Source organism: Paramormyrops kingsleyae, chromosome 14, assembly GCF_048594095.1.
Source record: "Paramormyrops kingsleyae isolate MSU_618 chromosome 14, PKINGS_0.4, whole genome shotgun sequence".
Classification (NCBI taxonomy): Eukaryota; Metazoa; Chordata; class Actinopteri; order Osteoglossiformes; family Mormyridae; genus Paramormyrops; species Paramormyrops kingsleyae.
The window spans coordinates 2,998,146-3,070,234 of record NC_132810.1 but is presented as its reverse complement, the minus strand read 5'-3'; the positions used below and the strand labels follow the sequence as shown (position 1 = coordinate 3,070,234).

Below are 72,089 nucleotides of genomic sequence, written 5' to 3'. Positions count from 1 at the left end.
GCAATATACACAGAAGGGCGATATAAACAGGGTTTTTTGTCAACAGAATCACTCATGGATCCCACTTGGAAGAGCTCTGGGAACGATGTTTCTTTATATAAACAACCAGGATATTCCTCTGTTGTTGCCTGGTCTTGTATAACTGGAAGACAGACCTAGCTATCTCTCTCTGTCACACTACGTGATATAGTCTTTCTCAGTCTAATCCACTCCTAGTATTCCTGACAACTTATAGGTGTTAGAATTTGAGGGGAAGTGGAACGAGTGAAATGTGACCTGACCTCTGCACCTTTGCAGCCAAAACAAGAGCTTCTCTTCATACTCCTCAAACCTCTGGCACTCTGTCCTGGCTGTACTTTACTTGTGAGGACCTTCATCACCAAGCACACTTCCCTGGGCACCAAAGCGTCCCACTACTTACTAACTGTATGTATACTTGTTGAGCTTTAACTATTTCTCTGCTATGGTTACACATGAAAACTTAACGTTCATGTTCCATAGTTTGTTTCAAGGGTGAGAGGATAGATGTAGTTCATGTCTGGTTTGAGAAGACCTCTGCAACACGGGAAAAGCGGAAGTTATAAGCTACTTGAAAGGACTTGATAGTGAGATCAAGCCGACCCAAGGTAACTTGTGCATGTAAGTCAGGGTATGGGGGATGTTATGTTATATTTGGTCTTTGATGGGCTGTATGCAGATGTTTTTATGATAAACTCACCATTAATTAATTAGCGTTTTAGTTTTATCTGTCCATTTTCACATAAATGAGACACTTCTTAATTTCACTGAAAAGCAGTATTGCGGTATATCTGTAAAAAAGAAAATATATATAAAATAAATGAGTGTTTGTACATGACAGAAAATATGCTGGGTGACGGATTAGCCATTTGACAGAAATGGCGACTACGGCAAACACAGCCGCTGTTCCGTCGCATGGGTAAGCGCATTCTAAATCTGCGGAAGTGCAACACAGCATTGCTGGGGGTCTGTCTCCAGAGCCCCCGGCAGAAACATGTCTGTCAATGCAGGACTAACCTTTATCAATGACCTATTGAACCCAGCATCAGTCCAGCCTTCATCACAATGACTGCCTGTATAGCAGGGAAAGTTTAGATGGCAAATCCTTCATGATCTAAAACAATATCATTAAACACAGGGCCACTATCAAACTTAGAACATAAGAACATAAGAAATTTACAAATGAGAGGAGGCCATTTGGCCCATCAAGCTTGTTTGGGGAGAACTTAACTAATAACTCAGAGTTCTTAAAATCTTATCTAGCTCTGATTTAAAGGAACCCAGGGTTTTAGCTTCCGCTACACTAGCAGGAAGACTATTCCATACTCTAACTACACGCTGTGTAAAGAAGTGCTTCCTCAAATTTGTTTAAAAATGTTCTCCCGCTAATTTCCACTTATGGCCACGAGTTCTAGCTGTTTATGAAGCTAACCAGAGTAATAATCTATGTAATCATGTACATGGGTGAATCTGTCAGTGCGAGAAGCTGCGAGCACCAAGTCCGGGCCCCAGAGTTTGGACCCCTGATGACGGCACAGCCAGCTGTTGTTCTGCATCGCCTTTCCTTCTGGTTCTGGTACATGAACATGGTTCTGGTCTCATCACGCTACAGGCCTCACTCACAAATACTTGCCAGTTGGCTTTTCTGGCTCAGATTGATGGTCAAGTTGTTGCAGATTCTTGGCATTCCCTTCCCCTGGAATGGCTGAGGGTGAGATATTCCCATGGGGCCAGACAGCTGGGCACAGTTTTTAGTGGCTTTCTGGGGCAGCTGTAGTCTTTCTCTGCAATACCCCTCAGTCCTTCATTCAATGTCTCCCAATGCTGAAAAAGTTCTTATGACAATGGTGCTGCTCCAATGCAGTTATAAAGATGGTCACATATAACTAAGATGCTCTGGTTACGTTTTATCACTCAACCCAGGCAGTAGGAGGCATAATGTTGAGTGATTTAATTGAAATAATAATAATACTAATAATAATAATAATGATGATGATGATTTGCCTAAAGCTATCACTTCCTATTTCCTTTGAATTCCCAGCATGCCTTTCTTTGCATTGATTGTTGAGTGGAGCGTCGAGTTGATCTTATCTGCCCCATTCCCCTCTCCACACCCAAAAGGACGCCCTTCTCTATAAATACCTCTGGGGAGCTGGAGCATTCCATCACTGTGGACCAGTATAGGGTTTATCTACCAAGCACCTTGATAACAGGCTGCGGTGCTGCCTGTCTGGCCTTACATGGGTCCCTTAGTGCGTCGCTCCAGCACTCTGCCCTATGACCTGCCCATAGCCTTACTCTGTCCAGTGCAGATGATCCACCAACCACGACACGCTCCGTAGGAAACGGGTCAAGGGCTGGGACTTGTCAGGGATCTATTGGTGACACAGAGCCTTGTTATTTAAACTGCTCCTGCATTGGGTGACATTGGTTTATCTGAAGTTCTTTATGATTAATTTAGGGGGTGGCATGTATCTGAGCAGGTTACTGCTCTGTGCCCATGTCTAGAAAGTGTTGGGTTCAAATCTTAGGACTTGTAGAGTAATCATATCAACGTTGGGCACTTGAGCAAGACCCTCAACCTCAACTGTTCGAGGGGTGCTGTATACAGGAGACCTTGGGCTCTGATCCCCAGGGGTGCTGTATACGGGAGACCTTGGGCTCTGATCCCCAGGGGTGCTGTATACGGGAGACCTTGGGCTCTGATCCCCAGGGGTGCTGTATACGGGAGACCTTGGGCTCTGATCCCCAGGGGTGCTGTATACGGGAGACCTTGGGCTCTGATCCCCAGGGGTGCTGTATACAGGAGACCTTGGGCTCTGATCCCCAGGGGTGCTGTATACGGGAGACCTTGGGCTCTGATCCCCAGGGGTGCTGTATACGGGAGACCTTGGGCTCTGATCCCCAGGGGTGCTGTATACGGGAGACCTTGGGCTCTGATCCCCAGGGGTGCTGTATACAGGAGACATTGGGCTCTGATCCCCAAAACTGTGTCTCAGGTGGTGACCAAGGTGGGGGGCACACTAAAAATAAAAATCCTGTTTGAAATAAGCAGGAAATAAGAATATGTTATAATCAATGTACAAACAAAATGTGCAACACTTCTGTAGGCGCTCGGGACTAGTCTAATGATATGTAGTTAGGATAATTAGCAGTGTACAGCTCAGTGGATTAAGAAGCTGTGTCTATGTGTAGAAGCCTGTGGGTTCAAGTCCCCTGGCTACCTGTGTGATTATGTATTGGGTGCTTGAGCAAGGCTCTTAATCCCAGTTGCTCCAGGGACCCTGGTCGACCTTTCTGTGATCCTCACTTGGATGAAAGTGTATGTATAATAAACGTTATGTAAATTGCCCGTAGGGTTTGTCTGTGCGTGTGCCCAGCAATGGGCTGGCATCTCGTCTGTGGTACACCCCAGTTTCGTACCCCGTGATGGCTGGGATAGGCTCCCGGTGACCTTGGTCAGGACAAACGTTTACAAGATGGATGGGTTTTATTTATAAAATGAGTGTTTTCAGCTAATAACCATTTTGAGGAATGGTTCTGCGGAGTACAGTCTAAATTTAAAGGCTCTATTATGACCGTCTTGCAGTTCCACTAAGGAAAGTGTACTGACCTTTTGCCATTTAATCAAACGAGTTAATCAAAAATCACAAATTATGGATGGCACAATGCAAATAAACATGCTTAGAATTTTTTCTTCATTCTGATTTAGCCATTTCTTTTGGTACAAAGCATCACAGGACCGAGTCTCACATTTTTGAAAGTACTAAACTACAAGCAGACATACAGGCAGAGCGTTACCTGCTTGTGGTGACCTCTGCTGGGTGCCTTATGTACTGCAGCAAAATAAAACTCACAAAGGGCCATGCAATTTTCCTTTATTACTATGCAGTATATGGCATGTATATGCAACTTTGTTAATGTACAGTTAAGCCAAATGGAAGCTCCTCACTTATACCTTTTTTAGGAAACATTACGTAAAACCTTGTTGAGAAGATTTGCTAAAATGTATCCATATCACAGTGTCCTGTATTGACGATATTCAATGGCAGGGAGCAATAGTGAGAAACAGATTGAAGAGAGGTTGAAAACTGGAGTTCAAGTGAGTCATGGTGTCTGAACTCTACTGATGTACCTTCAACATGAATCGCTCCACTAAAAATTATCCAGCAGTATGAACAATATGAAAAAAATGTCACAAACACGTAAACTATCGTAGCTACTTTGGAGTAAAAGTGTCTCCTAAGCAACTAAAAATAAATATTACGCTTGACATCTAATGCTGAGTATTAGGGTACAATAAACACGATGACAGTTGGGATGACAAAACAGTGCATAACAGAGGCTCTTATGATGACAACTTTGCTTTTAATGTTGCCGTTAGCTAGACACTTGGGGTTCCTCAAGAAGGAAGTGGCGGTTTCTTGGCTTTGCATCTGGGTAAATATTTATACTTCTTTGCGAAATTTCAGGGTCTACTGATGCTAGGAAATGTCAGTTCTATTTTGGTCACCATGAACATTTTAAAGCACAAATTAAATTTCCACTTTTAACAACGTGCTGCACTCTGTATGCAGAATTTGTATTGGAGACCGTTTTAGATCATCTTAAGCCACTGATTTATTTCAGAATAAACCAATTGGAATGAATTAGCAATAGGGTTAGCAGTTAGCGCTTCTTATTTACCCAACAGAGACATAGCATGTGCTAATTGGTGGTGCACATCAAGTAATCCAGCTGAACAGAACCTCACTTTACTGAAAGTCACAGATAACACCATCTCATTTCATTCTCATGACAGTTATGCTTCTACATCACTTAATAACCTTTTTTCACTAGGCTGTGTGATGATGCTTTCAGATCAAAATTAACATTAGATTGATTTTGATCAACACAGCATGATCCATGATGTAACATACAGAAACGGTTCACAGCCATCCATCACCTAACCGATTTTCCTGGTTATGGAGGAAGGAATGTGTTACAAGTTAAAACAGAGTGGGTCTCATGGCCACACAGCGGTCATCACTGTTGCCTCACAAGTCTGGGAACTGGGCTCTGTGTGTGTGGAGTTTGCACATTCATGTCATAGTAGAGCTTCCCCCAGGTACTCCTGTATTCCCAGTCCAAAAACATGCCGAGATGAATTGGAGTTACCAAATCATTCGGGTGTGTGTGCCCCCCTGTGATGGGGTGGTGTCCCATCCTGCATTGTTCCTTACCTTGTGCCCATAGTCTCCAGACCCCCCCCCCCCACCATGACCCTGAATAGGACAAGTGGATACAGAAAATCAATGGATGGAAATTAAAACAGAGGTCTACTAATGGGCTAAATATTCAAGTAGAATTGGCTGGATTAATCTGCGTGATGTTACTTTCTGCATTTACACACCTAGTTAAATCTAACCGGAGTAATAGTGTTTGTCAGGAAAATTAATCTGACAATACCATGTAGTTTGTTGCTGGTATTTTGTCAAAAGAATTTCAGGACACAACTAACAAAAGACAGACGCAATAAGAGTTTAGGCAGAATGGAGAGACGTAATAAAACATCTAAGATGTGTTAAATCCCCTGAAAAAGGCCAGATAATTCAGTAATAAGGGAAAGGTGACAGACATAGCATATTGCTGATAAAGAATGAATTCAGAGCAGTTTGCATAATTGTTTATTTCCAAATGAAAAAGATTTAGCTGGGAGTTTTACAGAACAGTCTAGAATTAACACACTTTGCCCAGAGAAAACCAAAAATAATTATATGATTAAACAATTATTTATTTTTAAAAATAAACGACGTAGGTGTCCATATTTCATCAATGCATTTGAACGATGTTTGTAAACACGTATGTTTTATCATGCAGATGCTACTCCACTGGGCTGTCGCTGCAAGCTGAACATCCAGGCAACGCCGATACCACTCTGAGGTTAGTGGTGGGAAAGCTGCAGACGTCAATGTCTGAAAAAGACAGAAGTGTCCCTGAATCAACAATACCCCAATCACCGCGCAAGGCTGCCGAATAGGACAGAGTAACAAGTAGTGGGCGACAAAGAATATATCTCATATCCCACGCAGAGTTTTTCTCACACAAAGTTTTAAGTGCCACAGCAAAGATGTGATAACAGGTTCCGTGTTTAAGTGAAGACAAATTTAGATTTTTCGCATTAAATTCAATGCATTACATATGGCAAACAAAAAACAGCACAGCCAACCCAGTCCCCAGCATCCCACTTGTGTCACCCATCATCACGGCCGTGTAACTTTATGGTGATGTTACTCATCAGTAGGGAGGATGAAGTTTGTTAGGATCAAGGAGGTAATACTGGAAGCACGTTATTGGTGAAGAAAAGCATACTTCAGCCTTCTAAACACTTATGAAAATAATGATTTAATACATGCGATAATTTAGCAGATTTTGTGACTGATGCCCCTGCAATCTGGCTACTGACTCTTTGGAGTTCTCTCTGGAATCCTCTCTGGAGTTCTCTCTGGAATTCTCTCTGGAATCCTCTCTGGAGTTCTCTCTGGAATTCTCTCTGGAGTTCTCTCTGGAGTTCTCTCTGGAATTCTCTCTGGAGTTCCCCAAGCTGTCTCTGTCAATAGTTGCTAAGCCATTTTGAATGTGTTCTTGAAAGATGTTCATACAGGAGTATATATCAGTTTGATATTCACCAGAGGATTAGAATCCGAATCAAGTTTATTGGCCAAACATGTTCACATGCAAGTGGATTTTTTTCTCCATTTTTCCATAGGTCTCATAATTACAGTAAATACAGTACATACACAGACAAGACAAGACAAGACAATTGTCACATACGATACAGTTAATATACACAATGTGGTTCATAAATGTACACTAGTTGCCAAAATTGTGGAAACGCTTCTAATTTTTAGAGATTGCAGAGGTTTATTCAACTGTTGCCCCAGTTACTTATTTAATCATTCAATGTATGATATTGGTAATATTCTGTGATTACCGCCAATATTCCTGTAGTGATTTTTAAAGCGTAATGCCAAAAATGCTAGGCATTTCTACAATTTTGGCCACTAATGTATAAAAAATGCAGAATGCATGTCAGTGGAAGGAATTCTGGAGTTACAATACAATACAATATAGCACATTGAGATATTTCAATCAGTATGGTAATGAGTAATTCTACAAATGAGGTTTATGTCAATTCACTCTGCATATCAAACTACAGCCTCCGTGGGGTATGACAGAGGAGAAATGATGTCAGCATTGTCTCTATCACCTCACCTGGGATGTGTTAGTGGAGCTGGAATTGTTTATCATTCACCAAAAATGGGAAGAGGGGAAAAAAAGCACATAAGGCACCTGGAAAAGTGGCTGTCATGACTGATTTCTTCAGCTGCTTGCTGACTGCTTCCATGTCTGGATTGCACTGCATTGCAGACCCACAAGTCTGTTCTGATAGCAGCCAGTCAAGGTCAACTGCAAATAACTACTGCATCTACGCGGATCAGCCGTAACGTTAAAACCACCTGGCACTGCATCTACGCGGATCAGCCTTAACGTTAAAACCACCTGGCACTGCATCTACGCGGATCAGCCTTAACGTTAAAACCACCTGGCTAATACTGTGCAGGTCCCCCTCATGCCGCTAAAGAGCTCTGACCCGTCGAGGCCTGGACTCCACAAACCTCTGAAGGTGTCCTGTGGTATCTGGCACCAGGACATCAGCAGAAGATACTGGAAGTGCTGTAAGTTGCAAAGTGGGGCCTTTTGCCTCCATGTAATGGACTTGTTTGTCCAGCACTCCCCCTAGAGAGTTAGCAACGCTCGCGCAGCAGAAGTGGCAATAAGAGGCAAAAAATTCATATTGTGATATGAAATTCGATGCATTATGATATTTCAGATTGACGCCTTAGAACAATATCATCATCATCATCATCAATATTGTGTGATGATGCGGATTTTCTTGTGCGTTCCTTGTCTTAATCAGTGTTGATGTGCTTTGATGTGATTATGACACTAATGATTTGTTCATATCAATAAAGTTGACTCGGAGCTTTCTGATGGTAGGTAATGCTAGTGATGTTTTAATTGCTGATCAAAAAATTCACTTTGGATTCAGAGCAGCTCAAAAAAAAAAATTGGAAGACATGAACGTGAACTAGTTCATTTTTGGCACTGTGAACTTAGTTCAAAATTCAAAATTATGAACTATGAACGTAAACTAGTTCATTTTAATCTGTGCGAACTGAACTCTGAGCTTGTTAAGTGTGAACTTGCAGCACATTGCTCCCTCCCAGCAGGCAAGGAAACAGGTGCAAATTGTTTTATTCTGCTGTTTAGAGATAATCTCATTTTTCATGCTGGGAAAATATCTAAATAGCTAAAGGCTAATTAATGAATTCTAATGTTGCTCTTGAGAGAAGGTCTCTGATTAGGGAACAAGTTCAGGACAATGCAGTTTGTTGGACTCCTGGATCATGGACTTCTTAATTAACAGACAATACTTATGAAGCTTTGGGGCTGTGTATCGGGGATTTTGGGCAGCCTCTGGGATCCGTCCTATCCCCCGTCCTGTTTACCCCCTACAAGTCGGACTTCCAGTAGAATACCAGCTCTTGCCATCTACAGAAGTCCTCAGACGACTCCTCTGTTGTAGGATACATCAGCAATGGAGACTGGTCAAAGTACAGAGGGCTAGTGGAGGACGGCTATGTGGTATAGGGAGAACATCCTGCAGCTCATCGTCAGCAAGACCTGGTGGTGGACCTTTGGTGTAACAGGGAGACTGTCCTGAGACCAGTCACCATCCAGGGGGAGGAGGTGGAGGTGATGCAGGGCTACAGGTACTGTACCTGGGGGTCCGCCGGAAGAGCAGATTAGACAGGGCAGACTAGACGGGGTCTTTTACCGAGCTGCTCTGTATGTTTTATCAGTCTGCAGTGGCCGGCGTGCTTTTCTGCACTGTGGCTTGCTGGGGAAGTGCCATCGGTCTATGTGCTGCCAAACCCGTCAGGAAGGCCAGCTCCATCACAGGACTGACCCGGGAGCCGCTGCAGGATGTTAGCAAAATTATACAATATTATGATAATTCTGCCCATCCGCTCCAGGGGGCGCTACACTAGAGCAGATTTAGCCACCGGCTAAATAACGCTATTGGGGATCGTTTCTGCCTGCTGCAGTGAGACACCGCAGTGCCTTCTTCCGATGTGCCCCCCCACCCCCAGCCATAGCGCATCAAGAAGCATCTCATCCTGCCACAGTAAAAATACTTTCCGTTCTTTTTGTACATAATCTATTTGGACAGAATTTATTATTCTTATCTTTAAACATTTGTTTTTAGTCTTACAATATTCTGTTTTCATGGTCATTTATTTGTATACTGTGTACTTTTAAAATCTGTTTGCAGTATGTTTACTTTGTTTGCACTTTGTGTGCTTTCTTTGCAGCTAGTCTGCTTGGCACTATATGCATGTTCGTCTGCGTTCTTGCTTTTGCACGCACTATAATTTCCTCCTGGGATCAACCAAGTCAATCTTGATCTTATTATTAGATGCAAAATGTGAATGCACAAAAAAAAAAAAAAATGGTGTAGAGATTTTTTCCCCCCCAAAACTGTGCCAGCAATATCTCACACTCTGTTTCCTGGCAGTGCTCAAAGTCAATCGAGAGCTTCGCTGCAAATGTTCATTTATGACATACCAAGATCTGGGATTGGCTGAGAAAGCCCATGTGACTGCACATCATGGTCATACGCTGCCTGTATCTCAGTGATCTCAGTAATTAGGGTCTCTGCAAGGTGTACATCAGGACACACCACAGCATTCCACTGTGTTTTCATAAACAACCAAACACCACCTCCACAGAGTGCAGCACCAGTAACACCACAGGCTTGGGTCCCACCCTATGCTTTCAGAATGAGGCACTGAAAAAAATGCTGTGGTTTTCGGTCAAAGGCCACGTCTGTATTTATATCGAGGTCGATGCTTTATGTTTTGTATTTGTCTGATTTTTAAAGTTGTATGCTTGCAAAACGGAGAGTGTGGCAGACAGGGATTTACACTCATGTTGAAGCTGGACCACCGACCCACTGAAATATATTGGATCCTTCAGCTGAGTGGACTCACAGCCATCCTGGCTAACACCGTCCATGGTGTAATGGTTATTCAAACCTACTGCAGATAATGTAGCACAAACGAATAGCAGGTCTGATGCTCAACAATATTGAAAACACAGTTTTAAAAGCTAACATTTCATTGTGTTTTATTTTTAAAGCCAATTCTTGAATGTTACATGTGGGGGTCACATATGGGTTTAGTTCATTTACCACATCACAGATCTGGATTCTACTCCACTACCTAAGCCTTAGTCTTGTTTTAGGTAGCTTGCTATGTTGTAGCTTGACAGGTCTAGAACTAGCTAGATAGATACAAACATATGAAAATAATGTCAACTTTTGAATGACCACACACAGCAGCATAGTAGTAGCTGTGAGATAAGCAGCAAGGTTCCCTGCTATTCTGAATTAACACTGTCATTAATATGTGGTAACACTTTACTTGACGGGGCACAAGAATCATAGCATACTACTATTAAACTAATATTTATGTATTAATTAACCACAAACTAAGTCTTAGTTATATGATGATTTCATGTTAATTCATCATTAATGAATCATGACTTTTGTTTTAGCTAGCTTGCTATGTTGTAGCTTGACAGGTCTAGAACTAGCTATATGTGTCTGACAAGTTATGGAGCTAACATCACTAGTCATTAATAAGTGACACAAGGCAGAAATTTTGATAAAGGCATGTTTTGGATTAACAATGAAACTATGGCAACAGCATGAAAATATTGGGTCTTATGTTTAGCACTAATAACTGGCTAGTTGGGATGATGACCACATCCACGTAGCTATTTCGCTAATGGTACCTCCATATGAACATCTATGCTAATGAACTCTGACTTTAATAAACAGTGTGTGTAACGAAGGGCCTAATGTTGCATTACGTGGTTACACTGGAGCCAAGAGATGTAAATCATCGCTAGTTACGTTTTTGCTAGCCTGCTCTGTTTTGACTTGTCAAGTTTTGAACTAACTAGCACAAGACTGCCAACAATCACGCATCTGGTGTGACACTCACGCTTTCCGATTCTCACGCTCACGCTAGAAATCTTATTTCAAATCTATCTTATTCCATTATATACCAAGAATTACCTACATGAAGAGCATTTGGGTAGTTTGCAAATCCTACAGACTGTTTACAGTGTAATAAAACTGTTATATGCATGTAAATGAGTGTGCAGACTTGTCTGGAATTGAAAATGTCACTACAGCTGGTTGACCAAAGTTGACAAACCTGCAAGCATTGTCTGACAAATTGGCTAGTTAGCATTATTGGCCTGTGTCTAAGTTTCAGAAGGAAATAATTTTACTAAAAAATGAATGTCTTAGATACAAACATATGAAAATAATGTCAACTTTTGAATGACCACACACAGCAGCATAGTAGTAGCTGTGAGATAAGCAGCAAAACATCCTTCAAGGTTCCCTGCTATTCTGAATTAACACTGTCATTAATATGTGGTAACACTTTACTTGACGGGGCACAAGAAACATAGCATACCACTAAACTAATACTTATGTATTAATTAACCACAAACTAAATCTTAGTTATATGATGATTTCATGTTACTTCATCATTAATGAATCATGATGCATGTTTTATCCCAAGCAATTACTATTTTTGTTACTATATCTGTTAATTCTGTAATAACTCAAATGAAAAACTGATCTCATGGTTGTTCATCATATATGAATTGTGACGCATCTTATATCCAAGAAGTGACTATATTTGTTCACGATTTGTACTCACTGTGCTGTACTGTACATGCAGAAGACGCTAGGAATCCTTGGTCATGCCGTCGTGCTGTACGTATATACTGAGGAGCCCTGATGGTCAATTTGCACCCTTGCTCTATACACAGAGGGCTCCAGTGGTCAACTTGTGTTGCCTACGATGGGTCGTAGTGTTTAGCCTGTGCTATACATCATAGCAAGAAAACGAGCAAGCGAAATATCCAAGAAAACAGCCTTGGGCAAATATGAATTAAGTATAATCAGCATAGATTACATGGGTTACATGAAGCTCATCAGTAGCGTAAATTTTAAACATTTTATTCATTTTGTTAGGTATTTACAGGAATTGTTGAAACTCATGGTGAAAATCAGTCATAAAATTCTTCAAATTTGTTGTGTGGCTGCGTAGTGTGAAAAAAACTTCAACATAAAACTCAAGAGAGTAATGGAAAGCCGTAACATGAATTTGTAAAAGTACTGTATATTCAGCACAGACTGCAGATCTACTGATTCATTGGATACAGAACAGGGGGAGGTCTGTATATTACATTATTAGTTATCATATGTATTCATATGAATTAATAACCACAGCCTTAAAATGTCAATGAAAATTTGATCAAAAGTTATTTTTATGTGATATTAGTATTGCACATATCGCGTGGTTAAATAGTACTTGATTTTTTTAAAAACCATATAAAACAATTAAAAATTCATCAAAATGGCTTTTCACTACAAGTAATATTCTTGCTTATTTAATTGTAACGTCGTCGTGAAAATACATTAACATATTAAGTTATTCAGGGATTGCTTTTTAGATATAATAATAATAATATCCGGTCAGAGCTACTAATGAAAATTAACATCAAAGCTGACGAAAAAACGTGATGTTGCGCAAAATGACCTTTTATTAAACCTTTCACTTAAAATTTTTTACTAAATTTGGGGAAATTAAGAAAGAAAAGGTTAACGTTGAAGGAGGCGAGCTGCGCTCCGGAAAGGTGCAGTTTGGACGTATAGAGCCAGAGATGCGCTCCGTCTGCGTTTAAATAAGAAATAGCAACAGTTGTTTCATTTGTTATTTTGCCTCTAGTGGGGCTAAAGTAGCACAACAGCGATTGTTGAGTTTTTGCAGGAGGCGGGGTAAGCAGGCGGCGGGGCTGTGATGCTGCCGGAATACTGCCCCCTTCCCTCCCACGCCTCTCCCTCACTCGTCCTCCGGCTTCCAGGGCAAACGGCTTTGTTGTGATCAGTATCCAAATTTTACGCGGGTTACCTAAATCGCATCAGTTAACTAGCGGTGCCTTGAAAGCTGAGATGCGTTAAATGTATGTACTGTCTCTTTAAGTTCTCCTAGTTGGTTCGTTTCGTATCGATCAATCCACCATTTTCCAACACGCTCACCAGCGGTAGTAGGACACAGCGACGGCGACAACATAGATCCTCCACCTGGAGACGCCAGGACCCGGCGCACTCATGGCAGCCAATATGTACCGGGTCGGAGGTAGGAAGACGCACGTTTTTAAAATCGCTATACTTTGCCTAGCAGGGACACTATGCACTTCTTGCGCTGTTAATCCTCTGTTGGTCGCTCTTCCTCTTTATTTCCTAAAGCTGAAATTGGTTGCAAGGAGATACAGAAAATAATGATGGATGCCAATGATGATGATGATGATGAAGATGATGATGATGATGATAATGATGTTGGCGGTGATACTGGCAGTGATGATGATTTTAATGGTGGCGGTGATGGTGATGATGATGATGATGAGGATGGTGGTAGTGGTGGTGGTGATGATGATGATGAGGATGACTACGAGGAGGAAGAGTATGGTATTTGCACCCCGGGTTTTTTTTGTTGTTGTATTGTTGATCAGGTACATTAAAACTAGTACAACAAACTGAAGTTTGGGTTATCTTTCTTTATGCAGACTTTTAAAAACGTGGAACTGCGCTCGTCTTTTATAAAGTTTTGTTTGTTTCGCTTTTCCAGCAGCTCTGCTTGCTTGTGCCATATAGCATTTCAGCCGTTTACTCCACGCAACAAATGAAATAGTCCGAGTACTTCTTCCTAACACGCCACGTGTTTGTAATTTATATCTGATCATTCCAGTCCTCTAAGTGTTTAGATATCATGTTATTTTGTATAAGTGAGACAATGAAGTTTTGTCCTGTCGTCCCACTCTAACTCTAATAACAGCGCCGATAGGTAGGGGGAAACGAGATGTTTTTGCAAGATGTATATTGCTTTATTGATAGATAGCATTTGAAGATGCCCACGTTGTGGTTATACTGCTGTTTCCTGTTGGACGAACTATGCGATAAATAAACATTTATATAATGTTTTGGGGACATTAGAATAGAAGTCTTCGCTGTACCGAAGTGTGGGTGCTAATGCCCGGTTATCTGGAGGACAGCCTTCGAAAAACGGCCATCCGTGTCCACAGTGGGCTGTCAAGTGGAAAAGCCTGCAAATACTGGCTGTGCCTTTTGCGGTTGTGATCAGTGGGCAGCGGATGCGGATCTCTAGGGATCTGCTGGGGTACTCTGACTTTTCCGAGGGGCTGCTTTTAGACACGAACATGCTTTATAGGGGACCAAAGCAAAAAAGCTTTCAAGACTGGTGTCAGACATTGTTTTGGTCATTTTTGGTAAACCTTTGATACTTAATGCAGAATGCTCATCATATTGTTATGAGTTAAAAGTTACAGGCTGAAATAGTGCATCTGCCAGTTTTATGTGGTGTGTTCCTTACATCCATCCATCCATCCATCCATCCTTCCATCTACACTTGCTTAGTGGTACTATAAATATTAATGAAAATATAGTTTTTTTTTTTTTTTTTTTTTTTAAACAAATAAAACTGGTTTAGACATGTAAAGTACACATACATTCATGTGGTGTATTCCCTACAGTGGTACATAAATGTTAAAGAAAATTTAGTGTTTTTTAATGACTGTTTTGCACACATTAAGCATGTGCAGATTGGTAGCAGAGTTGAACCTCCTGACTGCCCATCAACTCCCATCAGTGCCTGTCTGGAGTAATTTCGCCTTGGATACAGTTCGGTTGGTACAGAGCTTATTCTTGCTGCCTGCTACCCTTTCTAGCCTTTCCTGGGGCTTTCACACGTTTTTCCATTTTGCTGTGAGGAGGAGCCAGTATCGCTGGCAATGTGTAAGCAAGGCTGTCTGGTTTTAATTTCTGGTTGTTACACTATAATTGGCATGATTGATTGGATGAGAAATGAAATGGCCCCTTTGTGTTAATTAACAGTGGGCGGAAATTTCTCAAACCTTCTTTACCAATATGTACCAAATGAAATGTACCCAAAAATAAGCTGAGCTGGTGTTTGTGGTGTTTGATGTGTGTGACGCTTCATTGGTAAGTTGTGGGCAGAGTTTCCTCAAAGTTGAGTAGTATGTTTCACTGAGAGAATTTGCATAATGCACATACAGTTCTTTTAACTTAAGTATTTACAGATAATACTAAGATTATAAGATGTTAAACATTGATTATGAATACTGTACTGTACAATAATGGCAGACACAATTTCTCTTGTTTATGAAAATCTGAGACAACATCAGATGGATTCTACATAAGTTATGTTATTGATATTCATCTGAATATTTCACACTTATTAGTTTTGGGGTATTTTAAGGTATGTGTACTTTAGACATGTGATTACTAATAGCGTTTGTGCTGCGGTTTGTCTGACTTTTACAATGAAACAGAAGGTTGCCCTCATGCATATAGGCAAGGCACTTATCTTTACTGTGAATCCCATTGGTGGATGTTGATTCATCCAAAGATGTTGCTTGATACTACCTGCTGGTTCTGGACCTTCATCAGGACTGGGCCACTGGCTAGAATCATGTTATGATCTTGACCAAGAGCTTACAGTCTCACTCCATCACACACTGGCTGGTGTGTATCTAACATTGTCCCGGCCTGTATGCATGGTTGCTGTATTTATTCTCTGTTGAGCAGGATGGAACCCCTCTGTTCTCAGAGTTGGCATGTCGTTCCTTGCCCCCGCCCCTCCTGCCCTCAATCAGGTTGTACCTGCTAGGTTTGCTGTTCTTCCACAGTGTTTGTCTGCATTCATCTTATCTTCTGTAAGTTGGTTTCACTGTTTCTCCTCCCTTACCGTCCCCTTCCCTGTCTTGATGTGTCGTTCATGCAGTTTGTTTTCACTTTACGAAAAGCAATGCATGTCGCGTGAGGCACATGTGAGGATGACTGACCGTTCGGGTTAACACAGTCATATTTGCCACTAATTTTCTTCAACCGTCCAAACAGACCTTTAAAATACATGTTTTCTGTAGCAAAGTTTGCGTCCGATAAGCACTGCAGTACCTGCAGATTTAATGACAAATGCCAGAGCCTCTTTTAATTCGAGTAGATATAGTTTACATTGTACATATGGATAATAATCTTTGATCTTCTCTACATTTATATGTAACATTCTGACGTTATGGCTAGTTACTAAACTCTGGAAAATGTATGGTGGGTGCCCCATTCAGTGAGGTAATTATGTGCCTGTTTCCCAGACAGCCCTAGTATTCTGCGTACCTTAGCATCCCAATCTTATGAAAATAATATAATGACAGGCCCATAGCAGAGCTGATTTTTTTTCTATTTTTTTTTGGTAGTTCATAATTAAATTTCATCTCGCGTTGTTGTTGTGTTTTGCGGAGCTAAAAATCAATGTTTCGTGCAGCTGTTAATTGTTTTTTTTTTTTGGGGGGGGGGGGGGGAATCCCTCCTCCTCAGTTTGATTAGTCATCAGGGATGAACTGATGCACAGTGAGGCGTGGAACAATTTCGAGTATATTTACTTGTGACACCCTGACTGCCATTGCGGTTGTGAATGTGCCCACTGCATTCTCTCGTTACCCATTGTGATATGCGATGTGATGAGGGAAATATATTCGGCACCATTTGCCATTGTTGTTGTTTGTTGTATGATTGAAAGTCTTGTCAGTTCTCATTTGTGTTGTCTTATCTGTTTGGCTTTGGCTACTAACGATACAGTACAATGCTAATAGGTACTGTTTGGCAGAAATGGGAAAGCTGTTATTCGTGGGCTGTTTCATTTTTTTCATTTTTTATTCTCTCCCGTTTTTTTGCCGGTCTCATAATTCTAGTGTGTTTTTCTTTCTGTGCTGATACTTTTTTTTTTACGACAAAATAGCGTTGAAATTGGTGACTCCTGAACACCAGTGAAATTTTGTTTTATCCCGTGTTCCGAATATTGAAGATCATTATTGCTAATTAATTGATGAGCTGTTTTTTTCTCTCTCAACATATAAAGAAATCAATTCACACAGGAAATCATCTGATTAGAAAGAAAAAAAAAAACGATGGTAAAAATGTTGCTTCTTTCTGATAGAATGATGCCAGACGGTGGCTGCGTTCAGGCACTTAACCATTGTTTGTAATGATGTGTTCCATAGCTGGTCACATGGGAATCTGCACAGACTGGGTGTGATTCAAATGGGAAAAGACACTGCGATTGATCTGCTTTTATTTGTAGATTAATGTCATACCAGAACGTGGCATAGTACATTTTCTGTAATATATGTTCATAAATCGTTTGGTTGTTTGGAGTCTTAGCTATAACATATATACATCTGAATTGATCTGATAATGATTTATATAGATTTCTTCTGCAAGTCTGCCAAAACTAGCATCAGGCATTTGAGTAGAATTTTGCATGTCTGAGCTGATGCATTATGGTTCTCATACATTGTGGTGCATTGGAGGAATCACCAACCACTCTTAGAAACCTCAAGGTTGTGGGTTTCGAGTAGTGCTGGACGGTATGACCAAAACTTTGTATCACGGTATGTTCCAAGATTCCTGCAATTTCACGCTATATCACTTTTAAAAAAAAAAAAAAAATTTTATTATGTTTAAGTTCACCCTTACCGTGACTGCACGTGTTTTACATCAATAAAACACGTTAACGAATGGTTTTAAAAAGCTGTGTTTTTATTATTATAAAAAAAACATTTGCATTTAGCTTGATAGTTTCATTATTTCATTAATTTATATTCAGCTTGATAGCGACACGTTTTATTGATTTATAACCATGGACTTAGCTCAATAAGAATTACTTCACTGACATGTTTTGTTAAATTAATACTGTATATTTAGCTGGATAGCGACACGTTTTATTGATTATAACCATATATTTAGCCCCCTGGAGTCATGTTTTATTTATTATTATTGCGTATTCAAGATATTGCTTTACCAGTATGCATTTATTGCATTATATTACACATAATCCAAATTTTCAGGCACAGACTGAAGCAGGAGATATAAATACTTTGATTTTGAGCAGTTTTATATATAGAATTGTAGTGTTATAAAGTTATAACTGTTAGAATGGTATATGCAGTTGTACTGAGAGGGGACCTCGTTCACTGCACAGTGATCCTTCTAGCAGTGAACAAAATTATATAACTTGCTGCCTGTTGCAGTGTTACAGCTGTCGTTTCAAGCATGCTACGGTATGGTGGTATATGTAATATTCATATTGTACCAGCACTGGTTTAGAGATGATTCTTTTGTGTAACTCCCAAAACGGATAGGGACATGCATATAACTGGATCTAACTGCAGTGCACTGGGGCCTTTCTTCTAAGATCTCTCTGCTTCTTTGACCACTCTGTCTTGTGCCGTACTGAGCGACATGTACCGCACTGTGAGCCGGGAATGAGAGAAGCGTGATATGACTTCATCCTGTGGAGAAAGTGTGTGTCTTTGTGTATGTGTGTTTGCCTGTGCGTATATGTGTGTGTATGGCTGCCTAGGAAGTGGTTGGAGAGCTACGTGACACGGTCGCCGTTATTCCAAAGATCCGTGCAGCGAATGGCACGCTGGGGATGTCTGCTCCGTTATCAGCATGCAGTAAGAGGCTTGAAGTAGGTTTGATCCACTATCCAAGCCTTGCCGTCAGCATCACAGCCCTGAGCTGCGCCCTGTGGACTCGTGGATCTGGTGCATGTCTTGGGAAGACCAGCCGTGACGATTCCATCAGCCTTCACACTCCATGGAACCGTTTTGTTTCCTGCTCTGTTCGGCAATCCTTGGCCTAGTTAGATTCCACCCAGCCGACATTCTCTCCAGGGCTTGGTAACATGCTCTGATTGGGCTGCGGGAAATTCGACTGCATTGTGATGTCGTGGCTGCTCCAGTGAGAGATTGGCCCTTAGTGGTTTGGTGGGGCGGGGGAGGGGCTGGCCACATGCAGGGCGGGGGGGGGGGGGGGGGGGCGAGAGTCCTGGCAGGAAGGGCATGGAGCAGCTGAGCCTCGGGGCTCGGCTCGTCTCGGCTTTTACGAGCCAGAGGCTTTGGGCACACTTTGTCCTCGTAAACAGATGAAAATCAAAGGCACAGTATGGCTGCAGTGCAAGCAGTGTGGCTAGAGGACAGCGTTTTAACACCTCACTGCTGTGCACTGTACAGTGTGTTCTCATGCACTTATCGTGCATTTATGCGTGTATGCAGAGCATGGAGGAAAAAAGCACAATTATTTCTAGGAATAAAGGGATAGAGTCTGACACAGAACCTTTTCCCCCTTTTCTGCACCCTTGATTGTGGGCATCTTACCTGTGCTGGGGGGGGGGCTTGGTTTAATCCACACTTTTTCACGTGTTTTTTCAGGGACCATTGAAAGTGTAGTTTTGTTACATGCTGACGTGAAGCTTTCCGTAAAATCTGAAATATGATTGCCATGTGGTTCCTCTGTAAATCCCTGATCAGGAATTCTCACCCAACTGAAATGTATAAAGATTCATGAACAGGAAATGACTGAACTACTCAGGCGCAGTTTTTGTTTTTAGGCTCATTTCCATTTTAAATTACCTGTACAGGTTTTCCTTTGTTCATAACCAATGCTGGAAATAATGTATTTTTAAAAACATTTAACATACTTTGTCAAATGCCATATTATGTTTAGCACATTCCTAATAGTTGCTTTTATTAAAAACAAAAAAACATTAAAAATATTACCATGAAGTTAAATAATGACTGCGCCGTACAAAAATACCATGCACAAGTTTATCCTGGAATTTTTCCAGCTGCGGTGGTATAATTTCTACTTTTTTCTTATGGTTGGATCTGTTTTTCTGTAATGGGACATTTCTTAATGCTTTCTCTGTGTAGTATGTAGTAAAGGGACCCAAGCAGGCCCTTGCTGAGGGAAACTGGGCTCTTGGGTGGTCACATGTTTATCCTCCACACACACTGGAAGTGAAGTTCAGTTTTGGGCTGCAATCAGTTTTAGGTTGGTTTGGATTGCCAGTGGAATCTACATCAAAAGGTAGGGGAAGAAATATAGTATACAGTTACTGGCAGTGTTTCCCCTATCATTATATTATGGGGGTGCCCCGCCCCCCCCTTGAAGGTCTAGTTAATTTTATTCTCTATATAGCGCCAGATCACAACAGAAGTCATTTAAGGCTACCTTTCCTATAGAACAGGTCTATACATTGTCTTTTTATTAAACAAACTAAATAGCCTTATGTTATTTATCTTATTTACACAACAGACACGTGCGCGCACACACAGGTGAGCACACTCCCTCCAGCGGACAGAGAGCGCGCGTCGGAAAATGTCAACCACCTGAGAAGCAGACAAAAATATCTGCGTTTTTTAAACGCTTTTTATTGTCATAAAAAGAAATGTTCTGATGTTTAGTTCAGTTGTTATATTGACTGCTGTGCCCCTCCCAAAGCTGTAAACCTCGGGGAAACACTGCCCAGTATACCAGCTACCAGTATACCAGCTACTGGTATACCAGCGGCTAGGGCTGCAGCTAATGGTTGTTTTTTACAAACTGGGCGGATACCTACGGCTGGCGAAACTGACCGTGGCGGACAGCTAATGGCCCTGTCTAGATCCCACTCTGTCAGTTAGACTGCTTTTTTTCGATTGATTGAATAATCTAATTATTGTCTCATTTTAAGAATAAATAAACTTAAATCATTTGAATTTCAAGCTTCACTTCATTCACATTTATCTTTTCTTAAAGTAACTTACTTAATCACTGTAGCTATTTAGGGTTACAGAGATACTCCTCGGTTTAAACACCAAGGTGAGTGTTATCTTTGGCTTGTCTACGTTTGCTGTTGCCATCTTTAAAATTTTTTGCCTGTGTTTAGTTAGCGATTTCTTTAATTTTGCAGTAAATGACATTATCACTGTAGATGAATCTAGTAAGCCCAAACTAATCACAATAGTTATCTCTGTTTAGCTCGATAAACTATCCATCCACTTTTCCTTACAGGTCATGGGGGCCCAAAGCCTAGATTTTATTTTAGAGGAAGTCAAAAGGAACCAGGCATCCACATTTTTTCTCAATATTTCTGATGCTAAATATATTTTTCTTCATTCTCTTTTTTTATTGTGGGTTTTATATTGTGGTCCTTTTAGCTCCCTAATACAACTCAGCCCATTTAATCTGTTCCAGAGGTTTAATGTTGCATAACCTTAGTTTGACTTGAACAAATAATTTTTTCACTACATCATTCTTAAAATGATAATGATGTCTCCCATTCTTAGGAAAAAGCATTATGACAGACTTTATATTTTATTAAGTTTTTATTTTGGTTGGCGTAAAGCATTTTATTTGTTTTCTCCCCTGGTACTGTTGTCTTCACTCTTTTATTAATGTGCATATTTTTACTAACTGAATACACATTTTTATGATGCCAGGAAAAATAATTTGGCCTTTCATCATATTGTTGCATTCAGAGGTGGCAATTTCAGGTCCGGAGACTACAAATCCAGACCAAGATTTTGTGTCAACCAACCAGTTGAGTCCTCTGTGACTGTGACTCTTTATACTCAGCTGGTTGGTTGAAACAAAATCTTGGTCTGGATTTGTACTCTCTGGACCTGAAATCGCCACCTCTGGTTGCATTATAGTACACATGCATTCTTTTTGAGAGCATGTGGGGTACGTAATTAAGGTTTCCCAGTTAAGTGTTATTGGTATATATTTTTTTTTCAACATACACACCTGGACATGTATGTTTTACATACAAATAAATTAATGCCTTTCCAAAAAAACAGAAACATTTTCATCACCAGGACGCTATCAACTGTGGTGTTAATTTAAATTGCTCAGATTTTTGCAAACAGCCTGTGTTCTGTGTTCTGCCATCAGGGTGGCTCAGCATATAGCAGTAAGGCTACAGACCGCCGGGGTTGCAGCATTCGGGCTGCTCTCAGCTAGGTGTGAGTGTGGACGCTCTTTCCACGCTCTTTCCACGCTCTTTCCAGGCTCTTTCCACGCACTCTTGGTTACCCTTCAGGTCTGTAATTTCCCTTTTGCACTCCAAAGACATGCCGTCAGGATCAGATCACATGAACACTTGAAGGTAATTGAAAACGGGCGGGTAGGTTACTAATTATCAAAGCTCAGTTCAGTCGTTTTGAAGTCAATGGAATGTTCTGAAGCAATATGTTTTAATTTATTGTCATAAGATTTAATAGCATGTTATGTAGCGTGTGGCATTAATTGCCTGACCCCCTGTATGGCTTCAATTATACCAGAAACACTTAATCTACAGCAACAGAAACCTATGCAAAAAGGATTATGAAAAAGCATGATTTACTCAAATACTGGCACATTGAACTTCAGCTGGCAGCTCGAACATCAGCTTACCTTCATAGGTGAAGGTTGTGATATTAGGATCTCATGGACTATAGCCACCAAACAATTTCTGAGGTTGATATGTGGAGTGGTGAGGAGGCAAAGAAAAGACTTAGTCATTGTGTGATACTTTGTAACCTGGAACAATTGAGCTGGCAAAACTGATACTTCTTAAGTGTACTTTCGAGTAATTCAATGAAAAAGCTGAGTCCATTAAATCAATTTAGTTATGGATGGATGATGGGCAACACAAGTTATGACTTAAAATATTTCATAGTGATTTTTGATGGATATATTTAACGCGTTCTGTTAAGTTGTTAAGTTAGCAGCCACGGTTTTGGTTGGTTTTGGTGCCTGGACACTTCTACACCTAACAGTGTTTTCACACATTCTATCTTGCTGTCCAGTAAGACACAAACACATGCAAACATTGATACATACATACAATATATGGACAAAAATACTGGGGCACCTGGCCATTACACCAACAGGAACTTTTTTGACACCCCATTCTAAATCCATAGGCATCAATATGGAGTTGGTTCCCCCTTCATAACTATAACAGCTGCCAGTCTTCTGGGAAGGCTTTCCATAAGATTTAGGAGTGTGTATGTGGGAATTTCTGTCATTCATCCAGAAGAGCATTTCTGAGGTCAGGCACTGATGTTGGATGTGAAGGCCTGGATCACAATGTCCATTCTAGTTCATCCCAAAGGTGTTTGATGGGGTTGAGGTCAGGGTTTCCCATTCCCCAAACTGTTCCTATAAAGTCTGAAGTATAGAATTGTCTAAAATGTCTTATTATGCTGAAGCATTAAGAGTTCCCTTCACTGGAACTAAGGGGCCCAGCCCAACCCCTGAAAGACTACCCCATACCATTATCCCTCTTCCACCAAACTTTACAGTCTGCACAATGCAGTCAGACAGGTAACGTTCTCCTGGCATCCGCCAAACCCAGATTCATCCATCAAACTCACAGACAAAGTAGCATGATCTGTCACTCCGCAGAACACGTTTCCACTTCTCCAGAGTCCAGTGGCAGCGTGCTTTGTACCACTCCTTCCGACGCTTGGTGACTTGCATGCAGCTGCTCGGCCATGGAAGCCCTTCAGTGAAGCTTCCAGTGCACAGTTTCTGTGCTGATGTTTAATGCCAGAGAAAGTTTGGAACTATGGTGCTATTGAGTCAGCTGAGAGTTGGTGACTTTTACTCACTATGCACCTCAGCACTCGGTGACCCGCTCTGTTACTTTACATGGTCTGCAGCTTCATGACTGAGATTCTGTTGTTCCTAAATGCTTCCACTCTGCAATAATACCACTTACAGTTGACTGTGGAATATCTAGCAGGGAAGAAATTTCACACACTGACTTATTGCAGTTGTGGCATCCTATGACAGTATCATGCTTGAATTCACTGAGCTTGTAACCTGACTTCATGACTAGGTGCTTGATTTTATACACCTGCTGCAATGGGTCTGTATGAAACGCATGAATTCAGTGATTAAGTGGTGTCCCAATACTTTTGTTCATATAGTATACATATGGTCTTTGTGATCAACTTTTCTGTTAATTCACATAGTAGAAAATGTACATTTTAGGGATTTTATTAGTTCAATAATGAAAGAGTCATACCAGAGAGTCAAAAACAGCAGTGTGGCATAGCGTTAATGACGTGGATTAGTACCATGCGTTTTGGCATCCCAGTAAGAATGATGCTTTTGTCAGTTGTGATTCAGGGAACATTTATTTCTGAATACAACGAGGTGTAGGTGCTTAAGTCAACAACTCAACTTACAGATGTGTCTGGAAAAGAAAACAACGTAGCAGTTATGCAATCAGTACCACCCACTCTTTTTCAATTGCTAACTTGGTCACATCCAGATCTACCTACTGAACTGAGCTTCTTTGAGAAATGTAAATTCTTGGAACTTGGAACATTCTAGAACCAAAGGCAAAATATGTGTTGTGTGTAACACAGTGGTTTTTACATCAGTACTGTATTTTCTATTCTTATGACTGCATGCACTTTTTGAGGATACAGAACCATGCCCCCTTTAAGCAGTCCCAATTATGTGTTGAGGGTGTAGATTAGGACTGATGTCAGTCTTTTTCTTTTTGACCTGTTACCCTTTTTCACCACAGCTAACGATTTAGCATGATATCTAGCAATTGTGCCAATTCAGGGAAATAGCTCCGAAAAACACGTCTTTTCTGTTACTCTGTGTCTTGTAGTTTTGTCAGATTGCATCTGCGTTCAGCAGCTAAGCTTGTCATGATTTTTCTCATGAACCTGAACTTTTTTTTTTTTTTTTACCTGAAAGTTCCTGTTTTTACTGGTTACTTTGACACAGTGTGTCACTTCGAGACCAACACTTCAGAATCATATACCCATGTTTACGGTTTCATACCTAACCATATCTTTCTATCGTAGACTTTGTTCATGATTGTATATATTTCATTGTGGTGGGTTGTATTGCAAAACAATACAACCCATCATCTGTTTCCAGTCTCGTGGTCTGTCACTTGCTGAAATGTGAAATCAATTGTTGACTTTCCCACCCTTTAAACAACAGCTCTTGCAGAGTTCAGCACTGCATACTGCTCATTAGTCAAAATGAAATCTACTGATGCACAGGACTGGATGCTCCTTCACTGTGTTCTGTGACAGAAGCATAAAAGGTGTTGGCAGCCCAGTTCTGTGAACTTCTTTCAGGAACCAAGTACTTTCCCCAAACACTTATCGCTGCATCCATCTTTCAACGAGCTAATCCTGCTAAAGAAAAGTTCATGTCTACAAAAAAGGCGCATGCTTCAATGGTTTGCGCTTCTTCATGATATCAGCCAGCATTAGCTGTCCATGTTAGGCCTGAGCATGACTGAATTTATCAACACTTGGCAAAAAAGAAAAGCACAACATGCTTTGGTAGTTGTTGAGCGGAAAATGGAAAAATTCAGTTGGAAAATACAATTAAGAAGCGTCTTAATTGGAATTTGTTTGGTTTTTCAGTGTCCACTACACTAAGACACAAACCAGATGGTTTGCTAATGCTAATGCTAGAGTGGTTTGCAGATGCTAAACCAGAGACAGCGGGTAGCACAGCTGACACACAACGTAACATTCGATAATGCAACATTATTATTATTTATAATAATATTTATTTATCACTGTTAAGCTGTGCATGCTGAGTTAGACGAATGTCTCCTGAGAGCTTAGATGGTGTATTTTGAATTTAAATCACATGATATCGATCATACCTTGCAGGGTTATTGTAGCTACACTAATTACGAAAAAAGTGTCCTCAGTTCCCCCAAAAGTCAAATGGAGCTGAGAAGTAACAATCCCCTTTAATTCTGTCTGTTACTGGGAAGGATGTCAGCAGGCGAAAGGCAGGGTTAACAAGCAGGCGCCCGAGCGAGTGCGGGGCAGGGAGTCTGGCAGCTGCCAAGGAGCACACTGGGTGAAGGCCAGGCGTCCAACCAAGCCTGAGGCTGCTCAGAGACTTCCAGCTAAGAAATGGGCCGCATGGATGCTGGCCTTTAGCCAGAGACTCCTATACGGAGAGGGGAGAGGGAGAGAGAGAGAGAGCGAGCAGGGTGGGAGTGGGCTGTGGGCTGTGGGGGGGCTTAGCAGAGATGGATCAGTAGAAAAGAAGGTAGTACACTGCCCTAAGTCGGTCTGTGTTTGAGAGAAGGATGTAATTAATCTGCTCTGACTTAATTTGCTCCATATCTCTTTTTTTTTCCCCTTTTATATGTATTTAATTTTACCTTCCATTGCGGTGTACCATTATTTCGGTGTAGCTGGTCAGGGTTCATGAATTGTCATACGGATGTTTACATACCTAGCTTACACATGTAGCTTCTATGTGTTCAGCTGGGCCAAAAGAAACGCTCATGGGCTTTGTGTCAAATAATACAAAATGTTGATAGGTTTGCACTGATAGATTTAATGAGGATTTTTACATATATATATGGTTTCCACCAAATTTAAAACTTCACACAAAACCGGTTCATGTAAAAATCCTCATTAAATCTATCAGTGCAAACCTATCAACATATATATATATATATATATATATATATATATATATATATATATATATATATATATATATATATATATATATATATATATATATATATATATATATATATATATATATATATATATATATATATATATGTGTTTGAGTGATGCCAGTACCACTGTTCTCTAATGAGTTACATGCTCTGATATGATTTTGAGATGAGTCAGGCATTACAATTAGCGAGGAATACGTTACGAAATCCTTTGACAAGGTTATGGATTAGACTAATCTCAGTGAAAACGATAAACACTGTAAACATGCTCCAGGCTGTACTTTAGTAGTATAAGATACTCTCTCCTCCTTAGCTCCTTATCATGGATCTTGCTACCCTTGTGTTGGAACTAGCAATAGGATATAATTATGGTTACATGTCTTGTTCTTTTTCACTGTAGGAACATAGCTTATCTATAGGCCATGTAGTGCTTTAAGAGCTTCTAGATCCCAGCAGCTTAGGGTAGGTGTATGACTTCGCAATGCTTTCTAAGACCATTTTGGAAAAAGTAGACATTGCCATGATGGGGAAGAAGGTGGCATGAAAATCATATGACTGGCAATGATCACATGTAATGAAATGTAGACAGTCGCCCCAAGGTTGTCAGAATAGACCATTAATACGGTAGGTCAATCTTATTATGGTCAGGGGTGTTGTGTGTGTTCTGTAATCTTCTAACAGGCTGTTGTGAGGGCATGGGTATCCTAGCATATTCAGGGGGCCCAGGACTTTACACGGGCCTTTTGCTGTGTGAGATGGGTGGGGGGGCAGGTAACATTTTTATGGCCCAAGAATTTCCAGATACGCCTGTGGTGTAATCCAACTGTGATTATTTTTTGAGGAAAGTGTTTATGATGAAAGCAGATTTATCAAATTTAGATTAATTTAAGAGTTAACTATCTGATGCAATTTTAACCAGGGACTATTAGGTATAACATTTTCCTCTTTGAACCCATTTTGCAGCTGGATTGTCAGAAAACATCAGGATTGTTATTAGATAACAAACCTATTATACAACTTATTTAACAATGGAGATGCTGTCATTCTGTATTTAGCAAAACCCAGCATTTAGGAAAATAATACAAATATTTGTCAAGTAGTATACATTTTTGAGGTCATGTTCCTTACAATCAGTTCTTAAACTGTGTAACTAGTCAGCCAACTGAGTATAAGTTTATACCCAACTGTAAGGTAACTGCAGGTGGAAGTATTGAGCGGGTTAGAGGATTTCTGGTCTCTCTAGTTGTGTGACAGGCAAGCACGGTTCCTGGGGTGGCTCAGTGGGCCGACGGTACCACAGGTTCCGCGTCAGTGTCTGTTCAATACAGCTGATGCCCCGCTGAGATCTTACCTAAAATTAAAGTTAATAAATTACTTTGCCTTATTGCTTTTCTTTTGCCAGTATCATTCTTCCTTACCCAAAATCTTGCCAGTGAACGACAGGATATTTTTGCCATAGGAAATTTATGTAAATGTTAATGTTTAGGTTAATCTTCAGCTTTATTTTTGTTTACAAACACCAGTGTGTATCAGTGTAGTGTTAAGTGCTACATCTTTATATCACTAAGAGTGACATGGTGCAGGTAATTTGTAACGTCTTATTCTTTATGTTGATTTTTGCTTGCCAAGCAAAATGCTTTCCATAGTGTTGTCTGTACCCTTGTTATATTTCAGCCTGTTTTACTTTCAGTGTGTCTGCTAATCAGTCCATTACCTGGTTGTGTGGTATAAAGCTCTGCTTTTTCTGGGTTTGTGTGGGGCATCTTTAACAGCGTTTTGGTCATCACCGAACTTCACCGTGCTAGATATTCCTGTGTTCTACTGTGTTCCATACCACATGATTTTGAATATAAAGATCTGACTGTTGCATATTACAAATTAAAATTGACCAATAAAGTCTTCGAATAGGTGAGAACCTGGAGTGATAAATCTATTACATTTGCTTTTTTACCCATATTCCCATTTTGGGTTCCCCACAAGTTAAACCTGTTTTTTTGTTGCTTTTTAATAAAAAAAAATCATGACTATTTCCAAAATGACATTGTAGAAACCATGGAATGTCTACTTTTTGTCTTACAGATTATGTCTATTTTGAAAATTCATCAAGTAACCCCTTATTAATCAGAAGAATAGAGGAACTGAACAAGGTAAGAACTGTGTATTTTAATTTGATTAAATCCTTTGTTTAATTTGCGGTGGTTTTAATGCCCTACTTTTAGTCTGTACGTGTGGGGGGTGGCAATTGGAGATGCTTTGATATGATTAAAACACCTCTGGGCCTGGACCCAGTCCCAGACTTCTTGGCTCTGAGAAGCTCTTACTTCCCCTATCGTCGATCGCACAGCCTAGTGAGAGACCACATATATTCACACTTCCCACTTCATAACACAAAACAAACACGCATGATATCCCCGAGTTTCACAAAGCTGTCACAAAGCTAAGGTTATAAGAGCTGATTCCCATGTCGGTCGAGCCCACATGATTTTCGTCGTTTTACATTGTGTTCGGGGGTTAGTATCTGTTGACATTACGATGTTTTCTGAGACAATTCAGTCAATGACCGATCACATATATTGGCGATCCCATTAGACTATACTGTAATGGACCTGAAAAAATTTATATAACCTAGTGATGTCGTAGCTGATGTAATTTTGTATTGCATCACATTGCTCACGTGTTTGTGGTGATTCTGGTGTAAACAAACTTACTGTGCTGCCAGTCATATAAAAGTATAGCACCTACAATTATGTGCAATACATAATGCTTGATAATGATAATATACCACTGTTACTGGTTTATGTATTATCTGTACTGTAATTTTTATCGTTGTGGGCAATCTTATCCAGAAAGGGCTGTTGGATATATGGGTTTTCATTGCAGCTCCCTAATTAGATTACTAATTAGAGGACCAATTTAGCTGAAGAGTCCTCACACCTGTGTTTGATCAGCTAACCTAAAGGTAATCCCAATAACCTGCACACACACCGGCCCTTTGTGGATAAGGCTGCCAGCCCTGCTCTATGATATTCTCACAATGACAAAATCACCAAACTAAGCATTTCTCCTAACGTATCCCTGTTAAGCCGCACACTGCTGTGTATATAAGAGCTTTCCTTCTTGTCCACCATGTATTTATCTAGATGTTCACAAGTGAGTCTGTATGGTATACATTTCCATGTAAATATACAGTTGATCTGGTCACTTCAAATTCTAACAGTCAACTTCTTTACAGCTGTATCTAAAATTATCTTGTTTGTGTCAAATATAAGACAGAACATGAAATGCTCTTTAAGTGCAACACTTGCCGAAATGGCTGGTTTAATGACGCCTATGAAAATGTAAACCCAGTTTTTCTGAAAATGGTGCCATTATTTTGTACGTGTCGCGTTTCAGCCGTCGTGATTGGATTTTTTTGTTTGCAATGGCTGCTCTGTGGAGAGCTGACTACAGTTGCGGGGTTTTGTTTTTTCAGACTTGCCATTTTCCTTTGGCTGTTTTTCAAAGTGTCTCCCTCTCTAAGCACTTCATAGTGCACATTTTAAAAATGTTTTATGATAAATATGACGCAGATGCATGTTTCACCATCTCCTTCCAGAACTTTCTGTTTACGTTTCCGTGGTTACTTAATGATGAACTCAGTCAGCTTTGAACATGCAATGAATTTTACGCTGTTACTCATTTATCTGTTGTGACCTGATTGACCTGAGCATCTACACGTGTTGCTTGCATAGATTTTGTTAAAGGTAACAAAAATATGAAGCTTATACATATAATATGAAGCTTATTTTTTTCCAATGATCTCTTACCAGGTTCCATTTAAAAATTTAGCATAATACTGCTCAAGCCATTGAATCCTGTCAATTTGCATAAATTTTCTGTCATTCATAACCTATTAATCAGTAGTATCGTAATTCCTGGTCCAGTACCTGGGGCATTGACTGGAAGCTCAGCCTAGCTGCACTGATTCCAAGCCGTCTCCTTAACGGCATGTATGTCTCTAATGTTCTATTTGCCTCACTTGTATATCCCTTTGGGGGGGAAAAAGCATCTGTTAAATATAAATAAATATAAATGCAAACCCCACAGTATGTACTATGGATCGCCAATGAAAGAAAGGTGAACAGCTTAAAAGGGTGTGTAAGGTTACAATGTTACACGTAACTGTGTTATTTCTCCCTGAGGTTTTTATTAGTCACTTGACCAGTTACTTAGGCCAGTTGTCTTCTCAGTCAATCCTGTATTGGAGTCTGGTTTAATCTTATTAAACAGCTTTAAATGCTCCTAAATATACTGGGAGTCGGTCACCTGCCATCAAAGTCTCATCGCTTGAGCAAATGATCAGTCATAACCGACACCTTGGTCTACTCAACTGTATTCATTTAATGCAGCATTGGTCTCAGAGGTTTAGTTTGACATGAAATCTAACCAAACCAGGACTAGTTGAGTTCTGTCACCTGAAATGACACATGGCAATTTCACTTCTCATTGGGTTTTGGGTACCTCATGAGTCCCTAGCGCAGAGGCCCTGAGGGGCAGTTTGTTTAGTGTTTTGGTTGCTGATTGCCATGTCGCCTTTTTCACAGACGGCCAATGGTAACGTGGAGGCTAAGGTGGTTTGTTTCTACCGACGCAGAGACATCTCCAGCACGCTCATCGCCCTGGCAGACAAGCATGCGCGTGAGTATGGCTGCAAGTCTGCACGTGCTGGGATATTCCCGTTCCTGTGCCATTCCATGCAAAAATAATGAATATAAATGCAAAGTATTGCTTCTTTGGTAAATTTAGAAGGATTTTTGGTAACACTTTCTATGATTGCCTTGTCTATAAGAATCTATGAAATCTATAATGCACTATAGATACCTTTTATAATGCAGTACAAAGCATCCTTAATGCTTACACTGATCATTAAAATGTATTATAAAGGTATCTAGAGTGCATTACCGATGAGAGCTTCATTGGAGCTTATCAAGTATTATAACCAACACTATAATGCCTTTATGACCCTCAATAGAAGATGCTGTAATGCTTTACTAATTCTTATAGTGACCTTTAATTCACTATGAAGGTATCTATAGTGCATTATAGATGACAGCTTCAGATAAAGTATTACCGGATTTTTCTGTCACTAAGTGAATGAAAATGCACATCTAATCACTAAAATTTCTTGGTAAGTAGCATTGTGGCCTGACACTTCTGAGAATGGAGGTTTTAATTGGGGTACCTGGTTCTGCGGGCGTGGAGTTGTGCAGGTTCTCGCTGTGCCGGTGCAGGTTCTCGCTGTGCCGGTGCAGGTTCTCGCTGTGCCGGTGCAGGTTCTCGCTGTGCCGGTGCAGGTGTCGTCTGGGGACTCTGGTTTCCTTTTCCAGACGGCACCATGTGGTTAGGTGAACAGAGGCCTCTCTAAATTAGTCATGGAGGGTGTGAATAGGCCTTCAGATGGACCCTTGTCCCAGACAGGGAATTCCCTACCTTACATCCTGTGGTTCCTGGGATGGGTTCCAGACTTACCACAACCCCGTACTGGACAAACAGTTCTGATGCATAATTTTATTTCTGCGTTTTGTGAATGGCAAACGGTAGCCTGGTTTACAAGCTTTTGCTGCCAATCTGTTTTACTGTTATTTACAAATGCAACCTATCTTCATTTTAAACCAGCACGCGCTTACGTAATTTAAATGCTATGGTGCACAGTCATGCAAGTGTTTAAGGAAAATTAAAATTTGTCGTTTTAAAAGCTGTCGTGAAAGACATTTTCTTTCAGTTGGCATTTGATTTACTGAAACATAATAATGTATTATGACTGAACGGAGAGATAGCGGGGACTAACAATTACGCAGCTGCGCGAGGCCTCGAAAGCTATGGAGCCTGTCAGAGAATGTGAAAGTGATGTGTAAAATGTCACATTCAAAGGAAATTATATTATATTATAGATTATATTCTTTGTGCTTATGCGATTATGTGGTCGACTTCAGCTTGATCTTTGAATGGAGGTTCAGCCTACTTGGCAGGTGCCGCCGTAAACGCTGAGGGTTGACTAACCTCACATAAACTTCAGCGTCTAAGTCTGATGCAGAAGGAATCTCTGGCTGTTTTTCCCGTTTCATGCAGTCTTTGTGTGGGGAGAGCATCCTGTGGGTTTGTTTTGTGTGTGTGTGTGTGTGTGTGTGTGTGTGTGTGTGTGTGTGTGCGTGCGTGCGTGCGTGCGTGCGTGCGTGCGTGCGTGCGTGCGTGCGTGCGTGCGTGCGTGCGTGCGTGCGCGCGCGCGCGCGCGTGTGTGTGTCTAGGCTCGTGTGTCTGTAGTGAAAACAGTGGCTTGCACCTTTGTCAGCGGAGAGCATCGCCTTGAACCTGAGTCTAAAGAATTGGATGTTGTTAGGCTATGGAGCACCGCGCAGAAGGCAGGCCTGCGTGTGTTAGGCTATGGCAGACCACACAGAAGGCAGGCCTGTGTGTGTTTAACAGTGCAGAGCCAGCAGTGCCCCCATGGACTTCTAGACATGTGCAATATGTGAAAAATTCGTGGCAGGCCTGGCTCCGTACCACATGGGTGTGGGCTGTATCCTGTCTGTGTTGCTGTAACGAGCAGCAGACTGGTGAAAAAGGGGGAAACTCTCGACATCTGTGTGAAATGAGGGATTTTGTGTGGTTCTGCCTTCCTCCTGTACCCCGGATGTACCTGTTAGTCACTGGCAGTCATCACCTCTGCGCCCCCTCTTGGGGACCCACCATAACCCCCTTGCAATGCCCCCTGTTGATGGCTGGTCCCCACAGGTTAAGTCTGTCAGAATTCTGGGCCGGAGTTGGCTTTGAGACGGGGGGGCAGGCTATGAAAACAAGCGACGGATATTCGTCTTTTCAGCTGGAAAATTTTTTACTTTGCCACAAGCATTTTATGGTCAACCACCAGGACTTTTTAGCTGTAGGGAAAAAATATTTAAGCATATGATGCCATTTCTTTTCCATATTCTACTAGGTATATAAAACATTAATTATGGTTTGCCTGGCACTTCTGCAGTTGTACAGGAGAAAATAAATATGTTTTATACGAGGTTCAAATTAAGTGCAGTTCTGAACTTTTGATGTAATTCATGTTTTGAACCGTTTGTCTTCAGCCTGTTTTCAGTTTGCCTTCTGCAGACTTTTAGAACTTCTAAAGCAGATCTTTTAATTGAATTTTTTTACTTTTGTCAGAAGTAGATGAATTCAATAGCAATTGTCTGCATCAAAAATCTGGACAAGATTCACCAAGTAACAGTTTACCTTCATTCATTGAAAGGCAAACTGCTGTCTGTACAATGTTTGATAACGCTTTACGTTAACTGCACGTTTATAATGCATTCATAGAACACTCAGCATACCTTCATAATGCATTCATAGAAGACTCATAAGCAGCATGTAACTATACCTTAACATCCTAACATACCGTAACAGCTTCAGTATACTTTGGTAACAAACATTATATGTTGTTTATTGAAAGTGTTATGTATGCAATGCTTTAAGACATTCTATGGTATACTTACATGCTGCTTATGACTGCTATGAGTCTATGAGTGCATTATGAAGGTGCCCCGAATGTTCTATATATGCATGATGAATGCATTATGAAGGTACAGTTCATATAAAACATAACCCAATGTTTTGATCCCTTCTTCAAATCAAGAAAAGCTGTCATGCACTGTGTAATTTAATAACAATTCTATGTTGCACATATATTTTGGCCAAAATAACAATATGGATCTTCGCAAACCAGTATGAACACATAACTAACTGCCTGTTTAATTGATCTGTATTGTTTGTATTGAATCCTCTCTTGGTGCGGTACCATCATTCTGGATGAGCTTTTGTGAACTACGACGCTTCCATAGGTTGTGCTGGGCATGAATAGCTTGCACCACCAGCCCCACCCCCGCCGTTTAGACTAGTCTGCACTGCTGAGAGTGGATTTGTGCCAGTGGCTGTCCTGTGATTCACAGATTAAGTATTTTACTGGCAAGATTTGTGCCCCTCCCTGCTAGAACTGCCCCCACCCTCAATGTGGGTCCAACCCCAGCCCTAGGAGACCAGTCCTGAGCCACAAGTCCTGCAGTCACTAGCAGAATAGAGGGCAAGGCTCAGAATCAAATGAGGCTTTTGCACAACTCTTTAATCGTTTGTTATGGCTTTTTCGTCTGTGTGTTTGTGTTGTATTTGACAACAGAGGAAACGAAACAAAGACATCTTCCATCTGACCTATAGCTTTAAAAAGTTGGAGTGTAACATGCAGTTTTTATATGATCAAATTATTTCCATTTCTGGATGTCATTAAGCCAGCATAGATACTAAAAACACAAGGTTACCGCAGGTTTGGCAGATCTGATATATAAGATCTGATAGTTAAGGCTGTTTATCGTTTGGCTTTGGTGTTTGTGTATTCGGTTTATGTATTTGATATGGTTCACATTTATTCAAATGCTTTGTCAGGTGCATCAGTTTTTTAACATGAGGAAGCCTAAAGATCCCTTCATGATCTCAGGACACCGTATACCATCTCCCATCTTTCTTTCCTCTGCATTTGCCCATAGTAGTGTCTCTCAACCAGGTCCTCAATGGACCCCTATGCAGTCCATGTACCCCCCTGGGAGGGAGCGAAAATGTGAACTGTCTAGCAGGGAGCTGGGAGGGAGCAAAAATGTGGACTGTCTAGCAGGGAGCTGGGAAGGAGAAAAAGGGAGTCCCCGATGAGCGGGTTGGGAGACTCTGGTCCATAGTTTGTCTGAGTTATATTTCTTTGAAGGTTCTCCTTCCTCTTCTCTCTCTGCTCTTCTGCACCCTTCTTAATTCTATCCTTTCATTTTTGTCTCTTTTTAAATTATTTTTCCTCTCCTGGTCTCGCAAAGCGAATGATTCGTTTAAAATTGTGCTGGGGTGTGTGTGGTGGAGAGACGCCCAGGTGGGGGTGTGGGCTGAGATCAGTGTCGGAGGAAGGGCCTGCAGCCTTCACCCCACGGCACGTAGGCCGACCTGCACCCGCGATGCTCCTCACCTCCTCAGCTCTCTACCCCTCACACACTCCCCCCTCCCCCAGTCCCATCTACCCTCATGGGATCATGCCTCCCAGCAAAGTCTGTCAGATGAGGGGCCCTCTGTCCTCCTCGCCCTGCTCTGCTCAGCTTACTGCTGTGGCATATGTTTAACAGATATTTGAGCTCAAACACAACAAATGATGGGCCCGGGTGTAATATTCTCTATATGTGTGATTTGTCTGTGTTTTTTGTATTTCTTGTTACTTCTGTCTGGAAATACGAATTAAGAAGGACTGATCTATGTATAAAGCTATATACACCCTCTCCTCATTTAGCGAGTATGTTGGTTAACGACCATTTGCTAGTAATAAAGTAATAAAAAAAATAAATTTCCAATGCGCAGATTTTTTTGTACATCTCACAACAATGCATGTGTGTTAGAATAATGCTGGTTTACCTGTAACAAAAGCAACCAGTGATCTCCGCAGTGAGAAGCGCTTTTACAGTCACAGCTAGGCTACCGTAGATTTTATTTAGCAACTATTCCACTTAAAGATCTGGATATGTTTCCATATTTTAGAAGTATCATTGCCATTGTAGCCACGTTGGCAGTTTGTCAGTCACGCATTAAAAAATATTTTAGGCAGTGACAGTACACTTTGTTGTGCATTCAAACAAGCTAGTTAATTAACCAATATCCTGTCTACTACCTGACTTCCACTGTGTATCTCATATTGGTGGAGTTATTTTTGATATCCAGATCAATCATAAACGGCCGGGCGGCTTTTACTGAAAATGTCGATCGGAAGGGCTGCTCGATATCACATCGGTGTTGTATGGAACATGTGCAATAATCACCAGGGCTTTGGATGACGGATATAAACATTCGTCTGGACTGCAAGTTTTCGGTACCATATAGGTGTTTACTTACACCTGCAAAATTTGGTAAGCATATTAGTAGTAAATCTAAAATATTAATGAGAGGTGTATTGTGATGCCCAAAACTTAGTAATTGGTATAAATTCAGCGTATTCTTTTATTTAATGAATGTCGGATCACCACCGTCTTTTCTTTTTAAACCTTGTTTATCCACAATATCTCCTCGTATAAAACATGCTGTGGCTGCTGATCTCTCCCTTTCTTCACCGCCACTTCAGTTCTTATCGCTTCCATGATTTACCAACACTGTAGCATGTAGCGTGCTCCGCTAACCAAATTTAATAAGCATAAAGATACACCAAATTTACACAGATTACTTTTGGATATCACAATACGTCTCTCATTAATATTTTAGGTGTATTACTAATCTTCTTGACAAATTGTTGTCATCCGCCAGCATCCATGCACAGAGCTTGGGTAGGATTCACACCTTCGACCTGGGACGTGTGAGATGATCGTTTAATCTTAATTTTTTAATGTTGTTTGGCTCCAAGACGCATATAATGTTCTTCAGCTTATGTCTTAAGTCTTCAGTAGGTTCTCGCACCAAACGTAACTGAAAAATAGTCATTCAACACAAAACATTTGATGTTAATTATCAGCATAACTTATTGTGCCTCGATTCTGTCTTTGTGTAATATCCTGTAATTGTTGACTGGGTAATAACTTTGAGGTGTCTTGTCTGCTCTGGTGTGATCTGTTTTTGCACTGATGTGGTGTTTTGGAGGGCTTGGGACATTCCCAAACCTTCTCCTCAATATCCCCCAAAGATGCCTTTGTTCTATCGCCATCCTTGTTTCTGCTTCCTGTATAGCGAATCAGGGCGAGCTGCCGCGAGAGAGAGAGAGAGAGAGAGAGAGATCTGGACCACATTCAGCCTCCTGCCTGTCTGCAGCAGTGGAGGAACACTGAGTCCCAAAGGCTTTATATGCATCTTTACATACAATGTGGACCAAGTTCCACTTGTTTCTGCCCCTTTAAAAGGCGGCGAGGCACCAGTAGGGGAATAAGGGTGTGCGATTACACTTTGGCACGGAGACCATATAAGTACCTTCTTTTCTCTCTCTCTCTTCTCTCTCTCTCTCTCTCTCTCCGCTCACAAAATGGTGGTTTGTGCATCGCCGTAGTGCATTTGATACCATGTTACCAGGCAGTGTGTGTTCTTTCCCAGCAGTTTGTCATGCCCCTTGCATCTTCAGGCCAGCTTGTGCTGTGTGTTAACGTTGGATACATAGTAGGAAAGGCTGTTAAATGTCACGGCGGCCGTTTCTCTGCTCGGGCCAGACCGAGAGTCTCATTGAGAAATCTTTTGCAGTTGTGTAGTAACCTGACATCTTTACAGGGAACATCTGTGTTTCTGTCCATTGAGACTCATGATTTAATTTGAGGTCTTGTAATTAATTACTGATTTTAGTTGCTTCAGTGGCTCTGCTATGTGAAGTAATTCGTGAAGGTTTATTTTTAGGAAAATGATGCCTTTCCATTGAATTTTAGTAAAACATCAATGAAACTGGTAGTGTATAAATTATAGTCAGGAAAAGTTAATAGTTATGTTAACTTTCTATTATGATGTCACATTGATAATCTCACATATAAGAAGCAATATATTGATTTTATTTGTATTTTTAAATTCCTAGACTACAGTCAAACTTTTTTCCCACTCCACTGGTTTTTACCGCTTTTCTATTTATTTCATAAACTGCAGATTTTTTATTCCTGTTAAGCATTAGAAAGTTGAGTGAACAACTATAAATGAAAGTACAAGTCAAATAATACATGTTTCCTTCCTACATGGAAGAGTATGTAACAGTGCATGTCTGACATCCTACTGAGTGGTTGTGTGGTGATGGAATAGTCATATTCTAGGCAGCCCTATAACTTGCTGCACTAGTTAACAGATTCCTCCCATGAGACAGAGCAGTATGTAATGTCCCTTGTAGAAAGAATTCCTTGGATTTTCTCTGCTGTTATAACTGCTAGAGGAGGTTACTTTGATGAATCAAAGATATGACATTTTCTTGCTAAAAGCACTCAAATGTTGAACATACTGAAAATTTATTTGTTAGCAAAGAATATTAAGTGTATTTTCAGTAAATGTTTAGTGAGTAACATGCAAATGTAGAAAATCTCAGTGTGGGCAAAACTTTTGACTGGTAGTGTAGTTTCCTGTAGCCTTTTATTTGTATCAGCATATCATATATTATTTTGAAAAACTCTGAAATGATGTAAGCGATAGAACATGTGAGGATATAAAGCACATTTGAACTTTGACCCCCAGGAGAGATGGAGGAAGAGATGGAGAGCCCTGAGATCGTGGATCTCCCAGAGAAGCAGAAGCACCAGCTGAGACACAGAGAGCTCTTCTTGTCCCGCCAACTCGAATCTCTACCTGCCACACATATCCGGTAATAACTCAAAAAACCCACACATTGTGTTCCACCTGTGCTTCTCTGCCTCCCTTTAATTTGCCCACATATATGTTAAGCATAATATTTTATACATAATGGTCAGGGGTGCGCATAAAGTATTTTACGTGCATTTCCGCTGCTATGACAAGAAATTGTTGTGCATTTTAACCTTTGCACTGCAAATGAAGTACGAATTAGCATATAAAGGTTAAAATGCACAATAATTTCTTGCATGCATCCCCGATTATGGTAATATTTCATCTATCTTGGTTTGCTGTTACATATTTACTGTTTTTTTTTCTTGTCAATATATCTCACACCTATCAACACGGACTTGTTCAATTGCTTAAAATGCATTTTCGTACTAATGTACTGAAGCAAATGGTAATATTTCATCTCTAAAATGTCTTAGATTTTACATAATTTGAGAAGTAGATGTAGACCTTTCCTTAAAAGTACAAATGTGATATGTTTTCTCAGAGGCAAATGCTGCGTTACTCTGCTGAATGAAACCGAGGCCCTGAAATCGTACCTAGATCGAGAGGTAGGTAATGGCACTTGGGTATTTATTTACTTGTTTGTTTGTTATATTCTGTCTATGATATGTGGTGTGCACATGTATGTTTATTTATAAGGATAGTTCAACAGTCTACAAGTCTGTGTGTGTGCGAATGTGTTTCCACTGCGATATAAATTATTCAGTCTGTTGACCTAGAGTGTTCTCAGCATACTGAGCAAAGAAGAGGCAGGGGACTCTGCAGGACTGTTGGAAAGACCACCACACAGATACATCGCAGATAGCAAAGACCACCGCACAGATACATCACAGATAGCAAAGACCACCGCACAGATACATCGCAGATAGCAAAGACCACCGCACAGATACATCGCAAATAGCAAAGACCACCGCACAGATACATTGCAGATAGCAAATTTATTTAATCCTCTCTGATTCTCTGGAGAATTTGCAGTGATCCATAGGAGGATATGCTGCGTTGGGTATAACCCCAAGTCGATGACAGTGATGTGGAATTAAACAGCTTGTCTCACTGCTTTAATAGTAACAGTGAAATGTCACAGTCTTCTTTAATCAGAAAAAATAAAGCATCAAAGTTGGGTGGATTGACCTGTGTGCCTCAAACAAGTATGAACAGATGATGGCAGAGAATAGTGTTTGGCACAGAAGCACTATTGGGTTTGCACATCGAATGTGACATAAATGTGAAATCAAAGGACAGATCACAGAATATCTGGGGTAGTGTCTCCACAAATGCAAGTGATTTGACTTTATGGCTGCTCATCCCTATAGCCGCTCCCCCTGTGTGCCAACATCTCACCCATATCTCCCTCCACCTCCTTCCATCTTAGTCTGCTACAATCCGTGTATCATTCGTTCATCCGTTTTTCAATATGAAACCAAAACAAATCTTTCGACTCAAAGCCTTATGTTTTCACATTTCAACATTAACGGATACTATTTTTCATGCTAATGGAAAGATCTCACACCCAATAGGGCAGAGAATGAACTAATTCTAATGTAACTTGTCAGCAAACTTGAATGAACCTCACAGGATACAGAAGAAGATTACTTCGCTTAGATCAAAAGTGATCAATTATTTATAGATCGAAAGCATAAGCTAATAAATATGACAAAAGGAAGGAACAACACAAAACTCTCCATTTTGATTAAATGCGACCTTTCTTTGCAAGTTTGCCAGCCTTCAGTACAGTACAATCATTCCCGGGTCCCGGCGTTTGTATCAAATGAAAAAAACAAAATCGGACATGAGCGCTCGTTATCCGTTTGTTCCATTTTTGATCTGAGCACAAAATGGGAAATCAGAAAACGAGCCATTATCCGTTTTATCGTTTTGGTTTTGGAAACAAAAACTGAAAATACGAGTGGTTTTCCGATTTTTTTGCTCTGGGTTCATATTGAAAAACGGATGAAGGAATGATAGACGGATTTGCTGCTAACTCTCTCGATCACCCTTCCCCTACTGCAGGACGCCTTTTTCTACTCCCTGGTGTACGACCCTCAGCAGAAGACCCTGCTAGCAGATAAGGGGGAAATCCGTGTCGGGAACAAGTACCAGGCCGACATCACTGACTTCCTCAAAGAAGGTGTGGACCTCGTCTACGAAGTCATGAAGCATTTTATTGTCTGGGCGTGGAGGAAAATGCTTCAGTGCAGGACAGTCATTCGAGCGAGTGCCAGATTATATCATTTGGGCTCCTTTCTGCATGGAGCAGGGAGACCTGCTCAGAATAAGGTGGATGGGTCCCATGGCTCCTGCATCCAGAGGGCCACTGGCTTGGTCGAGGACCCATCACACCGCTCTCTCAACCTCGTTGCTCCACTGCAGTCTGGTAGGAGGTCTTGCAGCCTCAAAGCCGGAACAGTGAAGCTTTTTTTCTCAAACTATTCAACTGTGGAACAGTCTGTCCCCTCCTAGCCTAAGTTGGTACTGTTAAATGGACTAACAACACTTGACTCCTAACTCTGAATCTCAAACGGTTCTGCTTCCATACCAAACTTTTGTGCCAAATTTGCACACTCTCTCCCCCACCAATCAGATGGTTAGCTGTATTTCTTTGTCTGTCTTAACTTGTATGTATTTCATGTCATGTTTTTATGCCTCAGTATTTGTATTCTCTTTTAAATCTCATTTGCGCTATGGCCCACCAAAATGACAATGAAAGGTACTGAAAGGTTTTTTGTCAAACGCAGACAGGGACATTAACAGGGCACGTGCACAGCCGTTGTGGTCGGCGCTTGTTTTTGACCAAGGTGACCTGATTTGTAGGCGAACAGGACGGACGGGACCTGTCCAAGATGGAAGAGAAGATGTGGGACCCCAGCAGTCCTTTGACAGAGAAACAGATTGACCAGTTTCTCGTGGTGGCTCGGTAAGGGTTTGGTTCAACCTTGTGATGGTGAATTTTGTTTAGACTGAATAAAAACTATTCCCCTCTGTGTGCAGAAACGCTTCTTGGTATCATTGTTCATGCAACGCTTAAACAATTGAATAGTTCTACACCGTGTGACAGGGATGCCCAATACGTCGATCGCGATCGACCAGTTGATCCCAAGTCATGCTGGTAAATTGCATGCCCTTTCAAAAAACTGCCTCTGTTTAATATCAGATTCTTCCCATTCCATAATTCCACTGAATTTACCGGGCCTAATACTATGCGCTTTTACTAAGCAGGGAAAACCAAACTTTAATCTAACGTTTGACAAAATGTTGGCAGTGCGTCCGTCTCGCCATTGCTAGCCTGCTACAAACTATTTCACACACATTAAAAAAAGAAATCAAAAATGAGTGTGGGACTAAGGAAGAAGCTGAAAGCTTACCACTTCAATACAGAGTGGGAGGAAGACAGTGTCCTATTCTAAATGTGTCTCTGATCTGCCAAACGTGCATCTGTATTCTGAAAAAGGAATGTGGTAGGCATTATTGGGGGGGCTGATAGATCACATTGAGCTGGTCATTTTTAAAGTAGATCACAAGCAAAAAAAGTTTTAGCATACCTGCTGTATAATATGTATATTTAGTGATGGTTATTGACAGCTGCTCATTTATCTGACATTTACCCAATGTAGCTTATAGTACAGAGTTGTAATTCATGCGTCCTCTGTGGGATCTGAACCCATTACCATTGTGGTGTGAGTGTGACACGCTGCTTGTTGAGTTACAGCAGCTGATGTCTGTCTGCTCTTTCCCTCCACGTCTCCCCTTCACTCCTCTTGCCTCTGCAGGTCTGTGGGGACCTTTGCACGAGCTCTGGACTGCAGCAGCTCGGTCCGGCAGCCCAGCCTCCACATGAGTGCAGCCGCTGCATCCCGGGACATTACTCTGGTGAGTCCCGTCCAGCAGAACTCCTCCTCCTAAAGGGAACACAACTGGGTCAGTTTGCTCTAACCCGAGTCCAAGTTTGTTGGGCTGTGCTCTCTGCACTTCTCATGTGAGCTTCTGGCATTCAATCTGTCAGCCTAGTTAAAGCTCTGGTCTGGATGAACTAACAGATTGTTTGCCTGTGGATCAGATCTGTCATCACTTTTCTGATTGGTACATTAAGAATTTGTTCTCATATTTACAGTACATAAAAATATAACGCTGGCTTGCAGGTCATTGGGTATTACTTGTGAATCTCCTGAGCAGGGAGATTGAGAGACACACACACACACACACACACACACACACACAGACACACACACACTCACACACACACTGGGAAATCTGGCTGCAGGCACTCTCTGGGCCATGCTAATGAGTCCTGCTCTGCCTCTTCCCAACCTCCTGTGGCCACTCCGGCCTACTTCTGCTGGTCATATATAAAACATGCAGAAGAAACCCATCCAAGAGCAACAGACTGAGTCACCCACATGTCTGCCTGCATGCATTTTCAGCATCAGCCACTGCAAGCTTATGCTATAATAGTTTCAATAGAAAAAAGTGTAAAATAGTACAGTACATTCAAATTCAGTAGGTTTTTATAAATGTGTAAATGTATTTTATTCGGTACTGAATAAAATACATTTGCTGATGATGTATTGCTGATTATATTTAATAACATTTATATGGAAGCCGTTTAATTTTAGGTTAAAGTGTAGTTTCTCCTGGAAATAGAGTTCTTTGCTGCTCCTATGAGCCACGTCGCCCCCTAGCTGACGGGGAGGGGCTTGCAGCTTCTGCTGCCAAAAAATGAGTGTGGTCTGCCGTTTCAAGCCATTTTCACCTCTTTCAAGACGCAGTCTTCGATAGTTACCCTTATATAATGGTTTTGATCTTCGATTCTTTATGTGAGTGAGGGAAAAGAACCTAAAAATTCAAGGAACTAGTGTACAAATTCAGCAAACAAGAATAATGGGTAAGATTAGCAATTGAAATCCGTTCTATTAATACGTGTTGTACGCAACTCTGAAGTTCAGGGCCACTCTAGCAATTATGTCCTTGGCAAGAAAGCAACAAAAGAAATGATTGTTTTGGACTGGATGGGGGAGGAAAATCATTCTCTTCATCCTCAGAAATAAAATTGAAAATGACCAAAAAATTGTAGACGAAAGTATTGATAAAACAAGTCGCTATTTTTGTGCTGTTGAATTTTACGTAATTTATCTAAACAACAAACACAACCGCCTAACAAGTACGTCAGTCTATACATCATAGGTGTTTCTTCTCTGACTGGTGTTCTGTAACACGAGTGATAACATGATTGTGACATATAATGTTACATGTATATCTGTGCAGTTTTTGCCCATTTATAGTAGCTGTTTCTATTGAAATCTGTTGGTTCTTAATGCTTTTGACTGGGCCCCTCAAACTCCAATCTGTCATTTTCTTTTGTTTATTCTTTTCTTTATTTTTAACAAAGAAAAATGTCCCTTTTTCATATCACTACCATAAGAAATAATGGCATTGACTGTTTGATATGTTGTGTTGGATCAAAAAATGTGATCACGGCGCCTGTTGCTGGATCTGTCGTTATCACTCTTCGTTGTGTAATAATGGATGTTATTGGCGTGTGTTCTTCAGTCTGAAGTACATTACCAGTGGACACCCCCCCCGATAAAAAGATTTATTTCTACTATTCTCTACATTTTAGAATAATTATAAAGACACCAGAAATATAAAATAACATAGATCCCTGGGTTGGCAGAGTGATGCCCCCACTGGGCCCTTGAGCAAGGCCCTTAACCCCAGTTGCTCCAGGCACTGGCTGATCCTACTCTCTCCTCTACACCAGTTACATGAGGTGGCCTCCTGGGATGCTTTTCCAGCTGTCCTGAAGGAGGTCCCACATATATGCTGAGCTCTCATTGGCCGCTTTTCCTTCACTCTCTGGTCAAACTCCTGTGTGTAGGTCAGGTGACCAGGTCATGTGATGCGACACTATCACTCTCCTTTGTAGGCGGTTTGGCGTGTTCAAATTTTTGACTTGTACTGTGTTTTGCAGACCCTGATCTGTGATTCTTTACTTTGCCATGTAGTGCCTGTGTTTTAGTCATTGGATGAAACTCATACTCTGGACAAAGACCTCCAAAATCCTTTTGTTCTGAATGGACTGATATTAACAAGTCAAAACTGAGAAAAGCAGATTCATTATTTTTTCAGTGGACGAAAAGTTAAAAGGAATTTGGAAATTGGTGTAAATGGCTCAGTTATCAGTGTTTGTGTTTCCATATACTGTAATTATATTTGTGTGTGTGTTTGGATGGTGGAGAGTGGGATAAAGCGTAGTAATATATGCAGTGGTTTACGTGCCGAGTTCTAAAGCAAGTGATTGATTTGCGGTACAGTGTTATCTAGACTTGCAGTGACCATTTCATTAGGCAGCCCTGCATAAAGCCTCGTTTTTCCTGGACTGAGTAGTTACGTGTCTGGACATGCCTTTCTGCGCACACCTGTTGTATTGAGCCGTTATTTTTGCCCTTGTGGCTTTTTTGGTTGCTTTAACATGTCTGGTCTTTCTCCCCTGGCCTTTCTCATTAGCCAGGTGCTTTTTTGACTACGCCTGACTGGATATTTTTCGTTTATTCTCTGTAAACTCCAGACAGTGTAGTACATGGGGGTCCCAGGAGTGTGTCTGAGACGCTGGAACTACCACATACGGCATGAACAATCATCCCACTTCAGATCGTGTGTCTTAGCCATTCTAATGCTAAGCCGCGCCGTAACTGAACCTCTGCGTCCTGCCTGCTTGCCGTTTGTATTCACATGACTTGCTCTTTGGAAGCTGTTTGCGTCGACGAGCCGGTGTTCCACAGAAAATGGCCCCTGAGTGTAGCTGGTTGGCGTGTCTCCCCAGTTCCACGCCATGGACACGCTACACAAGACGGGCTACAACATGAACCGAGCCATTGCTGCTCTGGTCCCGCAAGGTGGGCCGGTTCTGTGCCGAGACGAGATGGAGGAGTGGAGCGCCTCAGAAGCTAATCTGTTTGAGGAAGCTCTGGAGAAGTACGGCAAAGACTTCGCCGACATCCAGCAAGACTTTGTGAGTGAAATTCACTTTGGCAGATTGGAGGGTTGGGGTGACTGGGGAGGGAAATGAAAGATATGGGGCAGGGGGAGAGAGAAATGGATAGAACAGGATGGTGTGGCAGAGCTGTCCACTTTAGCCATTTCCCTACCTCTTCTGGTGACAGCTGTAACGTTAACGAAAATCCAACGTTAGACCGGCTGATTCTAAGACCGTTTTGTTCCACAACATAAAGTAAAATGCATAAAAATGTAATCTGTCTCTGTGTAATTGACCAGTGGTTGCCAACACATCGACCACAAGCCACCAGTAGCTCGCAGGGAGCCAATGAGCAGCATGCAGAACAGAATGCTTTTTGGAAATTGGATCAATTACGTTAATGTTCTGTTGTTTTTTATTATTTAGTAATTTGCCCCCCCCCCCCCCCCCCCGGCTGATGTAACCCAGTACATGTAGCCCCTCAGATTATCTTCTTTGTAGAAGCAGCTCTCACTGTAAATAAGGTTGGAGAGACCTGCAATACACTGAAATGAGAGTTGGGGGTCAAACTCTGCCACCTCCTGGCAGCTTCCAGAACTACAAGTGTCTCACTGGCAGATCTACTACTAAAGTGCATCGGCGCCTCTCCCACTGGATTTCTGATTTCTTACTTATTTTTCCAAGATAAACAAGCTGTGCTGTATTTGGTAATATTTTCTGAAGAGGCGTATAATGTCTCCAGTGCCTCTTGCCATTTGAATTCAATGGCACTTAAAGCTTCCCTTATGGTGGCTTAGATAACAGTTTAAACATCCTGTAGAAATCTGAGTATTTTATTGCCATTCTGTGGTGTCGTCTTATCAAGGCAGTGATACAATAGTATTGTGTATCATCTGTGTTTTTTTGTTCTTGTTTCAGCTGCCCTGGAAGTCGCTAACGAGTATTATTGAGTATTACTACATGTGGAAGACAACGGATCGATACGTTCAACAGGTGTCACGTTTCGGCTGCCGTGCCGTAGGACTGGTATCCTCCACGGTGTTCAGTGACGGACGGGAATGATCAATCTGTGTCTCTATTACAGAAACGGTTAAAAGCAGCCGAAGCAGAGAGCAAGCTGAAGCAAGTTTACATCCCTAACTAGTGAGTGCTAAAGGACCGTCTGTGCCATTGGCTTTCTATATATATATATATATATATAATCTGCAAATATTCATCTCCAGGATGAGTGTAGACTGCTGTATTATACAGAGATGATTTATCTTGTAAGCATGAGAAAATAGGAGAGAATACAGTAAATTCACAGCTGGATGAATAATAGCAACATTGTTAGATGCGTTCTGTAATTTATGCGGCCGTGATATTGGTTGATTAAGGATCGAAAACCCCGACTGATTCGCTGCCTTGGCTTGACTCCTACAGCAACAAACCCACCCCGAATCAGCTGAATGTGAATAATGTGAAGCCCGGATTGGTGAATGGTGCTGGGGCGGCACTGGGCGCTCCGGGCCAGACAGCTGCACTGGGCCGGGCCTGTGAGAGTTGTTACAGTGAGTCAGAAACGTCTGCAGCCCAACCCTGTGTCTGCTATTACATCTGTCTCTAAAAGTACACAGATCTGATTGGTAATCTGTCTGACCATTCACAAGTCGTCGTTCGCCCCCCCATCCCCCCCCCCCCCCCCCCCCGCTCACGTAAATGGTTTATCACTGGTGATTCTCAAGCCTGCCATGTCTGCAGCTAACAGCTCCTACCAGTGGTATTCCTGGGGGCCACCTAACCTGCAGTGTCGCTTGTGCGCCTCCTGCTGGACCTACTGGAAGAAGTATGGTGGTCTGAAGATGCCGACTCGGCTGGACGGCGAGCGGCCGGGACCCAACCGCAACAACATGGTAAACGCGTCCGGCCCGGTGGGAGCGTAATGACTCGGGTGCCGTAATGACGTAGGCGGCTGCTACAGGCATTGCACGCTGTTAAAACAGATATACGGCAGCGCGCTGCCGACGTCCAGCTGTAAATTCCGGAATACAAAGGCAAACAACATAGACAAAAACACAAACGTCTATGAAAAGAAACTGACACTTCAATTAAGGTAACAGGTCCAACCATATGTGTTTAGGATAATTTCCTGGCATTTTCTGTCATTGGGTTACTTTTCGCGCGTTTATTTCTTTTGTACATTATAATTTTGTCGCAAGAACTGTAATAATTAGTAATGCTGTTTTTCACCCATAGTTTACTGACAATTGCCACATTAGAACTTGCTAATTCGTCACCAGCGCCCCCTGCTGGTGAATCAAAATGTTGTCGAACTACTGTAAACTGGAGACTACCCTTTCAGACGCTGCATCAAGCCTGACTCAGTGACTGTTTGGTTGTCAGTGCATTTAATGCATTGTGTTGTGCTGGGCAATGTGATACCTTCATAAAAGCTCCTTCTAAGGGATCTTAATTGTACCTTCTAAGAATGACTGGGGTCCATGGTTTTATGCAAATATATACATATATTCAGGGCTTGCTGAATTCTATGTACTTTCCTCTCTCCTTTTTTCTTACTGGTTTATCTATGCGGATCAGCTTCGACTGTCAAAGCATCTTAGGCTATACTGTGTGATTTTGGATTCAAGAAAATAAGATAATTAAGGATCTTCCACAAAGAATTTATGGTGCAGTATTTGCATTGAATTCCTTTTGATTGGTTATAATTACTTTTTTTTTGTCACTGCTTATTAAGATGTCTGTTATAAAAAGTGCACATTTCACATTCAAATTCTCAATGGTTAATTTTAAGCAATTAGCTTGATTTATACTGAGCAATAATGGGTCTCCTTTCTTAAAAGATCTGCCATAGAATTTGGAGTTTCAGGATTACAGTTGCCACACACTTTCTGTCTCCAATTAAGATTAATCAGTGAGCATTCATCTAATATAAAAAGTTCTAGAAAGACACACACCCAAGGTTACATGTTATGACTACAGACGTTCACACAAAGCTGGAAGAAAAACATGCTCTTTAAAAAAAATCATTTGTTTTAAAAATCTTTAGAAAGCTGGCTTACTAAGAATGTGCCACTTGCACCCAGACCTGCTATAAATGAGTTCTTTTGTATTATATAATTGTAATTGATCATTGATTATCTTGTAGTTTATAAATGTGTAAGTGGTGAATATCTTAGCAATTTCTGTACATAAGCATGCTGTCTCTGTTCTGTACTGACCCCAGAGCCCCCACAGCTTGCCAATGAGACACAGCGGAAGTCCCAAATTTGCCGTCAAAACGCGGCAGGCGTTTTACCTGCAGACGTCCCAGCTGACGCGGGCGGCTCGGCGCGTCTGCCTGGACCTCCTACGCCCTAAATACCTGGCCCGTCACCCCTACACGCCAGTGAACACCACCGCCATCAGGGCAGAGTGTGAGAACTTCCCTCGACCTACCGTTTCAAAACCAGGAAGAGTTTGGGTTCCGGATTTCCTGACGCCAAATGCCCCTTTGGACTGTGAACTGTATGGTTGGCCCCTAAGTGTGGATGCTCTTCCCCCTCATCCGGGTATCAGGGCCGCATACTTGTCAGGCATCATCATCATCAGTGTGTTGTGTGTTCGTTTCCTAACAGGTGCAGTGAAGTTGCCCGAGATGAACAAGAACCCCGTCTCGACAAAGCAGGCGACAAGGAAGCCACTGGAGTCTGTGGTGCGATATTTAGGTAAGAGGTGACAGTGGTACTGTGTCTGAACTGTACAGTGATGCACTGCAGCCTGCTTTATAATGTTAGTGTTTTATTCTGGTACCTTCCTGCTGTAGTATCATTAGATATGATTCAGAATAGGCTACTTGCTGTCTAGTTTTCATACCGTAATACCGTCCAGACAGCATACTGCGGTGTATGGTATTTCCCAACATTCCTTCGGGATTAATAAAGTGTGTGTCTGTCCGTCCTTCCTTCCTTCCTTCCGTCCTTCCTTCCTTCCTTCCTTCTGGTATTTCTGAAAGCAATGCTATCCACTATCATAGTATTTTGAAATCTTGGCCATAGCATTTGGCCGTTTGCCAAGCGTGGTTCTGCGATGATACAGTTTTGTATAAATTTCACCCAGCTTGCTGGTGACCACATTACAGCGTAACACATGCCATATCGCGACACGCGTCTGTATCGTACAAAGAGCCGGTTTCGTCAAATCTGTAGAGTCGGAGAAAGAGCCAGCTTCAAAATTAAAACCATTAACTTCAACTGAACTTTACATCGATTATGTTGATCTTATAAATGTGATATGAATGCCCACTTTCGTCTGCATGACACCGTCCTCAATCAGAGGCCCACCCCTGCCCGCCCAAACCAGACCCGCCACGCTGCACTGGCATCTCTACAGGAAGTCTGACACCCATTAAATCCTCGCCGATCCTCAACACCGGCTCACCCACCATTCTGGGGAAGAGGACCTACGAGCAACACAACGGCCTTGACGGTAAGTAGGAAAGTGTTGAGTAAATGAGGAGTAGCTCTGCTTTTTCTTATGGTGCTTTCAGTATAGAGACTCCCCCCTCCCCCCTTCGATCCTGACTGTTCTCCTCCTCACTCTGCCTAATCTCGGAGTAGCACTTTGCTGCTCTGGTGAACCTCCTGGCCACAGTTGGTGTAGTCATGGTAACAGCAGTATGTTTCTGGCTCTCCGATGGATCCGTGTGTCCAGACGGGTACGACCCTCCCTTACTTGCATCGGCTGAACCTGTTATAGACAATGTGACCCAACAGAACCACAGTGCTTATTCTGAGCCTGTGTGAAGGTCTTTTTCTATCACAGTCATTTGAAGCTCAGTCTGTAATCGCTTGTTAATGAAGAAAAAAAAAGAGTATTAGACATGTGGTTATTATGTCTAATTCTAGGTACGTACAGACCAGTGTGCATCAGAATATATATTTTTATTTCCTTTTTTTAATTTTAAAGCATTAGAATATTATACATCCATTTACACATCCTTACTGGGGTACGGTCTTGGCTCCAGTGCCCATCTGTGGTGCTATTTTCTGGGTGAAACATGAGATTGGAGTGAGGGATGATGACTGTTCTTTTTCCGTGTTTTTCTAGATTTTTCCAGCAGGGGGGAGAACTCCTATAACTATTTATGTAGTTAAATGTGATGGGAAAATGTCTACAAAAATATTTATTCGTGCATATATTTAAAAGATTTGATTCAATTATGATTATTTCTGGAATAATTTAATGGATCAGAAATCTTTAATTTCTACCACAATTTAATTTGATCAATTGATTAATTTGACAACCTAAATGAAAGTAAAAGTATGACCTCAGGAACTTTAATTACACTCTATTAATGAAATACAAAGTACAATCTCAGAACATTCATTTTTATCATTATTATTGAATGGGGGAGAACAAGCCAGTGTAAATTGTCAGAAAGGCCAACAATGAACAAAGTAAGGAAGCGGTATCTGATTGGCCGTTTTCCCCTGGGCTAACCAATTATTTTTTGTCTAATTTTGCTGATACCGATAACCAGCTAACCTCTTAGCCACTCGCCGGGGGGTGAGGAGGGGTGTCTGCAGTGAATTATAATACATTATAAGGTCCAGGCTTTTCAATCATTAACATTTTTAGGGGTGATGTGGTTCCAAAAAAAAACAAACAAAAAAACAAAAGCACCATGACTAGCACAGTTGCTCACCAGGAAGATTGTGAAAAGACGTTTGTTGAGCATTAGTGACGTGCTGTAAATGATCAGGTCTGTGTGTGAACATAAGAACATAAGAACTATACAAACGAGAGGAGGCCATTCGGCCCATCGAGCTCGCTTGTGGGTCTGATGAGAATTTAATCCATTGATTTCGGATTTTCAGATAATCAGGCATCACATGAGGTTTTCTGACCAGCTGAGATGTGCCAGCTGTTTAAAGCTTAAACTCTAAAAATGCTAATAAAATTCAATATTCCCTCTAGGTAGTGTTTCATTTGTTTCTCTACATGTTTTGTTAATTATGTGGTTTTTAACCTATTATTGCATTGCTAGCTGGTCTTTTAACATAATCTATTATGGGTTTGTATAGCTGGAAGAAGCCAGCACCTTTAGTCATTGCTGCAGTATGTATTTGGGGGTGTGCATGCAGTTGTCATGTTACCATCTTTTTCAGTATTTTCCATCCTCATGTTTAATGGAACTTATTTCATGTTTAATGGGACAAGTCTTTCATAATGTCCCAAACCAAATGTCTTGAAACTGTACCTTCTGTACATTTGATACTGATTTATACAGGAGTTTCTTGGCAAAACAATGCTGATTAAGTACTTTGTTCAATGGTAAGGTCTCTCCTGGAAAGATGTGGCCTTCAAACGATTAGGTAAATACAAAAATTGAGATTTTAGCAGCACTGTGGGTCGTACTGATTATGTTTGGATGGAAGCTGAAGCTTTTTTTTGTATTTGTGTAACTGTTTTTTTTTTTCCTTCACTGCTGGTCCAGGAACAAAGCCCAAGATCAAAGCACCTCAATGGGAGATCATGTCCAAAAGGGCATCGGACCCAGGGCGCACCTCTGCCCCCCAGCGTGAGAAAGTCCACGAGCTGGACTGATCCTCCTGGGGGGCTTTTTTTTTGAGACTTGAAGCTTGATATCTGGGAGGAATCGAAGTATACGCCATTTGATTTGAAATGTCTGGGCCTGTGTTTTACCTCAGCAGGGAATATTTTGAAGAACTTTTCAATGCCAGACACCAGTTTTGCATAAACACTTCCAACCAGATGCTATTCTGCCTCTGCAGCTCTGGCTCTCACTGAACATCATCTAAAAGAACCAATATCACCCAAGAGCCGATCCCAGCTCTGGACCATCATATGACTGATCAGACTGCAAGGGACCATGCTCATAATTACCATTGTTGTTAATCGTCATTGTAATTATTATTGTTATTTTTATCAGTTATAATACTTCCTGATGAGTTAACAGTGGATCAACGAAGAGACTTTGAGTTTCAAAAAATGAACTTCTTGCATATCCTGTGAATGGAAGGACTTATAAACCATGCAACACCTTTTTTTTTTTAACATGTTAAAGTGATTTTAAAATGAGACAAACTTTGAGTTCAGTGACATGAGTAACTTTCTCTTCATTTCTCTGGAGCTTTTACATTCTTCTGTTTTATCGACTGTCCTGGTCCCTGGCCAGAGAGGTTTAACTTATTATGACAAATTATAAAATGTGTTGTTTTTTCTACCTTTTTCACAACTACTGCATCTGACGTTCAACCATGTAATTAAGGAATAAATTGATTCTTTCTTTTTTGTGATTCCATTCATTCTAGACTGGATCACTGTGTTTTCTGAGGCCTTACTTCACCAGACACATGTTCTGGCCAAAGTGATGTGCCCTATATAGATATTTGCTTTTTACTATGGGTTTTGCTATTTATAGTCGAAGGTCTCAAAATTCAGGTCGCGTCAAGGACTGGGAGGAATAGGTTATGAGGGCAACCGGAGATTCATTAAAATGTTGTGGTGACACCTGAGTATCTGTTCATCTCCAGACACCAAAATAAATCGCAAGTTATAGCATGGGGGTCAATTTTTAACCGAACAGTTTTGACCACATTGCGTAATTTAGATAGGAAAAACAGTTGATGTTGAAGACTTGGTTATAAATGCATAGATAAAATATAGATATTAGGATTTTATATGAGCTAGAGTTGCACTGCGTACCTTTCCAGTCATGACTGGAGGATGACCTTTCTCACCCTTAATTAACCACGATAGCCACTCAGATGCTCCCCCCAGTAACCTAATCCACCCACCCCCCAGTCCCATCACTGCTCACTCCTGAAATATTCATACCGCACGGAAGGTCACTGGCTATACTTTCTGTGACCATACATTGTGGTTCAATGCTCAAATTCACACTGAAACCAAACCAGAAATTTTGACGTTTCAGTCCGGGCCTTTGGAGACGGGTGCAGAAGATCTCTTGTTTTATCTGCGAAGAAGCTGGACTCAAAAACTTGCTTCTCAAATGAGAAGTACCTGGTCAAATGATGGTTAGTGCAGTTTCAGTCGACGTTTAGCTACTTCACCTCTTTTGCATACATAGTTAAAAACACTGGCCAAGATTATCACATTATAATTTGCACATCACCATAGCTACAGTAATTACAAATCCAGCATTACGCATCAACCCCTGGGAGGTAAATAGTAGCTATATTGTACGTTTTTTTTCTGGGGGAAAAGAACCATTGTAACTTTTAAACAACGGCTCTGTCCTTGAATTCATGAAATAGTCCTTGAAACAAGTCCGTCATGTTCAGTTAACCTGTAAGGCTTTCTAAATTTAAATGGAAAAATTGATAATTATTCAATTCATTTATTTTTTCCGTGCAAAACGGGGGGAATATTTTATTAAGTAATCAGATTAAATTGAAGTACTGGAGAGAAACACTATTTCAGCTACATACATAGTTACACACGTATTTAAAGGGGCAAACACCACCTCCAAACGTCCACATAATCAGTGTTAAAAATAATATACTGATTAAGGTAACACCTGTTCAATAAAAGTTACATTTTGTATAGCTGTCACTTGTAAGACTCATCCCGATTACACAAAATACTAATAAATATATAAAATACATTATATATAAACATTATATGTAGAATATCTGATATATGAACATAGTGCATGCTCTGGAAGGCGCTCGGTGCAGCCCTGAAGCAGTTAAACGAAGAGGCGATAAGCCGGTTGGTGGCCAATGCCGCTTAGAGCCGGTGCTGCTGGTGCAGTGAAGGAAAATGTGTCAATTTTCATTCAGCGAGAGGCGACAAAGTGCAGCGACCGCCGGGCAAACACACAACGGCGGGAAGCTGCGTTTTGCTCCCCGGTAAAACATCAGAACAAGGAGAATCCCAGGCTAGAAACCAAATTCGCATCAGACGTGCTTAATGCTTCTTTTTTTTTTTAGCGTGAATTGTTATTCTGCTATGTCGTTTTAAGCAGCTTCACGCATGCTTAGCCCGACCTGCCGTATTAAGAGGTGAGTAGAATGTCACTGGCAACAGATCAGCTGAATGCCGTTCGTGTCTCCGTGAAAGTGCCTGGATGTCCGCAGTGTACAGCCTGACTGCCGCTGTAGGATATATGCATGTCCGTGGAAGCCCCCTGAGCCGAATTCCGACCGCAGAGTCCGAGTCCGACGCGCCCGTCCGCCTGTCGCCGCGCATTATGCTTGTCCGGTATAGTATCTCCTTTTCGTCCAATTGAAAAAATGGTAGGATATTGCTCAGTTAATACCTCATTTAAGGGGTTTTAAAATGTCAAATGGTAAGGAAAAAAAACAGAAAATTACATATAATATTCAAACGACATTTACCCCCTTATTAATTTAAAATGCATCGCATTTATGATTCAGTGTACCTAATGTTTAGTTAATAGAACATTTACATTCATACCTTTCATGTAGCATGAATTGTAATCGGGAATAAAGGGGTTTTAGCTATTATCATTATTATTATTATTGTTATTATTATTAGGAGTCGTCTTTTGCAACATTTAAATAATGAAATACGTGCAGGTACATTAAAAGGAGTAGTAAGTTGCACGCTAAGCAGTCGCGGATTTATGATCCGACTGACGCATTGCATTGTACGGCACTTGCGGGGCTTCGGGCTGCCGCTGCGGTCTCCCTCTTCCTCTCCCTCTTCCTCACCTGGGCTCGCGCGAAGCCTCCTTACGGATGCGCCAGTGCTGTTCAAAGACGCGGCGGCGCGGCAGCTCTCTGCTTGCAGATTGGAGATGGTGCTTCCTGCATACTATGTGTTTATGCGTGAGTGTCATCTACTCGCTTGTTAGGAAAGAATTCCTAGTATACCGTTTTTAATTGCGTATTATTTACTTTAAACACTATATACTGAATTACTGTCTCATAACTTAAGAAATATGCTTTGTTATATAAGGGGAGTTTCACTGTCTTTAAGGTTGTTGTGTAGCTGCTATTGAAGGGCAGCATATGGAACACTGCAGAAACTGGAATAGACATTTAGCTTTGTGCAAGTTAATGACTTTGTGTTGTTTTTTTTTTACTGATTATTGTTATGCAAGAAACTTTTTCACAATGTTAATTGAGAGACGAGAGACTCCGGTAGGAAGTTCCTTTCAAGGTCAAGCATCCCTGCTGGGACATTTTTAAAGAAATGGTATCATAATAAGGAACTGAACTGAAACGTGTTAATTTCAGTAGCATGCAGAGGCTGGCAAGTTCAGGCAAAGGTGACAGCAAAGCTGTCTTGTTCAAAACTACAATGATAGAGTGCTGCAGTACGCATTTAATTTGCTTCTCTGATGGCTGGAAGGTTGTGTGCATATCGATGAGGGTGATTGTGCGTATGTTCCAGGGAGTTACTAGGAGGTAAGGAAGACAGTGGCACATATGGATTCAGTCTGCTTTTGTCTCCATTATTAGAACACACATGGTCCTAAATTTCTCCAGCATGACCCTCACTGGGAGTAGGCTGGACTGGCACTGACTCCTGGCAGCCAAACAGAGCTGTGGTCATCATGCACAACGCATAGGAAAAGTTAAAAATGAAATAGTGACTAATGTATATCCTGAAATAACTAATAATGTAATAGATTACTGTAGCAAATCATTTGTTGCTGCCGTTATCCCATATGAAAATGAGAAGAGAGCGGTGAGCTTGCCCAGTGGGTATCGTGCCCAGTGGGTATCGTGCCGTCGCCCCACACTGGAGGTTGTGGGTTTGACTCCCACCTCTGCTCTATTTGTAGTGTTTACTTGTTCTTCACATGCTGCATGGGCTTCTTCCTGCAGTGTAAAGCAGTGTTTCCCAATCCGATATTTCCTTTATCCTCTCTCTGCCGTGTGTAAGACCATCTCGATCTCTCGCCATTCCACTTCCTTGCATCTCACTTGCTGTCTTTGTCCAAAACTCTTCACATGTTCTCCTGTTTCCCCCTGTACATCTACAACCGATGGATTGTTTTCTAGCAAAATGAAACCAAAATGAAAATTTTGTCTCCGATATTGGTCTGATATTGGTTATCAATTCTTAGGAGCTAAGAATACTGTAGTTAACCAATCATTTTGGGCAATGTCATTTTCTATGGCTAAGAAGGTGGAGCAGTGGGCAGTACTTGGTCTGGATTTGTACTCTAATTATCCCAGGCTAAGAGCAGTGAGTAACAGTGCAGGAACGATAGTCTTTCAGCATTTTCTCCACTGAAGGAGCACCTTTGCTTTATTGGTCATCTGTACAATGTCGCTAAACTGGTGGAACCTCAATATGGCTGATTTTATCAGTCGAGCCCTGATCTAAGCAGGAGACCGTGTCATCGAGCAGGTCTGTGGTTTGATGGCGCCGCACTGATCTGCTGTCCAGATGGAGGCCATTGCTCCAAGCATGACTGAACTAAAGGGAATTTACATCTTGTTTGCTCCCTTTCATGTGGAATTTTTACATCTGCATAATTCTTGTGTTATAGGCAACTTCAGAACCAAATCATGCAAAATGATTATATTTTTTAACAAGCTGACTTTTGGGTGGAGGTGAAATTTAATGAGGGAAGGCAAGACGAAAGAACAAGCTTTATGGAATTATGAAATCAAATTAACAAGTACCTTGCATTCAGGCACGTCCTGCTCAGACTTTCTTAAAGCTTTACGAACTTGAAGCACACTAGTTTCACGTGATAAAAGCCATGTGTTATACAAACATTTTTATGCTTTTAAAAGTTTATTTAATATAGGTATATAATCGTACATCAAGTCATCGTTAAAATATCATAAACATAACCTGTATAGCTGATTAAAGATCTAAAACATTGCATTTTGTGCTAAATATTCTGAATGAGGATATTCTTCTTCCAGTGAATTTAACAACGGAAACCTAGCAACTGTGCTATATTAGGAAGGCGGTTAATTTCACAAGGGACAAGTGCAGCTCATAAGAAATAAATCCACTCTGCACTCAGCAGAGAAACGTACGACGCTGTTGCGTTTTCCTGTTGAAGGCCGGAAGAAACAAAGGAGGTAAAACTCCGAGTGGGAATCCAACAAGTATCATTGTGCTTATAGTGTTTTTCATCCTAAGTACAAATCTGGGAAATAAGTGCAGGGGAAGGTTAAGATCTCATCCTGCGGGGCCTCTCTGGGTGTCCTTGTGTGAGACAGGAGTTTCAGGAAGGGGGTCATTAGAGGACAGGGCTTTGCCTGGGGGGCCGCTACCAAGAAAATCGATTGTTTCACTTTCCGCGCATCGAAGGTTCATTCTGGGGCCCTAGGCCTGGTCTGCCTGTAGCCGTCCCTGGTGGGAGAAAACCTGACCGCTCAGCAAACCACAGATCTCTTCCTGTTGATATGGATGGATTCCTAATTCATTCATGCGAACGGGAAGAGAATTGAGCTCCATCCATCTTCTGTAACCGCTTGTCAGGGTTTTGGGGGGGGGGGGGGGGGCAGTCCAGAGCCTATCCTAAAAGCTTTAGGCCAGGGGTCTCAAACTGCAGTCCTGGGGGGCCGGAGCCCTGTGTAGCTTAGTTCTTTCCCCCTTTCCCCCACAAGTGATCCAGCTCAAGAGCTGTGTGGTAATTAGCACGAGGAGTTGAATCAAGTGTGTTAAATGATGGTGAACCAAAAACTGTGCAGGGCTCCGACCCCCCAGGACTGGAGTTTGAGACCCCTGGTATAGGCACAAGGCAGGGAATAATCCACACAGCATTCACTCACACATGGCACCTCCAGTTCATCGTTGCATGTTTTTGGACTCTGTGTGTGTGTGTGTGTGTGGGGGGGGGGGGCAGTTTCTCTCTCTGAGACCCCACAATGGCACATGGAGAATATGATGATGAGTCCCGGAGGTCTAAGACATCAGCGTCAGCCACTGCATCACCCACATTACGAGTCAGATTCTGGATTTATAATGTACCTGGGTTCACAAAGCCAGCCTGTATGGGCCTTTCGTAATATCATACAAACTAGCGACACTTACCTGCTTCACAGGCTTAAGTGAGACCTGAGGGCTGCAAGAGCTGCCCAGAGCTTGTTAGTACAATCAGGTATATTGCGGGTCTCTGGAGAGGAGCTGCTTATTTTTAATACGGTCAGAATTGGCTTTATTATGCAAGTCCTTTGCATGACAAGGAAGTTTTACCTGAAGATTTTAAATAAAACATGATTTAATCAAACTTACTGTAAAAAGCTAGTTGCCTCAGTCTTCAGTTTTAAAAACAAAAAAAAATGTGGATAGTACGGGTGTTTTCAATAGCCATGGAAAGTTGTGCATTATAATGCAGTGTAGCAGTGTACCTTGGCCTGTGATACAGGCTGGATGCAGTAATGAACTGTACTTTGTGACTCTGCCAGTGCACTGTCAGGGGGAATGTAATTGAGCTGACTCGCTATTGATCAGGATGCTTTCAGCAGGCCGTGTTCAAGGGGTATGTGAGTGAAGCCGCTGATTAGCCTGACTTTGAGAGATTAGGAGGTGGAAGTTCACAAACAATGAAAAGCGTGGGGGCAGCTGTGATGGATGCCCCTGCAGTGGAGCCTTTATATTTTTTACCCATTGGAGGCTGCACACTTGAACCTGGATTTTCTAACCACAAATTTTGAATTCCGGGAGAAGTTCCATTGTTGTAGCCTGGAAGTGCTCTTTTGGAACATTAGACGCATAAATTGGATAAGTGTAAAACCAATAAATGTCACTTTGGATAAGACTGTCCGATAAAGAAATAGTGTGATACAGCTATGCAATGTAATAAAAGCATTTCAGAAAATGACAATGAGCAACACGATGATTTAATTCAGTCTGCTAAGGTTTTCAAAGAAGCCGTAAACCAGCCTTCAGCTGGGTTAAAGTGAGGTGTTTAATTTGCAGTGTAGATGTCTCTTGTGAATTTGGGAATGATTTGAAGATGCTAGCTGCTCTGCAGGTGGACGTGATGAGTTGGAGCGATGATGTCTGTTTTCCACTGGCCCTCCGTCGACCCCTTTCCTTACTGGACAATGAAATGACACGCGATCCCTTTTGCTAGTGTTCAAAGTCTGTTTTCATCCTCTGTCATCCGGGGTGTAATTGGGACTCCCGGCGCGCTGTCATCCTTCTTTCGGCACTCTCCTCGTCTCTCTGCGATGGCGGAAAAGAAGTTGAACGTCAATAGAGGTGCAGCGCTGTGGTGTAATGTAGAAGTTGGGCGCTGTTGTGTAATGTAGGAGTAATGTAGGAGTTGGGCGCTGTGGTGCATTGTAGGAGTAATGTAGGAGTTGGGCGCTGTGGTGCATTGTAGGAGTAATGTAGGAGTTGGGCGCTGTGGTGCATTGTAGGAGTAATGTAGGAGTTGGGGATCGATAACAGGCTGCCAGCCTTTAACTGCTGCAGGATTTCCACATCAATTTGCCCAGCTGTACGTACTAATTTCTGTGTTGTCTTGATTTCAATTTTTGTTCACATGACCATATCAAATTATGACTGCATGCTTAAAGTACATCTTGCACAAAGTATTTACAGTAAATCTATATGTTTGAGCTGACTCGCTATTGATTTGGAAACTTCTTTTCTCTTCTTATCTTTTAAGAATGGACATGAAGATGCACTCAAACTCCATTCTTTGTTTCCTTAGTGCTTTATCAGCCTATCAACTCATCTTCTGGGGGAAACACTTCCAGTCACAAATTAGCTTCGCCAGCCCATGATTCCTTGTGATCGCCATGGATACCGAGTTTTATTTTCTCTTTTGATAACTGGTTTTGTTGCACTGACAGTGCGAAGTAGATGTTTGTATGCAAATCCGTGTTTCATAAAGACAACTAAATGTTCAGCCTGGTTGAAAAAAAGTGTTCTTCTCAAAGGCTTCAGCAAAGAGTATAATGATTTGGAAAAAACACTTATCCTTTTATATTTCAGGTTTTACATTCTCTGTTTAGCTGCTCGCTTTGATAAGGCAGGCGTTGGCTGCACGGAAGGCAGGCCTCTGAGCCACATCCGGAGCAGCACACGGCCAGCGGGTTCCTGAGACAGCAGAAAGCAGAGGTAGGAGGCCTCTGCACTTTATTCACAGGGACTAGCATCTACTCGTATACCTAGTGACCACCTAGTCAGACAGCCTAAGGATAAAGGGTAAAGTGGACTTTTTCTGCTAGGAATGAAACCTGAAAGCTGGGTGCATGCTAGGTTCCCTACTGAAATTGGGTGACTAGCTGCAAATTTATCCCCAAAATGGGCAAGTGTGTAGCAAACCCCAGTCCCCACCTTCCAGGTCCCAGTAAGGGTGGACTGCTGGGCATAGTGAGAGATGAGGTAGCGGCCTCAGAAAATCCTGGTGTCTCGGGCCCTGGGAAGATGTTCTACATTGTGAATGTGTGACAGGTTGCTTGTTGTTGTAGATTAGATTTTCTGCTTTTCCCGCTTCAAACTGACTTTGATAACTCAGCCCCAGCTGAACGTTATGTTAGTAGAAACTTGTAAAACTGAGTGACTGTCAGTGGTAACACTTTACTTAAGGCCATGTTTTTAGTCATTTATAAACACATTCATAACAAATAATAATGCATTCATAAAGCATAATAATGCATTCATAAAGCATTATAAACATGGCTATAAACATAAACATTCTTAAAGCATATGTTAATAATGCTTTAAGAATGCATTAAAATGCATTTTAAATGTGTTTATAAATGACTAAAAACATGGCCCTAAGTAAAGTGTTACCACTTCAGCTTGCACACTCCTTACACCAGAAAACCCCACGCAAGGCGAGCTTCATTTGCAAATATAGTAGAAAGAGTAAAATAAGACCTTCTAATTATGGGCAATCAGAGATTATGATCCAGGTCATGACACTGGTTTAAGGAGGTCAGAGCTGATCGAAAATGTTATGAAATTCCTCCGTGAACTGAGCTCAGTGTCCAAAGAATGTCGAGAAAAGAGAGGACGCTGTCCCATGATGTGCTGCTGTTGGCCCCCATCAACGGGGCACGTTAAGTAACGACCAAGTGCAAAAACTTCTGTATGTGGAGTTTGTTTGTCTTCCCAGCGTTGCATGTGTTTAGCCTGGTTTAATTCTGCAGTCCAAAGACATCCATTTGGGCTAACTAGCATCGCTAAAGTGCGTGCATATGCTGTATGATGACCCCAGGCTGCCTGAGATAGACTTCAGGCCCTCTTACCACCCAGTTCAGGATAAGTGACTGGAAGATAGATGGGCATAGTAGAGTGATTTAATACGGGAGGCTGCATGAAGCATTTTATAGTGTTAAATATCTTGAAAGATTGATCTGTTTATGTAATGAAATCTGTGTAATATAATAAAAACATTAAGTGTATAATTGGTTTTGACACCTGGTCACTTAATGCTGGTGTCCTCCAGGTGGTTCATTTTTTTATCCACAGTCCAAAGTCTGGTGAATTGGTGACTCTAAATTACCCATGGTGAGAGGCTGAGTTAATGCATGTCTGTGCAAGTCTCGACTGGTGATGTCGTCCTTAAAGCTGTACCCTGAGATGGTCACTAGAACACGGTGACCTTGACTGAATAAGCCCACATTGAAAAATAGATAAGATGCAATGAATGGATATTATACATCTTGCCATATTGTCTTGCATGCTTTCAAATGTAATTTTAGGAAAACGCCATCTGTCCTCCCAAATTGGTCTGGAAGTCGGTGTTGCCAGGACTCTGTAGCTCTGCATCTCCCAGCACTGTAGACTCTCCCATACTGATGAGTCTGTTCTGCATGTATTGATGCATTTTGCGCAGTTGTAATCCTTCCATGGCCAGTTATGATAATCTCACTCCAGCTTCATAATTATGATAAATGGGTGGACTTTGGGTCTGCTACCTTTGTCCACGTTTCTGGTTTTGTTCATAATGCACTGACAGACAGACAGAGACCACAAAGTTATACTGTTTGAAGAGGCTGGTAATGAGGCTTTGTGAGATGTTTTCCCTGGATAAGCAATTTGAACACCAGCAGAGGAGCAGATACTGTCTTCAGCCACAATTATGGGAACAATATCTGCGCACTGCTTTATATTACATTACACTTTGTACACTTTATTTGCTTAGCAAAAACTGTTTTGACTGGCGATATTATGTATTTATATCACTGGGTGTTTAATGTAGCCGTTGGGGTTATGCATCTCCATGGCAATAATATTTCTAAAAATTCCAATATAGAATTTTACAATGACACCAACCATCTAACTTCTTTGTCATCTGCTGCCTGCGTTGTTGTGTTCTTAATGTAACTGGATTATTTAATGTTTCCTGACATCAGTTGCTATTTATAATACATAAGTGATGAGTTTTCCCTTTTTCCCTTTTTCCCTTCCTTCTGGGCTTCCTCTCATCACTTCCTAGAATAGGCATTTTTCCAGCGTTTGAAGCACGGAAAATAGTGATGCTATATGAATGTATTGCATGCATTATTTGGTGTTTTCTTCTGAGATAAACAGGTGAGAAACCAGTTCCATATGATACTTAAGAGTAGCTTAAAAATGTTTGGGTGATATTCTTAGTCTGTAATTTTGTAACTGTTAGTATTTTTACATGAGAACGTGGCTTGTTTAATTTAGAATTTAGAATCCTTGCCGTAATCATGTAAAGTATTTACAGTCTTTAATACCTCAAATAAATATTTGTTTTTGTGACAGTTACTCAAAATTTTGAACCTTCTTATATATAAGCTCTATATGAAGACATTTTTGAACTCAACACTGCTGTGATGTTTTTGATATTATATCTGTTTTTGTTAGTAACACCCATTGCTGTTATGCACAAACCAATCGATAATGCATAAATATTTTAGAAAAACCCTGCAGGAAACATACTCTGAATTACTGCTGTGGCAAGGAAAAGGCCTTCAAACTAAGCAAGAAGTTATGGATGTCGTTCGAGATTTTTGTTTGAGTATGTTTCTTAATTTAATGCGGTTTACAGAAGTACTCTCTTTGATTTGCTGTCCCAATCTGCATCAGCAAACAACAAATGGAATGTGTCATAGCTTTAATTTAATGGCTTTTATAATTAACTTATGAATCTTGCGCATTTTTCTCCAGCTTTCTGTAGTATAAATCCCACTCGTCGTCTCCTGGCCTTTGTCCCTCTCTCCCTAGCTGGAGGCGGAAGCGGTCGTCATGGCGACTCCGGAACCTCTGACGCCTCTCTCGCGCTGGTACCTCTACGCCATCCACGGCTACTTCTGCGAGGTGATGTTCACGGCCGCCTGGGAGTTCGTGGTCCACTGCAACTGGAAGTTCCCCGGCGTCACCAGCGTGTGGGCTCTCTTCATCTACGGCACGTGCATCCTGATCGTGGAGCGCATGTTCCTGCAGCTGCGGCACCGCTGCCCGGTTCTCCTGCGCTGCGTCATCTACACGCTGTGGACGTACCTGTGGGAGTTTGGCACGGGGCTGCTGCTGCGCCAGTTCGACGCCTGTCCGTGGGACTACTCCCAGTTCCGCTACAACTTCATGGGCCTGATCACCGCTGAGTACGCCCTGCCCTGGTTCTGCGCCTCCTTTATCGTGGAGCGGCTGGTCATTCGCAACACGCTGCGGCTCCGCTTCGACGAGCACGCTGACCTGGCCGGCGACGACTGCCTCTCAGCCGTGGCCGGGGGGGGCGCAGGTACCGCCAATGGGTACGTGAAGGTGGACTGAGGGTTGACCCCCCACCCTGGCTCCCTTCTCCCTCGCAGACGCCCCGATTCCTTACACCTGCTGTGCTGGGGAGAAGAAGCGCCTTGGAGTCTGGGGTGGGGAGGGACAGCCTCAAACGAGAACCTTCGTTGAGGTTCCGGTCCACCTTGTTTTTGCAGGAAGAACTATACAGTCCGACATTATTCGTTCGTACCTGTCCTAGAGACAAGCAAGGGGGCAGCAAGCCCCCGCCACCGTGAAAAGAGTGAAGGGAATGCGGATACAAAGTTGTATCTGATTGGATGACATAGAACCTCAGCAACAAATTATCTATAGTTATACTGGAAAAAGATATATGCATTCAAAAGAATATCAATCTTTTAGAAGAGTAGCATAGTAAACTTGGCAAAAATATTCTAGTATGAATTTTTAATTTTTGGAGATGTATGTATTATTTATTAATATTTATCAAAAGCAGCTTGTAGCTTCAGATTGTTGATATGAGGTAAATATTTACAATTTACTCAGATTCCATCCACAATCAGTGCTTAATACTTGAACTGAGTCTCCAAAATATATTTTTTCTTTTTAAAAACAAACAAAAAAAAAATTATGGAACCTTTGATGCTTGAAAATGCATGGCATATGGTAAGGTGATCCCCCATTTTATACGCCAGGATATTTGAAAACGTTCAAGGAAGTTGATAGATTTTTTTTTCCCGATAATTTTTTTGAAATCGTGAAGGTGTGGTGTAACAACAACAATATAGCAACAACAACAACACACAACAATAATAACAACAACAACAACAACAATAATAATAATAATAATAATAATAAAATAACCCAAGATCAGGAGTGTGTTACTTAGGTAAATTAAAATCATCACAGGAGAGGAGAGGGAAACACAAAACATATAATGTTTTGGTTTCAGGAATATTATGTCAAGATGATAGAGGAAGCAGCTCCTATAACCGTAAGCAAAACAATGGTGTTTCAGTTGTTTCTATCAAGTCCCAGTTCTACTCAAGGTGAATAACTGCTTTAGAATACCTAGTGTAATCTACTCAGTACCTGTAGTAACTACTGAACCAGTTAATGAACTTGGATAAGTTTTAAAAACATATTGTTTTAGTGCTGTGACTTAGGTGAGTTCTGAACATCCTGTAAAATTTAAGAACATGATTGTCTCTTGTCTGGATAACAACCAAATACTGTCATTCCCAATAATTGGTCTTGATTTGATCTCTTTGACTATGGATTTCTCCAGATGGTTCTCAGGTTTAAACCAGGTTTAATGATTTAGGCACTTTCTAATAACATGCTCTGTAAAACGCTTTGTCCACTTTATTAATTCCAGGGGACTTTAGGACAGCATCTTAATTAGCCCGACCACATAACTGTTTGCTTGTATTCTGTGTCTCTTTTAGCGTGTTGTGTTTTGTCTCATTTTCACCCCTTTGGTCCCTTAGGGAGTGTTTTATGTGGTGTTTTGCATTTTGCTGTTTCAGGCAAGTTAGTAAAAACAATGAGAACAGGCCAGCTTTATTCCCAGAATCCACTCTCACATGCCATTTCCCATATTCTGATGTAAAATTTTTGTTGTTTGTTGTTCTGTTGGCTTTTGAAGTTTGTCAAACTTGCTGAATGAGTTCCTGTTCTCATCTTAGCTGTTGTTTGGATGTTAACTTCACTGCCAATGCCATCTAACTTACTAGACAGTTACATCTTCCTTTGTGTGTGTTGCAAATATGGTGGTCATGTCTGGAAAACTCTTACTGTAGGGCTGTAAAGCCCTGTGAGAATCACACATTACAGACATGTTTTTATTGGATGGATATTTACTCACAGAATAATCTAATGTATTTCATGAAATTATCTTTCAACAGAGCAATATTAGGGAAAAAGATATTTTCAAATATTTGTTTTTGTTTAAACTGGGGGGAAACTGTGCATGTACGACAGAAAAATGGCTTCTTCAGTATTATTTCTGTAATGATAAATTGGTTGGTTTAAATGAAAATTTCATATAGTGTTTGCATTTTTCTTTGAGGAGTGCAGATATTTAAAGGCTGTGGTGAAACACAAATACGATGCTGTGTATATGAGTTTGTGTGTGTATGAGTGTGTGTGCGTGTGTTTTTATTTTTTGGAATAAAATGATTAAATTAATCTTTGTCTCAAATAAATCACATACTGTACCAGCAAGTCAGCTGGTTGTCATCCTGGCTGAAAAAGTAAAGAGTTTCATTTAATAAGGATATTTGTTGTAAATCTCATAAACCATTAGCAGGGTGCTTTGGTATCTCTGAGGGCATATGTGACACTGCAGATATGTGTCTTTCCCTGTTAAATATACAGTACCAATCAAAATATAGGACATGCCAAGCTGCCTACACATGTTATAGGGTCTCATCACATGACCTGTCACCTAGACACGGTTGAGAGTGCAGGAAAAGCGGCCAATGAGAGCTCAGCATATATGAGGGACCTCCTTCAGGACAGCTGGAAAAGCATCCCAGGAGGCCACCTCATGTAACTGGTGTAGAGGAGAGAGTAGGATCAGCCAGTGCCTGGAGCAACTGGGGTTAAGGGCCTTGCTCAAGGGCCCAGTGGGGGCATCACTCTGCCGACCCTGGGATTTGAACCGACAACCTTTTGAATCCTCCCCCCCCCCAACAAATGTATTTATTTATGGTCAGTGCATAATTCCATATATCCATATATGTAGTTTTATAGTTGTGATATCTATATAATTATTCTAAAATGTAGAGAATAGTAGAAATAACCCTTTCTATGGGTAGGCGTGTCCAAACTATTGACTGGTACTATGCTGTGGGCAGCCCTAAGGATAACTGTCTGACCAGGACTGCTGCCCCCAAAGCTAATTGCCTGGAACCCCAGGGAAGACGACTGGCCGCACTGCAGGGAGGGTTGCGGCCGCCCCCCCCCAGCCTCGCCATCTGATTGGCCCTGTGCTCTCTCCCTGCCGGACCCTTCCTCCCTGTCCCAATAGCCCTGATTAAGCATTTCATTTACCCAGCAGATGCTTTTATCCAAAGCGACGTAAGAGTCCGGATCAGAGACCAAGGTCAGCCAGTCCCCTGAAGCGATTGTGCTTAACAGCCTTGCTCAAAAGCCCAGTGGTGAAACTGCACTGCCAGCCACAACGTTTGAACTGGCAACCTTCTGGTCACTGACGTTAACCCGCGGAGCCACTCGCCACTACCACAAATACGCGCGATCACACAGCACTGACAACCTGCCCCCACCGCTGTAGGAACTAGGAACCCCAGTTTGGGGCCCATTTGTACCTAATGAAGTTCATTTTTGATGACATACCTCACCGTGCCACTAGTGGGTGCTCAGCATGGCCTGCCACGCCACAAGGGGCACACAGGCAGCGTTCCGCGCTATGCCCTGGCTAGTGAAGGAGGACTATGGCAGCCTCAGGTTCTATCTTTATATTTAAATGCATTTTAAGGTGTACTGTAGATCAGTACCAGAGAACCTTGTATGGACCAGGGCAATGTTTCCTAACCTGGTCATCGAGGACCCAAAGATGTCCGCCTTTTTGCTTCCTCCCAGTTCCTGCGAAATGCGGACCATCGGTGGGTCCCTGAGGACCGGATTGGGATTGGGAAACATTGAACTAGGGTGACTGGGACCCACCTTGGGAATTGGGCATAGAGGTGTTGTTCGGTATTGAGCTCTTGCTCCCTGGGCCATGAAAGTATCCCATCTGGACTCAGGACAAAATGTCTATGTGTAGGCATCTCTTGGGCTCAGAGCCAGCAAGCTGAAGGCTAGGAGTCGAGGGAAGTGCCTTTAGGGAGGCAAAAATGAGTAGGAAGAACCCAGCTGGATTGCATATTGGAGAAGAGAGTTTCAGCAGAAAACTTATAATCTGTGTGTGAACTGAAAAGGAAGCCCTGAGTACCAATCCTTCTCGCACAAAGTAGGTGAGGATCTCGAAAGGGTAACTCCAACGGACTCAATGTCCACTTCAATGCATATGGGGAAACGAGGGATATGATTGGAAAGAACAGTCCACCTGATCTATACATGAGCAGGGAACCGTTACTGGACTTCTGTGCAAGATATAGATACACCGTGTCTGAGCACAAGGATGCTCATAGTTGCACTGAATTATCTGACTTGCCACTGTGCGTTTTGAACGGCAGGGTGAAAAGAGGGGCAGCGCTATCAGCAGATCTCCACTTTGTGGTGCTTCAGATTCAACACATGAGCAGGAGGTAGGCTGGGTCAGGGAGGCCTGAAACAGCAGCTAGCTTTTGCAAAAATCTCCTTCGGAGACTGCGTGCCAAGTTGAATAGACCGTGTTCAAGGTCGTGTGAGTCAGCAGAAAAAACATCAACAGACCAGGAAAGCTGCAGTGTCAGAGGTAAAAGCTCATGGGAGAATGTTGGAGCGACTATGGAGAGAAACTAGCGGGAGGCCCAAAGATGATTTGTCAAACCATTCAGCGCTTCAGGAGAGGGAGGTGTGGCCTTTCCTCATACTGTGTTCAGCAAGAGTGTTGAAGTGCTGACCAACATATTGTCAAGTGGCAGAAGGAACACTTTGAAGAAATCTATAACCCAGTCAATATTTTCTCACACCAGCAATGCTGGAATCTCCTAGTGGATGAAAGTCACTACAGCTGAAATTGCTTTGGTGGTCAGAAGCCTCCGTGGCAGAAATGCTGAAGTGTGAGATGAATCCATTTAGAGGTGCTGACGCTTGCTGCACTTAATTCAGTGCTGCCTGGAAGGTGGGTTAAGTACCTCTGGATTGGGAAACAAGGCCAGTGGTCCTTAAAAAGTGGACCAGAGTCGTGCTTTATATCACAGGGGGATTAGGGTACAGAAGAAGAGAATTTGCCTGATAGTTCAACCTGGGATTCAAGAGAAAACATGCAGATCCCAGCCTCGCTGGGGAACAATGTAGCAACTCTTCCTTTGCTTGATTGTCTGGGGTTCATTGGAATCTGCTAACACAATCTACATCAGCTTTGTGGACTTGGAGAAGGCATATGACTGCCAGCCCCAGCACATCCTGGGGCTACTCCTATGTGCTCTTTTCCCCACATGAATGTAATGCGCTGATGCAGTGACTCTGTGGGTTGCACTATTGCTTCATACTTCCTGGACTGGGCTTTGGAATTTTACTCTGTTTGTGGAGTTTGCACACTCTCCCTGTGTTGCACTTGATCCTCCAAGTACACTGGTTTTCTTCCTCTGTGAAAAGACATAATTAGTCTAGCTGGTATCTCTAAATTGCCCATACTGCGTGAAGGTGTGTGAGGGGGATGACTCAGCCCCTTAAGTGCAGTGGACTGGCATTGACTTGGGTGTTCCCCTGCCTTGGCATTGCGGCCCCTTCTGCCCAACAGTGCCCAAGATGGGCACCAGGCCTTCTGTGCTCCTGCTCAGGTTAAGTGGCAATTATAAGATGGATGTACAAATCTAGTAAGATTCATGTCTGCATCCTTAGCACGATGCAGAGCTGGTCTCTGTATTGTCTAAATTCCTGTTTGTATCTTCCAGGGACAGGATATCACGGTATTGCCTATAGGATTTCCTTAGGCCCTGTGACAGGGTGAGCCAATCCCAGCATGCAAAGTGTGCGACAAGGAAACACACTAACATCAAGTTAGCAACTACATGCATGCATGTAAGCTCCACCCAAGCTCTGCATGGGGGTAAAGCTGCAATGCTGTCTTTGATGGCATTCAAATAAGAAATGATTAGACAAATGATTGCTGAACAGTGACACCTTGAGGCACACTTCTGTAATGCATTTACACAGCTGGGATGGGGGGGAAAAAATGCCAGACCCTGACTTTTCGTGACAGTGCCACGCTGAGTGCAGCTACAGTGTACAGAAAGCTGACCTTTAATCAATGAGTCTGCTGTGCTGCTGTCCATAAGATACGATGGATCTCTTTTGGTTGTCAGCACAGGCTTCGAAAGCAGATTCATGAGTCAGAGCTCTAAATGAAAGCAAGGATAAACGTTTGTGTACCTTGGCCATCTGTTAGACTATTTTCAGAAGCAAACAGTGATATGTGTTTGTGTGAAATGCAATGCAAGCAGGGCATTTCGCTAATGAAAGCTTGTCCTTGATCCTAAAGCATTTTCTGAATGCTGGGGGGGAGGGGGGTGTTATGCTAAACCGGTACCACTAGGTGGCGGTATCTCACTGCAAAATCACTGCAGAGTGCACAGTGATCCTGGTTTATGGGGCCCCTCTGCTTATGCTAGTTTTTGCTCAAGGCAACATAATAACTGCACTTCATGAATGTGTTGACTAATTCAAACTAAAATTTGTATAGCATAGTATGGTTAGCGGATCAATTCTTCATCAGTTTAATTACGTTAGTGAGCTGCTATGGTTAAGGTGCCTCTGAGGAGAGGTCAGGGAACTGAAGCAATGCTCTTCTAGGCATCTAATGAGGTATCTGTGGCTTTCTGAAGAACAGAAGGGGTTTTCATTACTTTTATCATGTGATAATTGTTATTTGCATGTATACTGTACACATACACACACAAGACAGACCACACCAAAGGAGGATCGCCGTATTGTGTGCCAAGCAGTACAGAACCCCATGACATCTGCGCCTGCCATCCGGACACAGGTATTGGACTCTCTACAACAGTCCGGGTCATCCTGCACCGTGTGTCAATGACTGCCGTCACCCGGAATACGGGTTCACAGTCCCATGCATAGGCTGCCGTTAACACCAGTGGTGCCGTAACTGGGAGGCATGGACCGATGATGAGTGGCATCGTACCGTGTTCAGCGATGAATCTTGGTTCTGCATTACCAAGGATGACTGTCATGTGCATGTATGGCAGCACCGAGGGGAGAGGACCGGTCCGGAGGGAAGAGGACCAGTCTGGCCAATGCTGTCGAGAGACACAGCGGCGTTACTCCCAGCATCATGACAACACCCGTCCACACATGGCACATGTGTCTACGGACTGCCTGCGTCATGCTGAGGTCCTCCCGTGGCCAGCCAGGTCCCCCAATCTTTCCACAATCGGACATGTGTGGGATCAGCTCAGACATCAGCTCAGACCCAGAGCCAGTCTGCAGGATCTTCAGGGCCAGTTACAGCAGCTGTGGGCCGACTTGCCGCAGGAGAGGATACAGCGGCCACATGAATCCAGGCCCGGGGGGGGTACCACACCCTACTGACATGGGACCAGCAGTGTGCCCATACAGATCATACTCTGTTTGATCTGACATTACAATCATTGCGATACAGTCACATGTTTATATGTGTGTGTGTGTGTGTGTGTGTGTGTGCTTTTTCAGCATATGCTTAAAACCCAGATAACTTTTTTTTCTTCACAGTACTGTAGCAGTACCTCTATGCTTACATATGCCAAAGGTTATCTTTCCTTGCTTTACCAAAGTTAAACTGTTTTAAACAGTGAGATATGCTGATAAAAATCTTATTAGAACTGGGCTAGAATTCAAGCAAACAGAACTAAAGACATCTCATTTGAATAATAAAATCATAC

The 72,089-nt window shown here is 41.8% G+C and overlaps 2 protein-coding genes and 1 long non-coding RNA gene across 8 annotated transcripts; all 3 read left to right on the top strand.

The window, feature by feature from the left end:
* The first annotated feature begins 57 nt into the window (after positions 1-57).
* On the top strand, positions 58-5,934 carry LOC140578424 (uncharacterized). The gene is made up of 3 exons (XR_011982624.1): positions 58-426; positions 502-626; positions 5,878-5,934. It is a non-coding gene; the product is annotated as an uncharacterized lncRNA (long non-coding RNA).
* A 7,071-nt stretch (positions 5,935-13,005) lies between these two features.
* On the top strand, positions 13,006-53,207 carry mta1 (metastasis associated 1). Of its 2 annotated transcripts, XM_072699065.1 has the most exons (17): positions 13,010-13,349; positions 28,674-28,741; positions 31,178-31,271; positions 38,814-38,940; positions 39,424-39,487; positions 40,950-41,067; positions 41,751-41,853; positions 42,707-42,806; positions 45,757-45,945; positions 46,828-46,902; positions 46,994-47,052; positions 47,332-47,459; positions 47,650-47,801; positions 49,133-49,322; positions 49,524-49,613; positions 50,221-50,373; positions 52,385-53,207. In XM_072699065.1, exons 1-17 carry the CDS (start codon positions 13,322-13,324, stop codon positions 52,492-52,494), a joined length of 1,848 nt encoding a protein of 615 aa, XP_072555166.1. In that variant the 5' UTR covers positions 13,010-13,321; the 3' UTR covers positions 52,495-53,207. The 2 variants fall into 2 exon arrangements, with proteins under 2 accessions (XP_072555165.1, XP_072555166.1); XM_072699064.1 differs by having other exon boundaries at positions 13,006-13,349; positions 49,133-49,613.
* Positions 53,208-53,739: 532 nt separating this feature from the next.
* On the top strand, positions 53,740-66,729 carry tmem229b (transmembrane protein 229B). 5 transcript variants are annotated; one of them, XM_023827442.2, is made up of 4 exons: positions 54,565-54,938; positions 60,823-60,948; positions 63,278-63,372; positions 64,033-66,729. In XM_023827442.2, exon 4 carries the CDS (start codon positions 64,054-64,056, stop codon positions 64,576-64,578), a length of 525 nt encoding a protein of 174 aa, XP_023683210.1. In that variant the 5' UTR covers positions 54,565-54,938; positions 60,823-60,948; positions 63,278-63,372; positions 64,033-64,053; the 3' UTR covers positions 64,579-66,729. The 5 variants fall into 5 exon arrangements, with proteins under 5 accessions (XP_023683208.1, XP_023683210.1, XP_023683206.1 ...); XM_023827440.2 differs by lacking the exons at positions 54,565-54,938; positions 63,278-63,372 and adding an exon at positions 53,740-53,948; XM_023827438.2 differs by lacking the exon at positions 63,278-63,372 and having other exon boundaries at positions 54,574-54,938.
* Positions 66,730-72,089: the final 5,360 nt, after the last annotated feature.

Coding starts and splice junctions, on each gene's coding strand:
- tmem229b (XM_023827440.2), top strand. CDS start 64,054: ATGGCGACTCCGGAACCTCTGACGCCTCTCTCGCGCTGGTACCTCTAC.
- mta1 (XM_072699064.1), top strand. CDS start 13,322: ATGGCAGCCAATATGTACCGGGTCGGAG. Junction 42,807..45,756: donor CATCCCGGGACATTACTCTG/GTGAGTCCCGTC, acceptor GTGTCTCCCCAG/TTCCACGCCATGGACACGCT. Junction 50,374..52,384: donor GCAACACAACGGCCTTGACG/GTAAGTAGGAAA, acceptor CTGCTGGTCCAG/GAACAAAGCCCAAGATCAAA.